This window comes from Muscardinus avellanarius (genome assembly GCF_963383645.1).
Source record: "Muscardinus avellanarius genome assembly, chromosome: 12".
NCBI classification, from domain to species: domain Eukaryota; kingdom Metazoa; phylum Chordata; class Mammalia; order Rodentia; family Gliridae; genus Muscardinus; species Muscardinus avellanarius.
The window spans coordinates 29,869,710-29,941,798 of record NC_137798.1 but is presented as its reverse complement, the minus strand read 5'-3'; positions in this window follow the sequence as shown (position 1 = coordinate 29,941,798).

The following is a 72,089-nucleotide window of genomic DNA, read 5'->3' as shown; positions in this document are numbered from 1 at the left end:
CATTTATTTTAATTAATACTATTTACTATACAATTATTTACCATAACATTTTGACAGTACTGAATAGTAAATAATTAATCACAAGCCAAAGCAATATAACTAAGAGTATACTCTTGAGAACTTATTTTATTAAGACTTTGAAAATGTTTTAAAAATTGAATGTTCTGATGGGGCTCAAATAAAAATCTAGTGGGTACAAAATTATTAGGCATGTGTATTAGTTTCTTTCCTTCTTTTTTCCTTTTCCTTTGGCTAGGCTGAGGATAAAACCCAGGGCCTCAAGCATGCTAGACAAGTACTCTCACACTGAGCTATACTCCCAGCCCATATTAGTTTTTTTTCAAATCTCTTTTATAGACATATAGATATGCATACAAAGTGTATTTTGGAAGCAAAAATTTAGAATGAAATTCTTTAGTTTTAAATATTGCAGAATGGAAGTATATGCTTGGGTATGATAGAATTCATAGCTCACTATTAAACAACTGTAGACAGCTCTCCATGGTATAGACACACAGCAGGTTATTCCCCAGGGACAACTAGCTTAGAATACAGAATAAAAGTGCCATAAATGATTTATGATCCCCAAACCTGTTGGTGCCCTTCAGTAAGTGCTGCTGTGTTGTTTGAATATGGGTTGTCCCCTGAAGGTTCATTTAGTAGAGGCTTGGTTCCCAATGTGACAGGGTTGAAAAGGTGAGGTTTAGCAGACAGCAGTGTTGTCATGAGGGCTTGGTCCCACACATGAATTAAGGCTGTCTCTTGGGAGTGTGTCCGCTTTCCTGGGACTAGATTGGTTCTCCTGAGCTGGGTTGTTTTCTTTTTTTTTCCTTCCTTCCTTCCTTCCTTCCTTCCTTCCTTCCTTCCTTCTCTTTCTTTCTTTCTTTCTTTCTTTCTTTCTTTCTTTCTTTCTTTCCTTCTTTCTTTCTCTTCTTTTGTGTGTGTGGTACTGGGGATGGAACCCAGGGGCATTCTACCTCCACGATCCGCCCCCAGTCCTGTTACCTCCTTTTCCATTTCTTGCCTTCAGCATGTTGTTTGGACTTTCCAATATCAAGATTGTTAGCGAAATATATCTCACTTCTTTATAAAATACCCAGCTTCAGCTATTTTGTTATAGGACTATGAAATAAACAAAGACAAATGCCAACTGGAATTCCTCAGATAAAGGGGTTGACATATGCTCTATGCAGGCCATACTGAACTGGCTCTCTGATGATCAGGATAGTTACCCACTGAATATGCCCTTTACATGGGAAATACTGGGATAAGGAGGCCCTTGTTCAGGGACACCCATCTAATCTTACTGCTGCAAAACTGAACTTAAGTAAGAGAAGCCCTATCAGATTTGTTATCTTAGCTTTCCCTGATGGGCTTTACAGATGTGAAGAAAATTAGAGTGATTCGAGGAAAGTGAGGAAAGAAAAGGGAAGAGTCGTCAATGGACATGAGATGGAGCGGTTGAAACAAAAGCCTAAATGCAACACTGTTGGAAGATGGACGGGACAGTGGGGAGTCCTGCCAGCCCCCAGATATGAAAGGGGCATAAACAACTCTGTTCTTTTTCCCCTATTCAGAAACGTGGAGGGCAAAGGCAATGAGACACCTAAATTGAAGAGAACCATGGTTTAAATAAAGTAGTGCCACCCTGTTACAGTTCAACAGCACACAAAGTGCACCAGGCTAAATGAGAGTGGTACTTGGTGACTGGGCTCACTGATGCTATTTTTTTTCTGTCATGATCTTGGAAAATAGCCAATTGCAGTTTGCTTTCATGCGTGAAGGATTCCAATTTACGCTCTAGAGAGCTCTTTGAATTTATCAGCTATCGTCATAATTTGGCTAGAAGAGATTTGGATTGATTCGAGTCCTTGGTATAATGGCATGCTATATTGATGAGATCGTCATAATATCTGAAACCGAGGAACAGTGGGAACTGACCTAGATGTAGGGTGGCATATATGATCCATAGGATCTGGCTGATAAATCCAGTATAGACCCTGGGCTAGCCCAAATGGTGGATTCATGGGAATAACTTGGACAGGAGCCACTCATGACATCACACAGGCAACTAAAGACAGCTACTAGTACCTAGATCTAAACAAGAAGCCTGGTGTTTGGTAGGGTCTATTTTTGGAGGATACATATTTCACATGGGGACTATTGCTAGCTCTTCACCATAAAACAACCCCCAAATAAGGCTTTTTGAACGGGGCTCTCCTTAATCAGGTCATGCTGCATTTGCAAAAAGGAATTTCTCTCTTAATTCTTTTGAGCTCTTATGATCCACACTCATGATTTTGAAAATGTCTGTAACATTTAGTTATAGAGACTGGAGGTTACTGCAAAAGCTTATGAGTGCCACCCAGAGGTGACCAATGGGATTTTGTACCAGGACATTCCTGGGTGGGATAGTTAGATACGTACCATTTGAGAGAGACTAGCAATGTAGGTAAGATTATACTACTGACATCCTAAGAATGAAATCTTTAAGCTTCTGACATTGACTGGGAAATTGGGTTAAAACCTCCTTAGGACTCAATGCCAATGGAAAAATGAGCAGGTCTGAGGTAGGAGTTTAGCTAATTATAAGCTAATTTCTATGCTAAATAGTTCTGCAGCAGTTTATTACAAGGTACAAATGGTAGTGGATCAAAGGAAGGGAAAGTAATCAAATTAGTACAATAACATGGAATGTCTGGATTGGCTTTATGGCCTTATCAGAATTGTCCACAGGCCTAGAATTCTCCTCTTCTCTCTCACGCCTTAGCTTCAAATATTGCCACATTGGACTTGTTTGTGAAATAAAAATGCTAGTACAATACAAAAGAACAGGGCACACTAACTCAATGAGAAAACTGCAAGAAATAGAAAAGGTTCACAGTGTAATTCATTTTTAGTCTACATGGTCCAAATTTTGGTTAACATTTATAAGAATCGCTAGGTGTTGGCTGCATGTAGGGCAAAAAAGTCTGCTTCTGATTTTCTGTTGATCTTGTCAGGTACTCAGTTGTTTGTTAGGAAGGGTTGGGGAGGTAAATTAGGGGAAAATGCTGATATTAACCTCTCCTCCACCACTTCAGTGCCATTCAGTCAGCAAAGTTAAAAAACTGTAGACTTTAAAAAATATTTTATCTTAAAATATTTAATCAATAATTTAGAGTGTAAATACTCAAGGTGTACAGCACAATGATTTGATACATGTATTTATTATGTAATGCTATCACAGTCAACCAAGTGAATGAACATACCCCAGAATTTGTTCCACTTAAACTGAAAGTGTCTGCCCTTTGACCAACACCTCCCTGGTTCTTTTATTTTGCAGCTCTAGCAATCAACATTCTACTATTTCTGTGAATTCGATTTTTTTTAGGTTCTGCATTATAGGTGAGATCATACAGTATTTGATTTCTGCATCCATTTTATTTCACTTAACATAATGCCCTCCAGTTTCGTTCATGTCATTGCAAATGGCCAGCTTCCATCTTTTCTCACTGCTGTTATCTATCATCTATCATTTTCTATACACAGACATACACACAATAACAATCTATTTTTATATACACCATAACATAAATAACAATCTATTTCTGTATTTCTTTCTCTATTTATTTGGTACTGGGGCTTGGACCCAGGGGCATTCTACCTCTGAGCTACATCTCCAGCCCTATATTTTATTCTTTATCTGGAAACAGGGTCTCAGTAAGCTGTGGAGGACCTCACTACATAGCTGAGGCTAGCCAAGAACTTATGATCCCCCTGTCTCAGCCTTCTGAGTACTGGGATTACAAGTGTGTGCCACCACGCCCGGCTTACATAACAATTTCTTTATCCATTTACCCAGCATGTGGACAGTTTTCATGTCTTGGCTAATGTAAATATTGCTGCAGTGAACACGGGAGTGCAGGTATCTCTTTGAGCTACTGACTTCATTTCCATCAGATACATATTCATATCCAGAAGTGGGATTGCTGGATCATATGATGATCCTATTTTTAATTTTTCGAGGAACCTCCATAATGTTTTCCATAATTGCTGCAGCAATTTACATTCCCATCAACAGTGTCTGAGGGTTTTTAAAAAATCTTCATCTTCACGAAGTCTTATTACTTATCTGGTAGTAGCCATCCTGACATGTGAGGTGGCCTCTCATGTTTTGGTTTGCCTTTCTCTGATGACTAGAGATGCTGAGAGCCTTTTTACGTATCTCTTAGCCATTTATAGGCCTTCTTTGGTGAAATATCTATCAGGTTCTTTGCACTTTTGATCCCAATATTTATCTTTACTAAATTTTAACGAGTTCTCTATATATTTGAATATTAAGCCCTTATCAGATATGTGGCTTAAGAAAAGTTTTCTCCTTCTCTCTAGGTTGCTCTTATAGTCTGGGTCTGGAATGTCTCTCAAAGGCCTTTGTGTTGAAGGTTTCTTCCCCAGAGACACTTTTGGGCCGTTGTGAAAGCCCTTAGCAGTAGGGAGGTCTTTGGGCCATTCAGGGCTTGGTTGCTCTTGGATCTTTCTCTCTCTCTCCTCTCTCCTCTCTCCTCTCTCCTCTCTCCTCTCTCTCTCTCTCTCTCTCATCTCCCAGCCATGAGGTGAACTATTTATTGTGTTCTGCTACATGCTTCTGCAATGATGTGCCATGATAGACCCAAGTCAATGGGCTAACCCACCATGGACTGAAACCTCTAAAATGGTGACCCAAATAAACCATTTTTTTTCTTTATAAGTTGACTATCTCAGATATTTGTTATAGTGACAGAAATCTTTTTTTTTTTTTTTTTTTGTGGGTCTGGGGGTGGAACCCAGAGGCATTTTGACCTCCGTGCTACACCCCTGCCCTATTATTTTATTCTTTATTTTGAAACAGGGTCTCACTAAATTGTGGAGGGCCTCACTAAGTAGTTGAGGCTGTCTGCGAACCGTGATCCTCCAGTCTCAGCCTCCCAAATGCTGGGATTACAAGTGTGCGCCACCACGCCCGGCTAGTGACAGAAATCTTACAAACAGTTGCATTTACATTTTTTCTTTGCTGGTGGAAGTTTTTAGTTTGATAGAGTTTTTTTTTTTTTTGGTGGTATTGGGGTTCCTGGAAACCCAATTTTTATATTTTTATATTTTTATATTTTTATACTTATATATTTATATTTTTTATATTTTATATTTTTATAATTTTATTTGGAAACAGGGTCTCTTAATCCAGCGAGGCTGGCTTTGAACCTGCATTTTCCTCCTGTCTCCGCCTCTCAAACCCAGGGATTATAGGAGTGTGCCACCACGCCCGGCCTTAGTTTGATAGAGTTCTATGTATTTATTTTGCTTTTGTTGTTTTGCTTTTGGTGTCACATAAAAGATTAACTATAAAGCCAGGCATGGTGGCGCACACTTGTAATCCCAGTACTTGGGAGGTTGAGACAGGAGGATTGCAGGTTTGTGGCTATTTAGTGAGCCCCTCCACATCTTAGTGAGACCCTGTTTCCAATTAAAGAATAAAAAATAAGGCTGGGGGTGTAGCTTGGAGGTAGAATGCCCCTGGGTCCAATCCCCAGTACCGCAATAAATATATAAATAAAAAATAAAAAGAAAAAAGAAAAGAAAGAAAAAAGTAATTGCAGTGACTAATGTCAAGTAGTCTTTATATGTTTTTTAAGCTTTATTTCAGGAGTTTTGAGTTTGGGTTTTATATTTAAGCCTTTAATCCATTCCAAGTTATTATTATTATTTTTTGCAGTACTAGGGATGGAACCCAGAGGCATTCTACTTCTGAGCTACACCCTCAGTCCTATTTTGTATTCTTTATTTGAAACAGGGCCTCACTAAGTTGCAGAGGGCCTCACTAAGTAGCTGAGGCTGGCCGCAAACCTGCAATCCTCCTGTCTCAGCCTCCCAAGTACCGAGATTACAAGCATGTGCCACTATTGCCCAGCCATTTTAAAATAATTCACTCTTTTGCTTGTGGATATCTAGTTTTCCCAACTGCATTTATTTAAAAAGCTATTCTTCTCCCTCTATGTATTCTTGGTGCCACTTTGTATATTCTTGGTGCCCTTGTATGTGTGTTGGTTTATTTCCGGGCTCTTGATTTTGTTTCATTTGCTTTTATGTGAGTATAACACTCTTTTCATTACTATGGGTTTTTAATATTCTTTGAACTCAGGAAATGTGACTAGTTATTCTTTCTCATGATTGCTTTGGTTATTTGGGGTATTTTGTGGTTCCATACAAGTTTTAGGTTGTTTTTTATATCTCTAAAATTCATTGGAATTTTGATGGAGATTGAATAAAAATTTACATTACTTTGGGTAGCATAGGTATTTATTAATGCTTCTGGTCCACAAATATGGAATATCTTTTCTTTTTTTTTTTGTTTGTGTGTGTCTACTTCATTTCTTTCACCAAAGGCATATAGTTTTTATTTCCTTTTATTTCCTTGGTTAAATATATTTCTAAGTATTTAGTTGTATCTGATGATATTAAATAAAAATTTTCTTTATTTCTTTTTCAGATAATTTATTGTTAGTGTATGTAAGTACAACTGATTTTATATGTTGATTTTGCGTCCTGCAACTCCACTGAATTTGTCGATTAGTTATAACAGTTTTTCAGTGAAGTCTTCAGGGTTTTCTATGTCTAAGATCATGTCATCTATGAAAGAGATAATTTTATTTCTCTGTTCCTGTTTCGATGCCTTTTATTTGTTTGCTTGTTTTCTCTTGCCTCCTTGCTCTGCCCAAGACTTTGGGCACTATGTTGAATGAAGTGGCTAGTGTGGGCATCCTCGTCTTCTTCCCTGATCTTAGGGGGAAAGCTTGACCCTTCACTGATGCTAGCTGAGGACTTGTCATATCTGGCCTTCATTAGGTTGAGAAACATTCCTTTTATGCCTAATTTATTGGGAGATTTTATCATGATAGGATGTAATGTTTTATGAAATACTTTTTCTGCATGTATCATACACATTTTATTCTTTATTCTTTTAATGTGGTATATCACACTTATTGACTTAAAGGTGTTGAAACATCTTTATATCCCAAGGATAAAACTCACTTGATCATGGAAAATTTTTATGTTAATGTGCTATTCATTTTTTTTGGTGGTACTGGGGATGGAACTCTTCTACCTCCAGGCTACACTCCCAGACCTATTTTATATTTTATTTGGAAACAGGATCTCTTAAGCCAGCGAGGCTGGCTTCGAACCTGCATGATCCTCCTGTCTCCGCCTCCCAAGTGCGTGGATTACAAGCATGTGCCACCACGCCCAGCTATGTGCTATTCATTTTTATTTGCTAGTGCTGTGTGTGTGTGTGTGTGTGTGTGTGTGTGTGTGTGAGTGTATGTGATACTAGAAATTGAACTCAGAGATATTCTGCCTCCAATCTACACCCCTACTCCCTTTTTAATTTTTGTTTGGAAACGGTCTTGCTGGATTGCAGCTGAGAGTCTCACTAAGTTGCTGAGGCTGGTCTCAAATCTCAGTCTTCCTGTCTCAGCTTCCCAAGTACTGGGATTACAAGTACCCATCACCACATCCAGCCTGCTGGTATGTTATTGTTTCTTAAGTGACTGTTTACTAGCAATTTGGCCTATAATTTCCTTTTCTTATAGTGTTTTTATCTGGCTTTGATACCTGATAATGCTGGCTTTATAAAATGAGCTTGGAAAAATGAGGTGTTTCCACCTCAATTTTTTGAAAGAGTTTGAGTAGAAATGGGATTAAATCTTTTTTTTGTGTGTGTGGTACTGAGGATGGAACCCAGGGGCACTGCACCTCTGAGCTACACCCCCAGCCCTATTTTACAGTCTTTTTTATTTTGAAACAGGGTGTCACTGAGTTGCAAAGGCCTCACTAAGTAGCTGAGGCTGTCTAGGAACAGCGGTGCTCCCCATTTTTGCCTCCTCAGTGCTGGGATTACAAGCGTGAGCTACCATGCTCAGCTGAGACAAATCTTTTAAAAATGCTTGTTAGAGTTCATCTGTGAAGCCATCTACTCCTGGCATTTTCTTTCTTGGGAGATTTTGGGCTACTGATTCACTCACCTTACTCATTATTGGCCTGTTTAGGTTTTTTTGTTTCTTTGGAATTCATTCTTAGCAGATTTTATGAACCGTGAAATTTATTTCTTCTAGGTTATCCAACAGGAGAAAAATTGTAAACTTCATATATACATGAGAAGTAATCAACACACTTCTGAACAACCAACAGGTTAAAAAAAAATATCTTGAGACAAAAATGAAAATGAGGGCCAGGGATGTAGCTCGGTGGTAGAGTGCTTGCTTATTTTCTCAAGGTCCTGGTTTGATCCCCAGCACCAGGACAGGGGGTGAGATATAGATACAGACACACACACACACACGCACACGCACACACACACACACACACACACGCACAATACAATGTACAGGATGCTGCGAAAGCTATTCTACAAGGAAGTTTACAGCTATAAATGCCTACATGAACAGAAAGGTAAGTTGTCATCTAAGCAACTTAACACCTCAAGGAACTAGAAAAAGAAGGGCAAATTAAGGCCAAAGTTAGCAGAAGGAAGGAAATCATAATGATTACAACAGACATAAATGAAGCAAAGAGTATAAAAACAATAGAAAAGACCAGTTTGCAGATTATGAGTTGGTTTTTTGAAAAGATAAACAAAATTGACAAAACCTTAGCTAGAGTCATCAAAAAAAAAAAAATAGGTCAGGCTGAACATTTCTTTCAATCTTAATCTCGTCTGGAACCCTGGGAGAGGGAAGCCAGACTGTGGGGTTTATATTACATGTGTGCTCATTTTTAAAAATCAACTTAATAGCAAAGACATCCTATTCACAAGCTCGGATGATCATGGCGCCCACTTACCTTGGGGCTCGCCCCCTGCAACGCGTCCAGGAGGCACCAGGCAGGTTGCCCCATGTCTCAGCACCAGCCCGAGCTACTCACTGGAATAGCTAAGCACACCCTTGGAGTGGAGAGCTCAGCAGGCCCTGCCCGGCGGACGCTGCTGCCCTGGGCACTGTCTCGGGGCTGCTGCCACGGCACCCTGCCATCTCCTCATTTAAATCCTTGTTCTGCCTGTAAACTGTAATTGTCTCAATTACTCTCCCTCCTTCACCTCAGACACTACTCTGTCCTCTCAGAAAAGCACTTCCGCTTTGAAGCCACAAAATAAAATTTAAAAGATCTATTCCCCAGAAGCCATAAAGGAACAGATTGATACATGTGACTGTGTAAAAATTGAAAACTTCTGTTTGGCAAAAGACAAGACAGACTGTGAAAATGTAATTGCAGAACATATGATAAAATGGCTAATTGCCTTAATTTGCAAAATAACCCTTGTACAAATGAATGAGAAAGTAAAACATCTCAGAAGAAAATAGGCAAGTTATAAGAACAGACATTTCGCAGGAAGAATATAAATGGTCTGGAAGATTATGGAAATATTCTCAGTCTCACTCATATTTAAAAACATGGAGATCAAAATATCAGCGAGAGCCAGGGCCTGGTGATGCCTGGAATCCTAGTACTTGGGAGGGTGAGACGGGAGGATCATTGCAGGTTCAAGGCCAGACTCAGCAACCTAGTGAGACCCTGTTTCAAAATAAAAAATAAAAAAGGGCTGGGAGTAGCTTGAACGTAGAATGCCCTGGGTTCCATACCCAGTACCAAATCAATCAAACAAATAAACAACAACAACAAAAAACAATAAAAGCAACAATAACAACAACAAAAATCTGTAAGATATAATCTTTTAATTTTAGATTGTTAAGAATAATTTTAAAAACTTTATAATACCCAGAGCTGGCAAAATTATGAAGAAATAGATGTTTTCAGGTGCTTTTGATGAGGTTTATGTTGTTGTAGCTTTGGGGAAGGTAATTTGACAATATCTATGACATATTTGGGGGTTTTTTGTTGGTTTTTTTTTGCGGTACTGGGGATAAAACCCAAGGACATTCTACCTCCAAGCTACACCCCCAGCCCTATTTTTTATTCTTTATTTTGAAACCAGGTCTCACTGAGTTGCAAAAGGCCTCGCTAAGTAGCAGAGGCTGTCCTTGAACCGAGATCCTCGGGTCTCAGGCTCCCAAATGCTGGGATTACAAGCGTGCCCCACCACCACGCCCGGCTGCTTCTGTGACATAATTAAATGACTTCATATTCTGACTGAAAGATTTCACTGCTTGGGATTTACATTGTAAACACGCTTGCTTAAATTTCCCATAAATGTATATGCAAGGATGTTTGCAAAGGGCTGAGCATGTGATTTAGTGGTAGAGTGTTTGCCTAGCTTGTGCAAGGCTCTGGGTTTAATCCCCAGTACTGAAACAAACAAACAAACAAACAAACAAACAAGAAAAGAATATTTGCATTGAAAGGCCGATACAGTTGGATCAGTTTGAGGCTAGCCTCAGCAACTTAGTAAGACCATCAGCAGCTTAGTGAGATCCTGTTTCAAAATAGAAAATAAAAAAGGGCTTATAGATAAGCAAATAAGGCAACCTAACTGAGGAGGATGGGAAGGGGAAAGAGGGAAATTCCCTAATGTACATGATGTACATTCACAAACATCTCAGTCACTAAGCCAAACGTGAGACGGACGGAGGGAGAGGGAGAGGGTGGGAACTGGGGATGTGTTAAATGAGTGATGTGTGCATGTGTGCCTCCACCATCTTGTACCCCATTAAGATGTATGACTACAATGCACCAATAAAAAAAATTTATAAAAAAGAGCTGGGGTAGAATGCTCCTGGGTTCAATCCCCAGTACCAAGGAAAGAAAGAAAGAAAGAAAGAAAGAAAGAAAGAAAGAAAGAGAGAAAGAAAGAGTATTTGCAGAGATGTTTAATAGCAAGCAGTTTAAAAAGAAAACTTATTTAATATAATCAACTTAAAAATCAAACATACTTATTGATAGAAAAGTTAACTGGAGTATGTAAAATAATAAATGTGCTAAAAGCTGAGGTAGGTTTGTAAGTGCTGGAAAGGAAAGATGCTGAAGCAGATGATGGAGCAAAGAGAACAATGAGCAAAACAACGTGCTATAAATAAATGTTGCAAGCTTATAAAACATCTGCTAGTAAATGCACTCAGCATCTTCTAGGGAGTGTGCAGCACACTCACACCTTAACAACAGTTACCATGGAGAGAGAAGCTGTGGAAGGATGGGTTTGTTTGTTTATTTAATTTTGTGATCCTGGGGATTGAACCCAGAGGCATTCTACTCTTGAGGTCCTGCTAGGTCGCTGGGATTCTCACTACTTGCTGAAGCTGTCCTGGAACCTGTGATCTTCCTGTCTCAGCCTCCCAAGCACTGATATTACAGGTGTGTGCCACTACGCCTACCTTATTTTTTTATTTCAAATATTCCTCTTCTCAGCTTGGCTGAGACAGGAGGATCACAGGTTCGAGGACAGCCTCAGCAAGTAGTGAGAGTCTCAGCAACTTAGCAAGACCCTGTTTCAAAATAAAAAATAAAAAATAGGGCTGGAGGGTGGAGCTCAGAGGTAGAATGCCCCAGGGTTCAATCCCCAGTACTCTCCACTCCTCCTAATTTTCCCCCTCTCTTTTTCAGGGAGTTTTGGACGTGGAAGATGGAGCTAAGCCATCTCAGTCTCCTTAGCCCCCCCCCCCACCCCGCTTCCTTCATTTGCCACCTTGTCCCTTCTAGAAACCTGCTCTGTTCCTGCCTGCGCTTTCAGTTGTTGTGTGTGCCGAGATGTCTGCAGCCTGATGGGGATGTGTGTTAATTCCGGCAGCGATGGGCCCTGCTGGTCTTCTCTTCCCTGCCCGGTGCCCCTCCATCTTCCTGTCTGCTTCCTAGGTGGCCTCCAGATCACCATCAGACATCCTCAGAGAGGTCAAGTGTGAGTCTGAGTGAGTTTTTCTCAAGAAATACATCCAGAAGCAGGGCTTGCTGGCGGTGAAGTACACTGACAGGTCACTGGGTAAGAGCCCCACCCGCCAGACCCGCGCCCAGCGCTTTATTTATTTATTTATTTATTTATTGCCAGCCTAACAAAGTAGTATCTCAATACTTTAAAAATTCACATAACCTAGGCCGGGCGTGGTGGTGCACACTTGTAATCCCAGAGCTTGGGAGGCTGAGACAGGAGGATCACACAGGTTCGAAGCCAGCCTCAGCTACTTAGTGAGGCTCTCAGCAACTTAGTGAGACCCTGTTTCCAAATAAAATATAAAATAGGTCTGGGAGTATAGCCCGGAGGTAGAAAACCTCTGGGTTCCATCCCCAGTACCACCAAAAAAAAAAAAAAAAAAAAAAAAAAAATTCACATAACCTGATAGCTATGAATAGGGGCCTCTCCTCATATACTTGCCACTCTGAGTTCCTCTTTTGCAAATTACTTATTCATTTCTTTTTTTTTTTATTCTTTATTTTGAAAGCGGGTCTCACTGAGTTGCGGAGGGCCTAAGTAGCTGAGGCTGTCTGGGAACCGCGATTCTCTGGTCTCAGCCTCCTGAATGCTGGGATTACAAGCGGGGCCCACCACGCCTGGCACTTATTCATTTCTTTTGTCCATTTTCATCTTGAGGATTCAGCTTTTATTTATTTATTTTGCAGTACCCAGGGACATTCTATATCCAAGCTACACCCAGCCTTATATTTTATTTTATTTATTTTTTTGGTGGTACTGGGTTTCCTGGAAACCCTTCTACCTCCGGGCTACACTCCCAGACCTATTTTTTTTATATTTTTATTTGGAAACAAGGTCTCTTAAGCCAGCATGGCTGGCTTTGAACCTGTGCGATCCTCCTGTCTCTGCCTCCCAAGCGCGGGGATTACAAGCGTGCGCCACCACGCCTGGCTCAGCCTTATATTTTATTCTTCATTTTGAGACAGGGTCTCACTGAGTGCAAAGGGCCTCACTAAGTAGTAGCTGAGGCTGTCCTTGAACCACAGTCCTCCTGTCTCAGCCTCCCAAATGCAGGATTACAAGTATGGGCTACCACACCGGGCTTTATTTTTATATTTATTTATTTTTTGGTACTGGGGATTGAATCTGGGGACATGCTACCTCCAAGTCACACCCCACCCCCTTTTTTATTTTTATTTTGAAACAGGTCCTCAATAAGTTGCTGAGGCTGTCCCGAACCTACCATCTTCCTGTCTCATCCTCCCAAGTACTGGGATTACAGGCGTGCCATACCTGCTAGGCTTTTGCTTTTTAATATTAATTTCAAGACTTTCTTGCATATGTTAGGTATTAGTTAAAAAAATCTAATTAAAACATAGCAATAATTTTAATCTATTTTAAAAATTATTTTGATCATGATGTCTTTCACTGGATACACGTTCTTAATTTGTTACAATTAGCTTTATTTGCTTTGGCCTTATGATTGGTTCTTTTGCTATTATGAAATCTTCCCTGTCTCAGATGTCAGAATGATTATGAGGCCACAGTATTTAGCACTAACTTACATTCCTGGGAGGTCCTTAACCTTCTGGAACGCCCCTGGCACAGTGTGTTAGTTAGGGGTCTGGTTAAGGTTTTTGCCCTTCAGGGAGACAGTTTTCTATGTTCTAAACAAGGTGTCATTAAATTGTGACACAACATTTACTGCATATCAGATTCTCATATTTGGGTCAGGCTTGCTTCTCAGTTCTTCATTCTGTTCCATTTTTGTTCTTGTGCCAATTTCATACAATATTTATTTATTTATTTATTTATTTATTTATTTATTTATTTATTTTTGCGGGTCTGGGGATGGAACCCAGGGGTATTTGACCTCCGAGCTACATCCCCTGCCCTGTTTTTTTTTTTTTTTTATTCTTTATTTTTGAAACAGGGTCTCACTAAGTTGCGGAGGGCCTAAGTAGCTGAGGCTGTCCAAGAAACACGATCCTCTGGTCTCAGCCTCCCAAATGCTGGGATTACAAGTGTGTGCCACCACGCCCAGCTAATGTGTATGTATGTATGTATGTATGTATGTATGTATGTATTGTGGTACTGGGGATGAAACTCAGGAGCATTCTACCTTTGAGCTACAGCCCCCAGCCTTATTTTTTATTCTTTATTTTGAAACAGGGTCTCACTAAGTTGCAAAGGGCCTAAGTAGCTGAGGCTGGCTTCAAACCTGCGATCCTCCTTTCTCAGCCTCCCAAATGCTGGGATTACGAGCATGTGCCACCACACCTGGCTACAATATTTAATTTTTTTAAATCAAGAGGTATAATACAGCCGGGCGTGGTGGCGCACACTTGTAATCCCCGCACTTGGGAAGCGGAGACAGGAGGCTCGCGCAGGTTCGAAGCCATGTTAAGCGCTGGCTTAAGAGACCCTGTTTCCAAATAAAATAATATAAAATAGTTCTGGGAGTGTAGCCCAGAGGAAGAAGGGTTTCCAGGAAACCCAGTACCACCAAAAAAAAAAAAAAAAAAAAAAAAAAAGAGGTATAATACAGTTGGGCGTGGTGACACACATCTGAAATCTCAGTACTTGGGAGGCTGAGACTGGAGGATCATAGGTTTAAGGCCACCTCAGCCACTTAGCAAGGCTCTCAGCAACTTAATGAGACCCTGCTTCAAAATAAATAAATAAAATAGGGCTGGAGGTATAGCTTGGAGGCACATTGTCCCTGTGTTCAATCTCCAGCACCCCCCAACATGTGAAATAATACAAAGAAAAGTGCACAAAAGATGAATCTACTACTTAATTATTTAAGATGATCACTTTATCACTACCACCACTCAAGTTAAATAGTACACAGCCAGCAGCCCAGAAGCCCTGTGTGTTGCTTCTCTAGCATGATGCCTTTCCACTATCGTGTGTGTGTGTGTGTGTGTGTGTGTGTGTGTGTGTTTGTTACTGGGGATTGAAATAGGGGCCTTCTACCTCCAAGCTACGCCCTCAGCTCTATTTTTTATTCTTTATTTTGAAACAGAGTCTCACTAAGTTGCAGAAGGCCTCACTAAATAGGTGAGGATGTCCATGAACCAAGTACTGGGATTACAAGCGTGCACCACCACACCTGCTTCCACTATTCTTAAAGTAACCATCTTCTGGGTGCAGTGGAGTATGCCTATGAGCTCAGTACTTGGGAGGTTGAGACAGGAGGTTCACAAGTTTAAGGCCAGCCTTAGCAATGTAGTAAGACCCTCGGCAATTTAGTGAGACCCTGCTTCAAAATAAAAAATGAAATAGGGCTGGGAGTATAGCTTAAAGGTAAAATACCCTTGGTTCGATTCCCAGTACAAAAACAAAAAATCTTCCCCAGATAACTACCATCTCAACATTTATGATAATTAATTCTCTCCTTAAAAGTACTTTATTAACATGTACCTATAAATTCTATATTTTAGTTCTGCCTGCTTTTGAAATGAATTGCATAGTATGCATTCTTTTCTGCCTGACTTATTTCACAAACCACGGTTATAAGAGTCATCCATGTTGTTGTATATGGTAGCAGGTTACTCTTCTTCATTTCTAGAATAGTTTTTAGAAGCTGGGCATGGTGGTACACACCTTTAATCCCAGTACTTGGGCGACTGAGACAGGAGGATTGCAGGTTTGAAGCCAGCCCCAGCAATTTAGCAAGACCCTATTTTCAAATAAAAGATAAAATAGGGCTGGGGGTGTAGCTCAGAGGTAGAATGCCTCTGGGTTCAATTCTCAGTAAACACACACACAGGAAGGAAGAAAAACAGACTTAGCAAGAGGCAACACAGTTGGCTAGGGTTAGAAAGTATAAATATTGGTAAAGAAGTATGGAAGCTGAAAGAAAGGAAGAAAGAAAGTCGCTTGGTTAGTATTTGAGAATAATGGGAAAAATTTAAATTATAATGACTAGGGAATTAGTTAACCATCACTGATTGCTGTTACTTTTGTGCTGAAGAAAGGACAGGAGGCTTAGCTCAGCCAATCACCAATTTAAGGTGTGGCAGGCAGCTGGCAGCGCTCCTTGGCAACGTTTTAAGAGAACTCCAGTTCTTGCAGTTGGAGGGCAGATAATGGCAAAGATAGAAACAGGAGTTGATTTTAAAGTGGTGGATCATCTGACAGGATGAATTTAGGATCTCAGCAAGCCTCTCCACTCCAAGTCAGGTCCTGACAGGGAAGCAGGGGATCCTGAGGTCGGGGTGGGGAAACCTGGGTGGATGCGTTGGAGAACCTTGAATCCCAAAGATTCCTCTGCACTCTGTGGCCTTGAGGTCATGCCCCGCCCTCCTATCCTGCCCCCTTTGCTAGAGGAGAGCAGCTTCCTCTGACTGCAGGTCACAGAGAACCTCACTGATGGGGTGTGTCCATACAGTGCCTAAGGAGATGCAGCCTGAGCCCTGAGCGGCCTGCAGCCTTAAGGCAAAACTTTAAGTGAAGTTTTAGAACTACGCAGTAAAATGATTCAGCAGAAAAGGGGCTAAGATGGCTCCTGGAGGAAGCTACGAAGGCGTGGTTTCCCCATTCATTATGGGTGGGGAGACTGAGCGGTTTTTCCCTTTTTACTTTTAAAGGAGCTTTCCGCACACATGTACTGGCCTGGGATTGGCTGTAAACTATGTGCTAGTGATCTTTATTCCGATAGGCTAGGCTATTTCCCATGGGAATTCCCCTCGTGGTTTGGTGCTATATATATGATTGCTTGGAGAGAAATAAACGAGATCTTGCTTGACTTGACTCCCGGCTCGTGGGTGTGTGTGTGTTCGAGTTGTCGGTACTCATCATCTCCCCAAGCCCCCGCCACTGTTGGGCTGGATCCCGACACCTCACAAAGATGTATGCTTGAAAGATGACACTTGTCTTTTTCAAAATTTGCCTCAACACCTGTCTCAGCAGGATCCAGTTAAGGAAATGGTAGCCAGTTGAATAAAACCATTATCTGCCACACAAGCTCTACCACTTGGTTTATAAATAATAATGGCAGGAACTGGGAAAACATACTGGGGGTAGATATTGAAGGTGCTAAACTTTTGGGATATAAAGCTGATTAAGGGATTATTTATTTCTAGAGTGACTCACTTGGAGACCGTCCTGATACGTTGCATAGATGACTCCTTGACGCGTGGAAACATTAATGGCTGACAGTAAATAAAGTGGAGTTGCTGCAAATGTCTTGGCAGAGTATTGGAGATGTGGTTAAAAGAATCACAGAGATGGGTATTCTACAATGAGCTTATTACATCAGACAGAACCTATCAATGATGACATTCTCCCAGAGAAACTAGAAGACATTTGCTATACAAAAGCAACGAGGGACATGCTAGTGACAGAGGCACTGGCATCACTGAGAAGCTGGTTGGGGAGCTGACCTTTAAGATAAGGATTATAGACTGAGTGCAATGGCCATTATACCATGCTGTATACTATACAGGATTTCTAGGCAGCTTTATCATAGGAGAGACTGCTTTGAAATTTGGTTAAGAGCAGCACAGTATTCCCTTGGATTAAACACTGTATGGTGAAAGGATGTCACAAGGGCACATGATCTTGGGCTTCGCCGGTCTACTATAAATCTCATCATCCAGAAGTTCCCAGCCTGATAGGTTATTGGAATGATGGACAACACCTTCAAGAGTGGGATGCTGTCCTTCAAGATAAGCAATACACTTTGAGCCAATGGCTATGCTATAGTGTTGAAACCTTGATAGATAGGCCTAGCACACAGAACTGGAACCAAAGGTCATTCTTTACTGTCACTCCCAGGGACTGACTTAGGGAATTTATATTTCCCAGTCTCATGTCTTTGCTCAACTTGATTCTTGAGTTAGTTGGATGCTTCTACCAAGGACACTCTAAGGATTCCACTGAAGCTACCCTTCCTATCCATTCAGTCCTACTTCCTGGGACCACATATCAAAAAACCTATCTGTATCCAGATCTTTATCTCAGGATCTGTTTCTAAGGAACCCAAACAAAGACAAGTGATACCAGGAGTGGCCCTAGGAGCCAGAGCTTCGGGATGGGATCCTATAACACCAGCTGTATCAAGGAGCTCATTGACGGGGAAGTGAGATGGTGAATGAAGTCACTTCCCCAAAGCTGATCTTGAGGTAAAGATTTGTGTGAAAATGATTTAAAAGGAAGCACTCCCATGGGGTAGGGGGCAAGGGTTAATAGAAAGAGAGTCTAGGATGGGAAGAAGGCCAACCAAGAGTGACATTCAAAGCAACATCCCACAGAAGATAACTTTAGCTCAACCCCTTAGGGAGCTTGACACTAGCATCTGGAAAATCACCTTTAGGTGAATAGTTGGGGGGCATAATTATGATACCTGCCCACAGGGGAGTCTCATCATATTCTCCTCCTCTTGCTCTGTCCTCCTCCTCCTTCTCTTCCTCCTCCTCCTTAGGACCCAAGGGTTCTTTTCCTGCAGCACAGCTTTGAAGTGCATCCAAATGCAAATATATTCAAGGATGTCTCTTTGCAGGATGCCAAGAGAATCTGAGCCCCATGAATCTTCCCTCTTCTGCCTATGAGTTCGGCCTACACTAAGGCTTGCTGTGATGCTTTTTTTGGGAACAAATGGAGATTTAGGTAGACTGAGAAACAGTTTTATCCTACAAATAAAGTGCAAACTAGGAACTTAGGAAAAATGTGTGGACTGAATGAAGATTTTGATAATGATCATGTGTTTCTAGGTGTAGTAGAATCGATATCTTCCTGGTGAGAAGAGTGATGCTAGTAAATGTTATTTATTTGATGATCAAAGGCGTTTAGAGGGGATTTTTAGCAGGGAGAAGACTGAAGTGGAACAGGCGTGGATTACGGAGTGTGTTATCACTTGAAAAGCTGTCATGGGGAAGAGAGAATTGACTTGATGGATAGTGTTCCTTCTATAGCTGTAAGACCAATGGGAGAAAGCTACAGGGAGACTTTTTTCAGCTTAATTTAAGAAGAAAATCCAAATATCCAGAGCTATGCATAGGTAAAATACATTGCCAGAAGAAGTAGTGACTTTCCCACAACTAGAGTTATTTAGACAGGATGAAGACCATCTTTTCAGAGTATTGTGGAGGGAATTAAAATATCAAATGGGAATTGAAGTAAATGATAATTTCAACCTGAAATACGACGGTTCTTGTCTTTGGTGAAAATAAAGGTAAACTTGCAGAAAAACCAAGAGAATGCTCAGGGGTCAGGCCAGCTGATTAAATGCTTAGGGATGAGTTGAGACTGATCTGTGCTACCAAGCTTAGTAATGTTAGAAAAACATAAACTCTATATTTCCAGCCAGCTTTATTTATTAAATGAAAACAAATTTTGCAAGCTGTGTGTGGTGGTGCACGCTTGTAATCCCAGCATTTGGGAGGCTGAGACCAGAGGATCGAAGGTTCGCAGCCTCAGCTACGTAGTGAGGCCCTCTGCAACTTAGTGAGACCCTGTTTCAAACTAAAGAATAAAAAATCGGGATGGGAGTGTAGCTTGGAGGTAGAATGTCCCTGGGTTCCATCCCCCGCACCACAAAAAACAAACACAAGTTACTAGTTCACATTAACGGTAGGAATAATGGGTTGCACTGTGGCATAATCATACAAGCATAGAATGGATTTTGATCATATCCACCTCCATTATGCTCCCTCACCTCTCAAACCCCCTTTGCTTCTCCTCTGATTCCCCTTCCTCTTCTATGAAGTCTTCTCTTTTTAATTGGTATATAGTAATTATAAAGAATAATGGGTTTATTGTGGTGTATTTATACATGCTCATAACATAATTTAGTCAATCTCGACCTCCAGTACCTCCCATAGCCCTCCCCTGCTCTTTCCTCCTGATTCCCTTTCTTTACTTTACGGATCTCTCTTCTATTTTCGTGAGATTCTCCCCACTTTTTTCCATCTAATTTCTGTATATGAGGAAAAAACAGGTAATATTTGTTTGAGTCTGGCTTATTTCACTTAGCCAGATGATTTTGTTTTACCCATTTTTCTAGTCAGTCTATTTATGACAATATATTTGCTGAAAACAAAGTTTGTGTTTTAGTTGAATTTAGGTGCTGTTATGGTTTGAAAATAAAATGTCCAGCTGGGCGTGGTGGCGCACGCTTGTAATCCCCGCGCTTGGGAGGCAGAGACAGGAGGATAGCACAGGTTCAAAGCCAGCCTCAGCTACTTAGTGAGGCTCTCAGCAACCTAGCGAGACCCTGTTTCCAAATAAAATATAAAATAGGTCTAGAAGTATAGCTTGGAGGTAGAAAGCATCTGGGTTCCACCCCCAATACCACCAAAAAAAAAAAAAAAAAAGAAAAGAAAAAAGAAAAAAGAAAATGTCCTTTGGACCTCATGCTCTGGAGGAAAGCCATGTTCAGAGATGGGCCCCAGGGGGTGTGGCCTCTGAAGGAAGGGCGGGGCTGGAGATGGTCCCCCCCGGGGGCGTGGCCTTGGGGACTATATACATATAATTGACTCCCTCCCCTAGCTCTCTCTGCTTCCTGCCATTATGCCCTGAGGACCAATAATCCTGGCTCCTCATTGACATAAATGGACTATATGTATAGACTGAAATTTCCAGACCCCTTAGGCAAGTAAGTCTTTTTTCCTCTAAGTTTTGTGGGTGTCAGGTGTTGAATCACAGCAATGAAAATGCTGACGGAAACAGGTACAATAGTTCACTTCATGAATTATCTGGATACAAACCAGTTCTTAGAATCAAACTGGTCAAAGTAGAAAGTAAAATATTTACAGTACCGAGATGTTCCTTTAAGAGCTTGTCAGGTTACAGTGTTTGTGTATAAACATTCCCAGGAGCTTTGTGATGTGTACAGAAGTGTGAAGTTTTCTAGATTAGATATACCCCTAACAGTGTTTCATATCTCTGAGTCCAAATGAAGATCAACAGAGATTTATAGAAGTCAGAAAAGATACACTACTGTAGTCTATAGCAAACGTGGCTCCTGTGTGGAGAGTCAGTCCCTGAGCTGGTTTCCTGTATGTGGCCTCAGGAATATCTCCGGTAGAAGATTCTAAGATGAATGGCTAGATCATATGGAAGGTATGACCTTAACCTTCTAAGACTGTTAAGCAACGTTACACTGTCTTGATTATTTTATCTTTATAAGTCTTTAAGTTATGTAATATTTAGTCTCCGTTTTCTCCTTTTACAAAGTTGTGTTTTGCAATTCTAGTCATCTGCATTTTTATGTGAATTTAGAATTTTGTCATTTTCCAGACAAAGCCAGCTTGAATTTTGATTTGGATCACATCAAATTTTTAAATCAACTTAGAATTGGCATTCTGACAATATTGGGTTTTACAACTCATGAACAAAGTATGTTACTCAATCTTTAATTTTCTTCAACAAAGTTTTGATCATGTTCAATGTTTAAGTTTTTTGCATCTTTCATGGAGATATTTAAATTGATACCTGGATTTGTGGGTTTGTCAAATAGAAAAATATTCCTTGTATTTTTATCAGTTTTTACTTCATATATTTTGAAGCACTACTATTACAAGCATAAACATTCAGTATTCTTGTCCTTTAAATGACTTGATCCCTTATTATCATGGGATGGACTATATTCTTTACTATGGAGTCTTCTTTGTCTGATATTAATATAGTTTCAGCTCTTTTTGATTAGATAACTGTGCATTTTCTCCATCATTTTTCATTTAGTGTATTTGTCTTTTTATATTTAAAATTCATTTCTTGCAGAGGGCACATAGTTGAGTATTGCTTTTCAAAAATATAACTGAATGGTTTTCAGTTATTAATCTAGGTTTTAAAATCATTTATATTTAAATTTGGACCACGGGTTAGTAATAATAACATGATTATTTTAATAACATTAAAATGAGTATTTCAAATATTTAAAATTCAAATAGAATTTGAATATGGACTTGTGGGTTAGATGATAATATTAGATGGATATTAACATTTTCTTCAAATTCATTTTAAAATAATTTGTAGAGAGTTCCATTTTCGAGCTCTCCAGCATGCATATGAGCATGCTACTTTTTCTTCTCCTCTCTTTCTATTTCCTACTGATTTTGTAATGAAGACTTGTTAAAGCTGCAAAAAAAAAAAAAATTGCAAGCCAAGTGTGGTGGTGCATGCCTGTAATACAAGTACTTGGGAGGTTGAGACAGAAGGATCCCAGGTTCAAGGCCATTTTCAGCAATTTAGTGGCATCTTGTTTCAAAATAAAAGAATAAGCCGGGCGTGGTGGCGCACGCTTGTAATCCCCGTGCTTGGGAGGCGGAGACAAGGAGGAACGCGCAGGTTCGAAGCCAGCCGCTCTGGCTTAAGAGACCCTGTTTCCAAATAAAAAAGTATAAAAATAGGTCTGGGAGTGTAGCCTGGAGATAGAAGGGCTTCCAGGAACCCCAGTACCACCAAAAAATAAAATAAAATAAAATAAGCCGGGCATGGCGGCGCACACTTGTAATCCCCGCGCTTGGGAGGCGGAGACAGGAGGATCGTGCAGGTTCGAAGCCAGCCGCGCTGGCTTAAGAGACCCTATTTCCAAATAAAAAAGTTTAAAATAGGTCTGGGAGTGTAGTCAGGAGGTAGAAGGGCTTCCAGGAACCCCAGTACCACCAAAATAAATAAATAAATAATAAAATAAAATAGGACTGCTCAGAGGTAGAACACCCAGAATTCAGTACCCAGCACCCCCCCCACACTACACACACACACACACACACACACACACACACACACACAAACTTAAAAATCTTAATTAATACATAATATTTGTACATATTTATGGTGTATAGTTTGATAATTTGATACATGTATGCTATGTGTAATGATTAATCAAGATAATTAGCACTTCTATATCCTCAAATATTTATCATTTTGATTTGTTGGGAGACTTCAGACTTTTCTAGTTAGAAATGTATAATAAGTTGTTGTAGACTATGATTATCCTATCATGTTATAGAATGCTGGAGTGAATTTCTCCTAGCTGCATTCTGGCACCTGTTATCTAACTTCTCTGTCCTGCCCTCTCCTGCTCTTGCCAGTCTCTGGCAACCAGCTGCTATCCTGCTTTCCTTCTCTATGGGCTCATGATTCTCAGCTTCCACATGTGAACGAGAACATGCACTGTGTCTCTCTGTGCCTGTCTTATTACACCTAACAGGTGCCTTCCCATGCCATTATGTTGCTACCAATGACAAGATTTCATTTTTTATAGCCAAGTAGCATTCTATTACATATTAAATATATATCATATATAATATCCAATTTATAATAATGTATAATGTTCCAAATAAGCTTAATATTCTAAGCCATCATTAGTATTTATGATATTATATAATAGATAATGATATAGCATATTATATATTATATCATGATATATCAATATGTTATTATATATGACATCAAAATATGTCATGATATATAATTATTATAGAGTATATTAGACTACAGGAGTGTGTCTTTTCTTACTTCTCTATGGCATGAATTAATGGATAAAGAAAATAGACATTGTATTTATCCATATATATGCCACATATGCACCACATATATCTCTCTATATGTATATATATATATGTATATGTATGTATATATATATCACATTTTCTTTTTCTATTAATTCATGATGAACACTTTGGTGATTCCATATTCTGACTGTTTGTCATTCACCTCAATTAAAGAATATCTAAAGTGGATCAAGTTTTTCCTGTTGTCTCTTTCTTGCAGTTTTCTGACACAAAATGACATATGCTGTGTTTTAATCTTCCTATTTCTAGACTTCAGAGGATGTACTTCCGTTTGCATTTTTATTGCAACTTCAACCATGTCCATTTCAAAAGAACTTCCTTGCACGTTGAAGTTTCTAGGCTTGTGGGTGAGTTTATGGATCATATCCAGTTTGGCTGCTAGACTGCAGGCCTGTGTAACCCTGGGGAGAGTCCCCTGGAGAGCCAAGTGCATCCCTGGTGTATAAATTCTGATTCCGACCACCCAGGGGGCACGCCACTAACACGAGGGCATTTTCTTAGCCTAGAGATAAGGCTTTTCTATGAAAAGGTGGAGAAGGCGGTGAGAGGAGAGTGATGCAGAACTGGAAGTGGGTGGCTGCGTGGACAGAAAGCCTAGAGAGCAGAGGGTCACAGCGTCAGCCATGGCGAGGGAAGTGATGGGGGGTCATACCAGAAAAGAACATTGGGGTCTGCAGGGTAGCCTTCATCTTTGGTTTAAGCCCCATTAGCATGGCTCCCAGGGACACAGAAAAGATGAATGGGAAAAGAACATGATCGGCTAACTAAGAATTCCAATAATTCTTCCCTCAGCTTCTCACTTATTGATAGTATGCCATCACTGGACAATTTGCTTATGTGCTAGGGAAACAGTGGCCCATCCAGGAAGTTAATCACAGTGACCATCATTCAGTGGAGTTAGGAGAGGCGGGGGCAACAGGAGAGGGGGGAGGAGGGGAGAGACAGCAGGCTGAGAGAAGGCCTTAGAAAAGTGCTTCACATGAAGCTGGGCTTCTCTCTTACAGGTTCACTAGTTGCCATACTTTCAATATCATTAATTTTTTTCCATCTCATACATAATTCAAAGGTATTTTCTTTTTATGAAAAATGTGAAAGGTTCAGAAGACTCAGAGCTTCCATTTGCACTCCTCCCACCTCCTACCAATCAGTACTTATCTCCTCCTTTGAATACAGACCATTCAGTTTTGGGTGTACCTTCTCTTACATTTTTATATGCATTCACACCTTTATACTCCAATGTGCATTTATGAATATGTCTTTGATTTGTATCATTTTTCTATTTGATTTTTGTAATGTTTCGTTAAAACTTAGAGACATAGCTATATCAATAGACATAAAAATATGTCACTAATATCAATTCTAATACCTCTTTTCTACACTGACTTCCCAGTAGGATGCTGAAGTAAAGATTTTGGGCTCATGGGAACAATGGAGTTATTTGCAAAGAAGTTATTGTAATAATTTTTACCATGGTGAGGGCATGGGTATCACTCTCAGACCTCTTGCGGGGGTCCCAGGGCTTATAAAATAAGCATATAAGCCCAAGGTATATTTTTATTTTGACAAATGGTATAAATATACATATACATATACATATACATAGTGCGCGCGTGTGTGTGTAAGTTACTTAGAATTGATTCTAGGTATGTTCTAGAGGTCTCTGAATTACACCTCCAGTTTGTTTGTTTGTTTGTTTTTTGGTGGTACTGGGGATGGAACCCTTCTACCTCTGGGCTACACTCCCAGACCTATTTTATATTTTTAATATTTTTATTTGGAAACAGGGTCTCTTAAGCCAGCGAGGGGCTTCGAACCTGCGCAATCCTCCTGTCTCTACCTCTCAAGCGTGGGGATTACAAGCATGCACCACCACGCCGGGCACCCCCAGTCCTTTTTATTTATTTATTCTTTTGAAACTGGTCTCATAGGTTGCCGAGAGTCTTGCTGAGAAGCTGAGGCTGTTTTTTTTTTTTTTTTTTTTTTTTTTTTTGTGTGTGTGTGTGTGTGTGTGGTACCTGGGGTGGAACCCAGGAGATTTTCTACCTCCGGGCTATACTCCCAGACCTGTTTTATACTTTATTTGGAAGCAGGGTCTCCCTAAGTTGCTGAGAGCCTCACTAAGTAGCTGAGGCTGGCTTCGAACCTGTGCGATCCTCCTGTCTCAGCCTCCCAAGTGCTGAGATTACAAGTGTACACCACCACGCCTGGCCTGAGGCTGGTCTTGAACCTGTGACCCTCTTGTCTCACCCTCCCAAGTACAGGGATTACAGGCACGTGCCACCACCCGCCTGGTTACTTATGTTTATATATCTATCATGTCCAGTTTTTTTTTTTTAGGGTTTGGGGATGGAACCCAGGGGCATTGGACCTCCAAGCTACACCCCCTGCCCTATTTTTATTCTTTTACTTTGAAACCGGGTCTCACTGAGTTGCAGAGGGCCTCACTAAGTAGCTGAGGCTGTCCGCGAACCGCGATCCTCCGGTCTCAGTCTCCCGAATGCTGGGATTACAAGCCTGCGCCACCACGCCTGGCTTCATGTCCAGTTTTTTGAGCTCTTGCTGTAAACAATGTGACCCACACTAATGTGTCCCCACATTTCTAGAATAGCATGGACTCACTTTCTCTGGAACATTTCCTTTTGCTAGGGATATTCTCCCCCACAAATTCCCAGGTGTGGAAAGATGGTACAATATCATTGGTATATTACTTAATACCCCAAATTCTTTCTTTAAGACAGACAGGGGAACTAGATGGCAAAACCTTAAGCCCAGGGGAAGCATTTGCAAGTCTCCATGACAAACTATTTCCACAGATCCCAAAATAGAAGTGGTGACAGATTACCCACAGTTACAAGACCTGCACTGTATCAACATCTGTGTGGGAGGAAGAAGATGGCTACCCGAGAGAGTGCGAAGCCTCAGAGAAGAGAGGAATCCTAACGCAGCTGATGAGAATTCAGGAGCAAGTGCAACAGGCCACTTTGAGAACAGCAGCTGAAGCCGGGAGGGTCCTGTTCACCCCAATACTGGGAGTTGGCAAGGGGTCTCCAGTAGGGTCTGGAGGGACTGGAGTGGTTCAGCCTCAATGGACTCTTCAAATGGACTCGCCAGGGTCCTTCTACGGCAAGTCCGCAAACTGATAAGAAATTGCTGAGAGTGGAAGTAAAATTGAACCAGACAGGAACAACAGGGGTTAAGGAGGAGAGGCCCGGGTAAGGGTGGGGCAACAAGAATGGGGTCGGGCAATTTCGGAAAATGATATATTTATTTTTAGTATGTATGTATGTATGTATGTATGTATGTATGTATTTGGCTCTGGGGATTGAATCCAGGGACATTCTACTGCTGAGTTATACCCCTAGCCTTTTTGTTCTTTATTTTGAAACAGGTTCTTGCTAAGTTGCTGTGGCTGGCCTTGAACCTATGATCCTCCTGTCTCACCCACCCAAGTACTGGGATCACAGGTGTGTGCCACCTGTATTTTAAAATATTTTTAAATAATGCACAAAACCATGGAGTAGGGAGCACTTTGAATTTACAAAGTCTATCATGAACCATACATTTTCTTCTAAAAGTTCACAAAAACAAAATTTGCATCCCAAAGAATACAGAAAAAGATCAAAGTCAAATCCCACCTAAAGTTATTATTCAAAAATAGGCAGCAGAATAACACCCTTCCTTGTCAAAATAAAATGTAGTAATACTTAATATACAAAAGGAAAGAAAACACGAGCCGAGCATTTTATGTGTAACCATATTGGCATTCAAGTACAAAGGAGCACAGACCAACATAGCACAAGGGCTCTCAGGACGGCACCGTCAACGCCTTCCTGGGAAGTCATGTAGGGAATGAGTGTTGGACAACCAAAATAACTGGAAGGACATCGACAAAGCCTGATGGTGAGCACTAAATGTGGTTCCTTTTGGAGATAAAACTGAAGTTGACAGGAAGGCAATGTGCCATGCAACGTCTTTCTGCTCTGATGATGATCAGATGATGATGTATATAAAAAATAGTTACCTGTAATATAAAATTAAATAGTAATCCCAGTACTTGGGAGGCTGAGACAGGAGGACTGCAAGTTCAGGGCCAACCTCAGCAACTTAACAGGACCCTGTTTAAAAATGAGAAGTAAAAAGGACTGGAGGAAGCCGGACGTGGTGGCGCACGCTTGTAATCCCTGCACTTGGGAGGCTGAGACAGGAGGATCGCATGGGTTCGAAGCCAGCCTCAGCTACTTAGTGAGGCTCTCAGAAACTTAGGGAGACCCTGTTTCCAAATAAAATATAAAATAGGCTTGGGAGTATAACCTGGAGGTAGAAAGCCCCCGGGTTCCACCCCCAGTAAAACACACACACACACACACACACACACACACACACACACACGGACTGGACGGGGTGTAGCTCAGAGCAGAATGCCCCTGGGTTTAATCCCCAGTTCCAAAAAACCCCCCCAAAACTAAATGGGGGTTATAGAGGAAGGAGTATGATGCAGTGGCTATATGATTTGATGATGTAGATATGGTACAGCTATAAAAATGAGGGGGAGGTTGGAGATGGCATTTGCAAAAAATTTAAAGCTTTAAAAAAAATACTTGCAATAGAATAGTGTTGAATTTCTTGGGCCATTGTGTGGTTCTAAATTTGATTTGGAATCATTACACACACACACACACACACACACACACACACACACACTTTTTAATTTTTTTAAATTATCTCTGTGTATAGAGAAAGCCTAGAAACACCAGCCGGAGAGGTTGCATCTCGCACCTCTAGCATGTGGTCTTAGCATGCCATTTCCCCAAGGCTTCTTAGGAATGTGTGTGATTCTAGGTCTGGGATAGGAAGTGAACAAGATGCATGAATCATTGTAACTTTTCATTGCAAAGCAAGAAGGCATCACCTTCCTGCTCAGCTCTTCTTGTCCTCTTAACACCGGACCACATGTGTTCTCAGAGCCTTGTCCATAAGTTGCTGTAGGTCTTGGCTTCCTCAGCTGAGAATTAGTGATTGAAACATCAGGCTCACGGAAATGTTGAGAAAATGCATGTGAAAGTAGTTAGTGATGTGTTCAAAAAAGTCCCATTTTTCTTTCCTTTCTTCCAGCTCTTTCCCTGCCTTTCTTTAGCTCCCCCCTTTCGTCCAAGACTCCCAAACATGTTTTGTTTTTTAGCAAAGCAAACAATGTTGTAGCTGGTTTTAACAATCATTTCACACGACAAGCCCTCTTTTCTGATGTCCATTATTATTTCTATGTGTGAAGGATTTGAACCAAAGTGTACCCATGTGGGACACAGGCTTATCCTTCAGGGGCTGCTGCACGTGTCTGCGGGGCCATTCGGGGCTCCTGCCTGGAGAGGCGAGCCCATGCCTTGAGCTCAGGCCACTCATAGGTCGGGGAGTAGCCGGCCACCACGCTGCTCTCGCTGCTGATGTAGCTGGCGTCTGGGGAGCACAGGAAGGTCCCGCACAATCCTTGGGCTTCCCCACTCTGCGTGGAGGGAGGAAACGGGGCTGAAACTGGTGGGCCCTGTCCCAGGAGCCCTGGGCTCCCCACAACACTGAAATCAAGACCCCCATGGGGGCAAAGAGCTGAAGACATGTGGGCTCTGCAGGGAACTTCCAGGCAGGAGAATTGACCGATCCCAGGAAGGGGAATGGGTCCAGCCCCAGGAGGGATGATTTGTATCTTTTATCCTTCATGAAGATTTTGAGTTGATATTCCTTAAGATCCACAGGGATACTGCCTTACCACCGCTTACCTTCGAATTTCATAGATTTTCTTCAATGTTCCTCAATGGCTGGATCTTCAGTGAACTAAAGGAAAGGTCAAAAAGTTAGTGCTGCTTGGACAGACAGAGACACATGGGCTCTGCATCACACAGGCTGTGTGTTAGGTTTGCACGGTAAGTAAAAAAGTGGCAAGAGAGACCAGGGAGCTCGGTACCAGTTTTATTGTGGTCCTCTCAGGGATGGGGGGCTGGACAGTCTCGAAGACATGCAGGCCCATCAGAGGCTAGAGGGAAAATGCCTCTCTCTTTTTTTTTTTTTTGTGGGTCTGGGGATGGAACCCAGAGGCATCATTTGACCTCTGAGCTACACCCCCTGCCCTATTTTTTATTCTTTATTTTGAAACTGGGTCTCACTGAGTTGCGGAGGGCCTCACTAAGTAGCTGAGGCTGTCCGCAAACTGCAATCCTCCAGTCTCAGCCTCCTGAATGCTGGGATTACAAGCGTGCACCACCACGCCTGGCAAAATACCTCTCTTTTTAAGGTAAACGTCTTGGGGGTGGGACTACACATGGGAATGCCGCTTCTCTTGTGATATCGCCTGCCTGCCCCTGCCTAGCAGAGTCTCCTCCTCCTTCTCCAGGGTTCCGCCTCCTGTGGGAAGGGGGAGGGACCCGACTTGTCATCCCGGCCTTTTGGTGATAATGGGTGGAGATTTGAATCTTAAACTACTTCCTGCTGTCAAGGGGGCATCGTAAGGGGGCCCCTAGGCTGGGAGAAGTCGGGTCCTCCAGAAGTGGGCAGGTGGGAGTATGGCTGTGGTGTGAATCGGAGGTTACTCTGGACAGCTTGGTGATGTGTGCTCGAGGAGACTTTAGCAGACAAGGAGTTATGGTAGTATGGCATCTGAAGAGGGAGAGCATCATAGTATGTAAACAAGTGGACTTGCTAAAATAGAAACATCAAAGAGACTTATGCCTACAAAAATGAAGCTTAGTAGGCCCCAACACTGTGCAAGAGAATTTGTCATGGGACTGTTGCAACGGAGCCCTTTTTAGCCAGGTAAGATGATGCCACTTGGGGTCCCCCAGCAGTTTGGCTGCGGTACTTCAACTGTGGTTGAAGATGTTTTGGTTGAAGCGACTTGAGGAGGATTTGATCCCCTGGCTTAAGGGCCTCGACTGCAGGGTGTGGAGCTGCTTCTTTAGCCCCAGGTTGGGGAAGATACTGGTCAGCATGTTCCCTAAGAAGGTGCCTGAGAAAAGACAAGTAAGGGAAACAGGAAGACAAAGGAGGGGGATCCGAAGGGAGAGCGTGATTAAGCAGGAAAGGGCGACCATATAGCAATTCAAAGGGGCTCATAAGGGTGGGGCTTTGAGGGGCGGCCCTCACACGGGCCAGAGCTAGTGGCAGGAGTTCAGGCCATGATACTCGCAGCTGTAGAGAGAGTTTTGTTAGGTGGTTTTTAAGGATCCCATTCATTTTTTCTACCTTTCCTGATGACTGCGGTTGATATGGGATGTGGAGCTTCCATGAAATGCCAAGAGCTTGTGCCACCTGTTGAGTAACCTTAGAAATAAAAGATGGTCCATTATCAGACTATAAGGAATTAGGGAGTTCAAACTGAGGGATGATGTCTGAGCATAGAACATCGGCCACCATGCTGACTGTCTCATCCTTTGAGGGAAAAGCCTCTACCCAACCTGTTAGGGTATCGACCATGGTAAGAAGATATTTAAGTTTTTTGTGAGGCGGCATATGGGTGAAGTCGATTTTCCAGTCCTGTCCTGGCAAGTGTCCTCTCATTTGGTGGGTAAGAAAGGAGGGGTGAAGGCCTCCTTGGGGAGACACAGCAGCGCAAGTAGAACAGGAGGCACTGCTTTTACTAATCAGCTGCTGCAGGAGAAGAGAATAAAACAAGGGGATTAGGAAATGTTTCAGCGCCATAGGTCCCACATGAAGGGAATTGTGTATTAGGCTAATGACCTTTTCAGCCTGAGCCTCAGGCAGAGCAATCTTATCCTGTATCATGAGCCAACCATCCCCTGTGCTATACGCCCCAAGTTTGATCAGGTGTTTTCATTCAGCCAGGCTGTAATTAGGCACCATTGAGGGGAGGGTTAAAAAATAGTACAGAGGCCGGTAGGCTTGGTTGAGCTTGTTGTGTTAGTTGTCTTGCTGTACAATCAGCTTTATTGTTCCCTTTGGCCACTAAGAAGGATTCTGCCTGGTGGCCCTGACAGTGGATGATGGCCAGCTCAGATGGTAAAGAAAGGGAGTCTAGGAGCTTCTTAATCAAGGTGGCATTAACAATGGTGAACCCTTGGTGGAGAGAAATCCCCTCTCTCTCCAAATTGAGGCATGTCAATATGCTATTAAAAAGGAATATTTAGAACCGGTATATATGTTTACTCATTTGTTTTTTGCCAGGTGTAGAGCTTGAGTTGGGGCAATCAGTTCAGCCTTTTGAGAGGTAGTGCCATCCGGTAACCTGGTAGCCTCAATGACTTGAGTTAGGGTGACCACTGCATAAGCTGCCCTTTTCTTACCTCTGGTGTCAGAAACAGAGCTGCCATCAACAAATAAGTAACATCTGGATTAAGAAGGGGGGTGTCCTGGAGGTTCGCCCGAGGTTTAGCAAAAGCTTCAACCCTATCAACACAAGAGTGAACGTCGTTAGGTGAACATGAATCAGGGCCTGAACCCTGGTTCACTGGTAACAGTGGCTGGGTTAAGGGCTGGGGAATGAGACAGTTTAATATCTGGATTTTCCATGAACAACAAATAAAGTTCCTGAATGTGAGAAGGTGACAGAAGAGGGAGTGCTTGAAGAGAGAGAAAATCCTGGAGTCTATGTGGAGAAAAAAGCCTGCAGGGGCATCCAGAGACAAATTTTGAGAGCCCCTTTTGTGAGCATGGCTGCTGCCGCCAGAGTCCTGAGGAAGGGTGGCCACCCATGAGTGGTAGGGTCAAGCTGTTTAGATAAATAGGCCACTGGTGCCTGGGTTGGTCCCAGGAGTTGAGTAAGCACTCCTGTGACTATCCCTTGCCTCTCATCAGTATATAACAAGAAGGCCTTAGTGGGATTGGGGAGTGCCAATGGGGGGGATTTAAGGAGGGCTTCCTGGAGAGCCAGGAAGGCTTGGCGAATGACTGAGAGTGAAATGAAGGGGTCAACTGGGGTTTCCTTAATTGCCTCATGTAGTGGCTTAGCTCGAATGGCAGAGTTGGGGATCTAGTGCTGGAAAAATCCTACAAAACCCAAAAAAGATTGGATCTGGTCAGCTGAGGTGGGCGGCTGCAAGTCTTATAAGGTCTTGACCTGGTCAACAGTTAGTCCTCGGGTGTTTGGGGTGAGATGTAGGCCTAGATAACTGCACCTCAGGCACTGATAACTGGGCTTTATGTGGGGCCACCCTGTAACCCCTGCTTCCAAGGAAATTAAGAAGGGCAGTGTGCCATTTGGACACTTCTAGGGAGGGACTACAAAGTAAAAGGTCATCCACATATTGTATCAGAGAACTAGGCTTCAAGGGGCACTGGAGGAGGTCCTGTGCTAGAACCTGTCCAAAGAGGTGTGGGCTATTTCGAAAACCCTGGGGGAGGACGGTCCAGGTTAGTTGTTGAACAACCTGGGTATTGGGGTCCTCCCAAGTGAAGGCAAAAATGGGGTATGACTCAGGATGCAGAGAAATTGTATAAAACACATCCATCAAGTCGAGAACTGAAAAGTGGGTGGTATTGGGGGGAATCTGAGATAAGAGGGTATAGGGATTAGGGACAACTGGGTGGATTGGGACCACCACATCATTAATTAAATGGAGATCCTGGACTAAATGATAAGTCCCATTAGGCTTTTTAACTGGGGGTATTATAAGGGGAATTAGTAGGGATAAGCAGTCCTTGGTCCAGGAGATGAGAAATAATGGGTTTAAGCCCACGTCAGTGAAGGAGGGATATGGGAAACTGGGAGTGGGTAGGGAAAATAGTGGGGTCATGTAGGACAATCCAGACCAGGGTGTGGTGGGTTGCCACAACTGGGGTGCTGGTATCCCATACTATAGGGTCAACCAAATCTATTGGTAGGGGAGGTTTGGCTTCTCAGTCATGAACTGTAGCTGCAGCCATTAAAAGCATTATTAGAGCTGGGCATGGTGGTGCATGCTTGTAATCCCCACGCTTGGGAGGCGGAGATAGGAGGATCATGCAGGTTCAAAGCCAGCCATGCTGGCTTAAGAGACCCTGTTTCCAAATTTAAAAAAGTATAAAAATAGATCTGGGAGCATAGCCAGGAGGTAGAAGAGTTTCCAGAAACCCCAGTACCACACACACACACACACACACACACACACACACACACACAAAGGATATATTAGAGGAAACAGAAGACGTGGGGAAATTAAACGAAAGCCCCAATTTTGGTTAAAAAGTCTCTACCTAAAGGGGGGAGGTAGAACATGAAGGGATAATCAGGAATGATGGTTAACCATAAAGGTCTCCAAATGGCATAAAAGGGGGCCTGTAGTGCGTGGGCAAGAGGACATGCTGTCAATCCCCTGAACCAAGATTTGGGAAGGGAAACTAGCTCCTGAGAAGGAAGGAAGGACAGAGTATGTAGCTACTATATCAATCAAGAAGGAGATTGGCTTATCCACTACCTGGAGAGTTACTCTGGACTCAGCTTGAGTAATATGGGTGGCCAAGGCCGGAGAATGTCAATCTTTAGCCAGGACGAGTAGGGCCAATGGTGGGGCCTGGTCTGGAAGGGTGGTTTCCCTGTGTTGAGTCACCTGAGATTCACCTCTTTTCCAAGGTCACTCACTTTTCCAGCGTCCCTTCTGGCCACATGCCAGGCACGGCCTGGTTGGTGGACGTGGCTGGGGGCAACCACATGCCCAGTGACCAGTGAGTCCACACTTGAAACAGGTTCCTGGTGGTGGCTGCCATTGCTGCTGTCCTCCCCTCGGTGGTGCTCATTGCCCTGAGGGTTGACTGTCATCAGCTGGCTACAGTGCTACTACCAGGGCTTGGGCCTGTGAATCTCCCATCTGGCGAAATCAGAGTGTATTCCACTTCCGCCTGTTCTTCTCTGGAATTAAAAACTTTAAATGCCATGTTTACCAAATCTCTGAGAGGCGTTTGAGGACCGTCCTTAGCCTTTCTTAATTTTCTCCAAATATCAGGGGCTGATTGCCCAATAAAATGGGTTTCCAATACTACTGAGCCTGCCTCAGAAGATGGGTCTAAGCGGATATAGAGGGTAAAATCCTCTTGTAACAATTTAAGAAAAACCGCTGGGTTTTCATTTAGACCCTGTGTGATTTCCTTAAGCGTATCATAATTAGCTGCTTTGTGGGAGGTATCTTGTATGCCATCACGAAGGCATAGTATCATATGATTCCTCTTTTTATTCCCTCACCCCTGTCATTATAATCCCAGTGGGGATCCTCAGAAGGAACTGCAGCTGTTCTGGTAGGGAGCTGTGGATTGGTTAGGTGAGCTTGATCAGCCCGTTCCCTTGGCAGCCTTAAGAATATGATCGCATTTGTGTGGAGTTAAAGAAGAAGTTAAAATGACAAGAAGATCCCACCAAGTTAAATCATATGCTTGTACAATATGTTGGAATTCCTTAATAAAACTAGAGGTATTGGCGGAAAAAGAACCCAGTCTCTTTTCAAGTTGAGCAAGGTCAGGAAGGGAAAAAGGAACATGGACACGGCCCACGCCTTCTGTACCAGCCACCTCATGAAGTGGGGCCAAAAGAGAAGGGGGGGTCTCTGGAATGGGTATGGTGACCTACAGGGACAGGCAAGGGGGAGATAAGGGTTGGTCCCTTAAGGGAGGAAGGCAGGGGAGAAAGGAGTGGGTTAGAGTGGGAGGCTGCCCCGGAATAAGATGACGACTATGGTGGTAAGGAGAGGTCTTGTGGGTCAGGGTCATCAGGAAATGGGGCCTGTAACTCAGCTGGGTCAGACTCTGGCATGTTGTCACAAAATGGCAATCATGAGTCAGCAGAGTAGCAGGCCTGTGACCCAGAAAGACCACCAGGTGGCACCTGTGAGTTGCCACGTGGTGACCAAGATGGCGGCTGTGGCTGGTGGGAATCCGCAGCTAGCATGATTTGAGCAGTAGAGCCTGAAGGGGTGGAAAGGGAAAGCCAGGAACACATTCACAGAAAAACCTGTACGTACAGAAGCTCTGACAATTTACCTGCCCGTTTGCAAAAGTTACTGAGATCAGTCAACATTTTGAGATCTAATGTACCCATCTCAGGCCACTGAGAACCATTACCCAACTCATAAGTGGGCCAGACCTTTGTGCAGAAAAAAATGAGCCGCTCGGGGCATAGTTCCCTGGATAAACCTAGAGTCCTGAGATTAACCAGAACACGGCCTAGTGCAGACTGGGAGTCTATCTTTGATGGCTGGCTTCCCCCCATTACTGGTCAGTGGGCGGGGACAAAAAAAGGAATTTGGCATCCCAAGATCCTGCCTAATGTCCGGAAACAATGTGGTTGTGTTAGTGAAGAACGTGTAGGTTCTCTTTACACAACCATAGGGCAGCCTGGCTACCCCCCAGAGAACTTGGGCACCAAATATTTGGGTTTCTTTAACAGCTGTGAGCCCAAGTCCGGAAGAGGCTAAAAGCTGGAACCCACTTGCCCAAGGAAGGGGAAGCTTACCACAGGGTAGTGTTATCAGCCAATACTGACTGGAACCGAAGCGCTGAGAGGCTGCAGAGCTGGAGGGCATACCGTGGAGCTGTTGGGTGGAATCAGGGCTGGATGAGATTTAAGATGGCCGCCGGGATGGCGGCTGGCTGGATGGAAGTTAAGATGAAGGATCCAAAGTGTCTGCTGCTGGCTCCAGGCGAGCATCTGACTGGGTACAATGGCTGGGGGCTGGTCCCAGGATGAGCCGCTGGTTGAACAGTGTGGTTACTGGGTCTGCGGTACCAAAAAAAAAAAAAAAAAAAAAAAAAAAAAAGGAATAAAACAGCTGCCAGGCACCTGCCAGAAGCTGAGGCCGGGCCACAAGGCGTGTGCCCCTGCGGGTCTGACTGGGTGGGCGGGAGGGCCAGAGATTGGGAAGGGCAGGCCGCCAGGCGGAGGAAGCGCAGGTAGAGGGAATGCAAATAGGAACCCCGTCAGCTGAAGGCTGGGCCTAGACAGAGCGGCGCGGAGTCACAGCCGTGGGTCACGGGGCGGAAAAGGGTGGTTCCTGGTCCCTGGTCCCTGGTCCCTGGTCCAGGCCGGCACGGGGCAGTGGTGGCGGTGGCTTCAGGGCGGTGGCGGTTCCCGGGAGGCAGGGGTGGCAGTGGTTTTGGGGCAGCGGCGGTTCTGGGAGTGACAGCTGTTCCAGTGAAAAAGTGGTGGGTGGGGCAGGGCCGGTCCCAGTGGATCCTCGATCCTACCGTCAAGGCCTCACAGAGCATGCTGTGGCAGTGGCGGCGGCAGGGAATTTAAAAAAAAAAAGAAGAAAAAAAAATTGTCCCGGGTTAGGTTTGCGCGGCAAGTAAAAAAGCAGCAAGAGAGGCCAGGGAGCGTGGTACCAGTTTTATTGCAGTCTTCTTGGGATGGGGGGCTGGACAGTCCTGAAGACCTGCGGGCCCATCCAAGGCTAGAGGGAAAATGCCTCTCTTTTTAAGGTATACGTCTTAGGGGTGGGACTACATGTGGGAGCACCGCTTCTCTCCCGATATCGCCTGCTTCGCAATATCGCCTGCCTGCCTAGCTGAGTCCCCTCCTCCCGCTCCAGGGTTCCACTTCCGGCAGGGAAGGGGGAGGGAACCGACTTGTCACTGTATTTGTGAAAGGGCAGCTGGGGATAGGTGAGCTGGCCCTGGACTGAGGACTGCTTTTTCTGCTGTAGACCCCAAAGACTACAGATCAGAGCATTGGCACAAGAGCCCACAGGTCCAAGTTGGGGAGTCCAGGTCTCTGTGGGGCACAGCCTGCAAGTGAAAGGCACCCGCTGTGGGTGGGACAGGAGCTCCAGCTGGGCCTCACCACTTGGCTGGATCTGTGTTAATGAATCCTGCTACGAGGCAGTTCACCTGGGTGCTCTTTGATGCTAGCTCCACTTCCAGGGTCTTGGTGAGGCCCAGCAGGGCTATCTTACTGACATTGTAGACCCCCAGCCACTGTGGACAGAAAGAGAAATACATTAGTAGTTAGCAAATGAAGACACAGGAGAATCACTTGGAATCTCTCCCTCCTGCTGGTCAAGTCTGGGAGACATTACCTGAAGGAGATGGTGAGATGCTCCCACTAAACACATTCGTGCAAAAGGAGAGACCTGTGGCTCGCGTGATCACCTGTGTGTGTGAGCAGTCAAGGGCTGGTTATTTCCATGTATCGATTTTCCATCTGTAATGGGGAGAGTTTTCTTTTACCTACCCGGGAGCCACAGATGTCAGAGCAAGTGTAAGGTAGGCTGCAACTGAAGAGACCAGGACCCTGAACCTTGGCTGGGAAGATGGAGGGGGGGATGTGAGCTGAAGGCAGTTACCTTGTGTGACTAGGAATGGAGGCTGTAGGGAACCGGAGGACTGTGAGTGAGAGGGAAGAGTGTGGGCCAGCAGAGGGCTTTATCTCCATTTTCCTTCAGGTCTTCAATTAGGTTCTTTAAATTTTATTGCCGGAGAAGCCGTTTGTGTTTGCGCTTTGCTTTTGTAGAAAAATTTCTGATTATAGATTACATTTATTAAAGGGTAGTAGGGTCGTCAACGCATTCTATCTCTTCTTGAGTTAGTTTTGTTAAAAATAGAGTTTAAAAAATTGTCTGTTTTATTAAAATTGATCTATCTTTGCCATTGCATTCTCTTAGAACTGTTTATTGCCTCAGGATCTCCAGCAATGCTGTTTGTCTTTATTCTTTATTCTAGTTATTTGTGTCTTTTTCTTTTTTCTTTTATTGGTCCCACCAGAAATTTGTCAAAAGTATTATTTTTAAAGGAAATACTTTAAAAAAAGTCTTTATATTGTATTTTGTTTTATTTTCCACTGATTTCTTCTCTGCATTATTTTCTTTTTTTTCCCCTGCACATTTAAGTCTTAGTTATTATTTAACATGGACAATATAATACTCTAGTAATTGCTGTTGTTAACAATCCAGAAAGATATACTTTTACTTCATTGTCAGTATTGGGATTTAAAATGTCTGTATCGGGATTTAAACTGCATACTTTAAATGTAGTAGTTGAGCTGAGTACCTCAGTAAAACGTGCTGTGGTTATTTTGTCTTCAAACAATTTTGTGAGTCCCAGCTTTTCTCAGAATTGTAACTATCATAGAAGTGTTACATTTTAGCATGATAAATTCAGTCAACAGAAATAATGAATTTAGTAAAATCTGTCCATGTCATCTACTCAGATTAAAGAACTTTAATTTGACTGAAAATTCTATCTTGACAATCTTTATCTTTTCACTGAAGTTACTGATATACTAGGATCAATGTCTAATATTCAATTTTGTGATTTTTAAAAAACTTCCCTTGTTCTTTTTGTTTGTTTGTTTGTTTGTTTTGCGGGTCTGGGGATGAAACCCAGGGGCATTCAACCTCCGAATTACACCCCCTGCCCTATTTTTTAGTCTTTATTTTGAAACAGGGTCTCACTAAGTTGCAGTGGTCCTCAGTAAGTATCTGAGGCTGTTCGTGTGAACCGCGAATCCTCCAGTTTCAGCCTCCCGAATGCTGGGATTACAAGTGTGTGCCACCATGCCCGGCGTTCTTTTACTTTTTGGGGGATTTAAAATATTGTCTACTGCCTCCTCTATATTGACAATATACTTCATACTCAGGTGTTATTCTTGTAGTTGTTATCCTAGAGAGTAAAACAGGCTTCTTTAGCTAAACAGTTTGAAATTAATATTCTTACCTTGTGTCTAAAAGCACGAAAATCTTATAATAGCTTACCTCCATTTATATCTTCCTAATTTGATATTATTGTTTGCCTATTTTACTTCTTTGGAGATTTTTTCTTTTGCTTTTTCTTTTTTGGGACTGGGGATCAAATGCATGCAAAGCCAATGCTTTACCAATGAGCTATATCCCTACTGGTATATTATTATTATTATTATTATTATTATTATTATTATTTGGTATTGGGGATGGAATCCAGAGGCATTCTACTTCCAAGCTAAACCCCCAGCCCTATTTTTAAAACTTTATCTTGAAGGCCGGGCGTGGTGGTGCACGCTTGTAATCCCCGCGCTTGGGAGGCAGAGACAGGAGGATCGCGCAGGTTCGAAGCCAGCCGCGCGCGCTGGCTTAGGAGACCCTGTTTCCAAATAAAAATGTAAAAATAGGTCTGGGAGTGTAGCCCGGAGGTAGAAGGGCTTCCAGGAATCCCAGTACCACCAAAAAAAAAAAAAAAAAAAAAAACAACTTTATCTTGAAACAGGGTCTCACTAAGTTGTAGAGGCCTCACTAAGTAGCTGAGGCTGTCGGTTAAGCTGTGATCCTCCTGTTTCAGCCTCCCAACTACTGGGATTACAAGCATGTGCCACACACTGGCATTTAATTTAAATATTTTTTTTTACTAGTGCATTGTAATCATACATCTTAATGGAGTACAAGATGGTAGAGGCATACATGCGCACATCACCCAGTTAGCCCTTACCCAATTCTCACCCCATTCCCTCCCCCCTTTATCTTCCTCATGTTTGGCTTAGTGATTGACTTGATATGCTTGTGAACATACATCATGTACTCTCCTCCCCATGTCCCTCAGTTAGGTCGCCTTATTCTCATTTATAGTTTATCCTTCTTCATCTAGAGTTCCTCCTATGACCCATTTTCTCCCTAGCTTCTGCATATTAGGGAGAGTATAATTTCTTACTTTTTGTGACTGACTAATCTCACTTAGCATAATGTTCTCCACTTTCATCCATTTCCCTGTAAATGATGTAATTTTGTTCTTCTTTATGGCTGATTAAAATTCCATTGTGTACATTAAACATCATACTAAATGGGAAAAAACTGAGAATTCCCCCTAAAAACAGGAACAAGACAAGGATGTCCATTATCACCACTTCTTTCCAATATAGTACTTGAGACTCTAGCCAGAGCAGTAAGGTCTGAAAAGGAAATAAAAGGAAGACAAATAGGAAAAGATGAACTAAAACTTTCGCTATTTCCAGATGACATAATACTCAACCAACAACTCAACCAAAAGGCTTATAGAACTGATAAAAAAAAAAAAATTCAGCAAAGTGTTTGGATACAGAATCAATCCTAAAAAATCAGAAACTTTTCTGTATACAAACCATAAACCCACTGAAAAAGAAATCCAGAAAATACTTCTACTCAGGATATGCCACAAAAAATACTTAGAAATAAACTTAACCAAGGAGGTAAAATACCTCTACAAAGAAAATTATAAAAAATTTAAAAAAGAAATCGAAGAAGACCTTAGAAGATGGAAAGATCTTCCATATTCTTGGATAGGCAGAATAAATACCATCAAAATGGCCATGCTTTGAAAACTGATATATAGATTCAACGCACTACCCATTAAATTACCAAGGTCATTCCTCACAGACATAGAAAAATCAGTCCTTAAATTCATTTGGAACAACAAAAAGCCCAGAACAGCCAAAGTAGTTCTCAGCAACACAAACCGTGAAGGAGGAATCACAATACCTGACTTCAAACTATTTTAATTTTTTTAACCCAGCCAAACATTTTTATTGTTTTTTGACAACAGATGGTTAAGTTTGCTCATACATTATTTTCTATGCTTTTCTTTTTGCGTTTATCCCATATTTTCCATATGGGATCATTTAGTTCCTCTTGCCTGAAGTGTATCATTTAGAAGGTCCTTAGTGGATGTCTTCTGGTAGCACACTCTATTTTTGTTTGTCTGAAAACATTCTAACTTTGCCCTAATTTTTGAGAGCTGCATTTGGTATGTATAGAATTCTAGTATGATAGCTCTTTTTTTTTATAGCATATGGGAAGCTCCATTTAAATTGGGTCATGAAGAAAGATAATTAGAATTTTAGCAAGTAGATAAGAATGAGTGGAAAACAATTTAAATAGCGCTCCCTTCACAAACTTCTGCTTCATCCAAATCTTTTACTTGCTCATAAGCTATAAGTATTAATAATGGTAGTAATAATATTAACAATGTTTATTATAATTATTAAATGAACATAATTATAAACTATATAATCTATATGATAACCCATAATGTTTATTTTTATTAAGTATACATAAATAGACATAGTATTTATTCTGTGCACTTCACTTGGAAATTGACGTGTTTTATCATGTCAATGTTCTCAACAGGCCTGCTAAACATTCTTATTCTTTTTTTTTTTTGGCATGAGGGATTGAACCCAGGGTGTTCTGTCTCTAAGCAATACCTTCAGCCCTATTGTATTTTTTATTTTGAAACAGGGTCTTGCTAAGTTATCATGCACTGGCCTGCAATCCTCCTGTCTCAGTGTCCCAAGTACTTGGACCCTAGACGTGTGCCACTGTACCTGGCCAAACATCCTTATTCTTAATAGATAAGGAAGCGAAGGCCCAGAGAATTTCAACGCCAAGAATATGTAACCAGTGTCAGAGCAGGGATTGACACTCCAGTGTCTCTGGCTCCAAGGCCCCTGGTTTTCCTCACACTAGTGGCTTTGTGAACCAGATTCAGCAGAGATGGCTGAGCAGCAGGCCCTCAATTCACATTTTAACCTGGGCATTTAGCTTTGCTTCTGTCTGTTTTATATATTGGGCTTTTTTTTTCAAGTCAGGCAGAATTTAATAAAGGATACAAAGTTATATACTATTTTCTTAAAACGATATACTAATTTCTTAAAACTATATACTAATTTCTTAAAACTATATACTAATTTCTTAAAACTATATACTAATTTCTTAAAACAGAAGCCTTGATTTCCTTCGATAGGAAAGCACAAACTTCCCCAGCTAGCAGGCCTCAACAGGCTCACTTTGTTATATGGTTTGAATCTCCCATAGGCCTATGTGTATTCTATTTTTTTTTGTTTGTTTTATATATATTGGGCTTTTGCTAGGTGTGGTAGCTCACACCTGTGATCCCAGTACTTGCAAGGCAGAAACAGGAAGATCACAAGTTTGAGACCAGGTGCAGCAACTTAGCAAGACCTTGTTTCAAAATAAAAAATAATATAGGGCGGGTGTGTAGCTTAGAGGTAGAACCCCCTCTGTGTTTAATCCCCAGTCTTTTTCTCTCTCACACACACATATACTACATACATGTATGTGTAGAGGGTAGTCTCTGATAAAAGTATTCTGTTGTTTAAAAAGGTCTAAACAACAGACTGGTTGAACCATGTAAATTACTGATATTTAGCCATTTTATTTTTTTCATTTTTATTTTTTAATTTTTTGGTGGTACTGGGGGTGGAGCCCAGGTACTTTCTACCTCTGGGCTAGCTCAGACCTATGCTAAGAGCCTCACTCAGTAGCTGAGGCTGGCTTTGAACCTGTGCGATGCTCCTGTCTCAGCCTCCTAAGCGCGGGGATTACAAGTGTGTGTCACTATGCACGGCATATTTAGGCATTGTAAAATCTACCAAAGTGGCATTAAAAATATGGTGCAATCCTATAGCAACCCATGCCTATGTTAGAACTGGATGGATCTTAGAGCCACTATTTGTATTCGTGTAGTCAATATTATATTTTATAGATGACCACCCAGGTCTTAGAGAAGCAGCCCACCTATAATGGGTGCTCAGTACGTGCTCTCTGAATCCAGCGGCTGCCCCAGAATGCCAGTGGGGAGGAACTGAAGGGAAGTAGTCTAGTTGGGGTGGGGGTGGGGGTCTTAACGCTGCACCTGCAACGTGCCTTATTCAGATTGAGAAAACCTCCGTGGACAACTTTAAGGAGGGAGTGAGGGCAATGCTGGTGGAGACACTTGGTGGCTCTGACCTTCAGAGGACCAGATGGCGGGGGCAAGGGGTCTGTTTTGGAACAGGAACCATGAGACCAGGGTAAGTTGGAGGACTGGGATGCTGTGCTGCTGGGGTGGCCAGACAATGGGAGGTTTCTGAGGTCTGCAATGCAACCAATGAAAAGAAGCTGCCAGCTGGGCGTGGTGGTGCACGCTTGTAATGAAAGAAAGAGAGAGAGAGAGAGAGAGAGAGAGAGAGAGAGAGAGAGAGAGAGAGAGAGAGAGAGAGAGAGAGAAAAGCAAGCAAGCTAGCTCCCAGCAGCACAGCCAGATTGTTCTTGCCTCCAGACAAACGCTGGGCTTCTGAACAACATCTGGAAACATCCCACTGACAGGGATCAGTGGGAATTCAGAGCAGCAAGAGAGACAGCTCTAGACCTGTCCCACAGGCAAAGATGGAGCCAGTCAGGCAGGCATCTCCTCTACCCTGTGGGGAGAAGGAGAGAAGCAGTCTTCCTAGTGTGGGAATTGACCAGCTGGGTCTTTGGGAAGGTGAGGGAGGACATAGCTGGTCCAAGAGTTCAGAAGTCTGAGGGGAGAACTGGGTAGGACTGAGATGCATGATGCTCTGTCTTCAGGGAGCCCCTGGGGTGCCTCCCGGTCATCCCATTGTGACCTGAGCTCCTGCTGCCCAAGAGAGAACACTTTCGTCTCTCTGATTCCTGTGCAGGTGTGTGTGTCTCCCTCAGCCTCCTTCCAGATTAGCTCTTGTGTAGCCACGTATGGCGATGCAAGCCTATAATTCCAGTATGTGGGAGGCGGAGACAGGAGGATCGCAAGTTCAAAGCCAACCTCAGCAACTTAGCAAGAAAAAACCTGTTTCAAAATGAAAAAATGAAGCCGGGCATGGTGGTGCATGCTTGTAAACCCAGGATTTGGGGAGGCTGAAACAGGAGGATGGCTGTTCGTGGTTTGCAGTTCATGGTTCACAGACAGCCTCAGCTACTTAGTGAGGCCCTTTGCAACTCAGTGAGACCCTGTTTTAAAAAAAATAGGGTTGTGGTTGTAACTCAGAGGTAGAATGTCCCTGGGTTCCAATCCCAGTAACACACACACACACACACACACACACACACACACACACACAGAAAAAAAAAAAGAAAAAAAAAAGAAAAAAGAAAAGAAAAGAAAAAAGAAAGGAAAAGAAAAGAAAAAAAGTGAAAAGGGCTGAAGGTATAGCTCAGAGGTAGAATGCCCCTGGGTTCAGTCCCCAGTAAAAGAAAAAAGAAGAAAAGAAATGAAAGAGAAATAGATCCTTGCCAGGCTCCCTGGCCGCTCTCCACATGTTCCCCAGGAACACTAATAGATAGAATGCTTTGGTGTCTTGGGCGACCCAGAAGTCTGAAAGATAAACTTGCGATTCCTAGCCTGTTTTCCAGTGGGCAGGTCTAGCTCAACTCTGGCCCCTCTCACTCTTGCTTCCCTGCTCCCTGCTGGACACCAAGCAACTCCCTCCCGAACGCCCCCACCCCACCCTCTGATCTCCAAGTGGGGCAGCAGCTGGCTCAGCAGCCAGGTGGGGGTCCTTCACGTTCACACGCAGGACCTGAAATCAGCAACAGTGTGGGTGGTGGTTGGTGATACGGTCAGTCCTGTTGTTACTGCATCAGGAAATGCAACTGTTGGGATGTGGGTGTGGCCCGGAGACTGGAGGATCACAGTTCACAGCCTCAGCTACTGCTTAGGGAGTGCCTTTGCAACTCAGTGAGACTGTTTCAAAAATGAAAAGACTAAAAAATAGGGCTGGAGGTGTAGCTTGGAGGTACAATGCCCCTGTGGATTTTTGCTACAGTGGGCAGTGATTCCTGTTTGATGACCCTCGGGGCCATGCCTGGGTCAAATCCAGGAGAGGGACCACTCCAAGGGAGGAGAATCATTCCTTCTCTTAGGGACCAGGCACTGAACTCACTGGAAGAAAGTGTGGAGTTTCTCTTTATGTGCCCTTTGATGTTCTCCTACTCCCAGGAACTCGGGGCTACCAGTTTCCTGAAACATCTTACATCCTGACCATTTCCTGAAAAGTCACCTCACCTCCCTGTTTCCCTAAACACTCTAGCTCTGACTTAAATCCTGGACTTCCTTCTCTATTAAGTCTCTACTCCTCCTGGATTCCTCCTCAAGATCTCCCAAGAGGCCATGATGGTACTCCACAGGCAGCTGGTGGCTGTGAGCAGAGTCTCCCAACCAGCACGTTCCCTTCCCCAACCTCTCCCTCCCTTCCTGAGTGTGGCTTTTCTGTGTCCCAAGTCTTTTCAGGGGAAACCGTGGATCTGTGGAGTGACCCCAGTTGACCTGACTCACATGGTGGAGGCATTGGTTCTCTCCCTTAATGTGGGTCATTAAACCTCCTTCCATGCTTTCACCGTGGCCACCAGCTGCTCCCGGTCCTCGGCCTTCCCCACATGGCACACGGTGCCCGTCACGCTCAGTTCCTCCCCTTGCAGTACGGCCACAGCCCGGTCCACCTTCTGCTGCTTCTGGCTGCTGACGACCACGTGCGCTCCATCCTGGCCCAGACACGGCAATGGCGAGGCCGATCCTGCAGGCAGAGATGGAGAGGCTGTGATAATTCATCCATGGACTAAGTCCTTTTTTCTTACTTTGTTTCTCATCCTGAGGTCCCAATTCAATTCTTTACTAACTCAGAACAACTAATGCCCTACTTCTGGATGGTCAGGGAACCCAAAGAGGAAAGAGGGAACACATATGTCCTGGGTGATCTGGGCCTCCTGTGTACCACGTTGGGCCCTGGCCTCACCTCCTACTGGAACTACTGCTGTGACAGTCCATTCCTACTCCCTCGAGGCTCTGGATTTCTTCATGGCTGCAACCTTAGGATACCTTGCTGTTGGCCCGTGAATCCACAGGCGCTCATAGACGTGCAGCTTGGAAGGATGGGGCTGTTGACCTGTGTAGCATGACTTTTGGGTAATGGAGGTCATGGCTGAAGTCCCTCTGCCTTCCCCCATGGGTCCTCTGATACGCATTTGCCTTTTCTACTGGACCCGTGGACCCCTTGCCTGGCTGCCCTGAGTGAGCATCCCGCCAACACAGCCTGCACTGGCTTGGCTCTTTTCCTGGTCCTTCTCCTGTCCCTTGCGGTTTCTCCTTAGCATCACCTTCCCCTCTCCTTCCCCTACTACACATAAGCCCAGCACACTTTGCTTTATGGTGATGAGGCTAAGGCAATGAGGTCAACAAAATCCAGAGACACCCCCTTCCCCAGCCCTAAAGGGGTTGGTCTTACCATGTGTGGATCCCGTGATTACAGCGACCCTGCTGGCCAGTTTGAGCCTGCTTTGGCTCCACTGCCGGTGCTTCTTGTGCACAGTGGGGCTGCAGGGGCAGGAGGCTCTGCCAACCCTGGGTCGGGGCCTAAGCATCAATGCTGCTGTTTGCTCTTCCCCTTGGGAAGCTCGGTCCAGGGCAGGAGGCTTCTAAGAAGGCAGCCCTGAGTCCAGCAAGCAGCTCCTGTAAGCAGAGAAGCCAAGTGATGTCGCCTTTGTTGGACTAGAGCTGTTGGTCTAGGAATCATGCTGGAGGTTCAGCCTTGGGCTGGTGTCCCTCTCCTTACAATGGTTTTATATACACATAATTTCCTACATTTAATTTGTTCTATTTTTGTGTGCATGGTATTGGGGATTGAATCTAGGGTCATTCTACCTCTGAGCTACACCTTCAGCGCTATTTTTTATTAGTTTCACTTTGAAATAAGTTCTCACTAAGTTGTGGAGGGCCTCACTAAGTAGCTGAGTCTGGCCGTGAATCTGTGATCCTCCTGTTTCAACCTCCAAGTACTGGGATCCCAAGTGTGCACTACCACGCCCAGCAAATATATTCTCTTTAACTGGAATAGTTTCTGTTGTCTGGAATCAAATTCTAACATAGACACATAGAGGTCTAATGAATGTTTATTCATTGAGGCTCACAGGACAGCTACTTCACAGATTTGTGGTAAGAGGATCAAATAAGCTGAAATTTGGATGTGAAGGGGCTTTGTAAACCATGAGTTGCTCCCTGGCTCCTTATGGGTGACGAGCTTTATCCTGTGGTTCCCCGGGGTCTCTTGCCTCAAGCCTTGGGTGGCACCTCACGCTCGGCTTGCAGTGCCTTGCTCTGGCTGATTTTCATCGTTTCGCCTCTTCTAGACTCTTCATTTCAGCACATGTAGAGTCCTTTCTAACCCCCCCTAAAGCTGATTTATTATTCCTTCATGTGACCTAGTGACCACTTGCTTACCTTTTCTTCTAACATTTATCTCATGAACTTGAAGCAGGTGACCAGCACCTAGTGATTGCTTACTGGTATTTGTTGAATGAATGGATGAATGAATGAAGATTTGGTGGTACGGATGCCGCGGTCTCTTAGGGACCTCACTGATTCCTTGGTCAGCTAGGTCAGACCCTTCCCCCAGGCTGTCAGTTGTATCAATTCAGCTTTGGTCTCAAACATTGACTGTAAAGTAACCATTCTTCACTCAAGTGCTTAGCATTGTTGGGGGCATCAGCCTTTGTGCACAAGGAAAATTTGTGTTTCCCTGATATTTAAGTTACTGACCTGCTCAAATCTCCACAAATCTTTGGCTAAGAACTTATCTTATTTACATAAAGCCAATTCCCTTGTTTAAGTGTTTCAACTTCAGTAAATCTTATGCAAATATCAAAGCAGATAAATGCTTTTGAAGCAAACTTTAAAAACAAATTTATAATCTTTTTTTTCTAAGAAGTTAAACTAAAATTTCACTTATTGCTTAAGGTTCTTATGTCCTTTGTAGCTAAAGATCTGAAATGAAGTGTAGGGTTTTCTTTCCCCCTACTTAACTCTTTGTCAGTGTCGTGCCAGGCAGTCTCTTCTTAAATCTCTGGAGCTTCATCTGGTCTAAGGACGTACGTGATCATTCTGTCTCCTTTCCCAAAGCCAGTTCTCTGTCTTTTGGGCAAGGAAAAATTACCTTGGGGGAAGCAAAAGCAGTCGGTCTCTTGTTCTTTTTGCTTTTTGCTCCAATCATGTCTCCCTCTATTTTGGAAAAAGATACAGAACCTAGAAATGCACTAGTATTTTTATTTTATTCAATTAACGTTTATCGGGAATCTACTCTGGGCTGAGAATTCAGAATACAAAGATGACTCTATCATAATTTTGGTTTTACTCAGTCTGAGCCAGGCCTGAAGAAATGATTGTAATACACGTGGTAGGAGTGAAACATGATTACACAGGTTTTGGAGAGTGCAAGGGAGGGGAGAGCGCCTCACTTTACCTTGGGTGGAGGTGGTCAGATAAAATATCCCAGGGAAGTCATATCTAAGTTGACTCAGGAAAAGGAGCCTCTAATGTTGTGAGTTTAAAAAAATGATTCATGCTAATAAAAAAGGATGCATGCTTATTATAAGTTTTTTGGATATTTGGAAAAATTTACAAGAAAGGGAAAATTTACCAAAGACTTAAAAATGGTCCTGACTTTGAAATGAATGAGGTGTTGTCAGTGGAAAACCAGGCTTTGTCTAACATACTCTAGTATGTGATCTGATTCTGTAGAGTCTCTGAATCTTTCAGTGTCCTGGAGCTATTTGCCATTCTGAGTTTTAGATAACTAATTGTCATATAATTGATGCCTATCCTTAGATGTAAACACATTTTATCCGAGGAGAGTCAATTGATTTTCCTCCTTTACTGTGGCATAAATCAACTTTGCATCTATTAAGCAAATTTATTTTAATCTTCTTAGGGCTTATATATGCATGGCTCTTTAAATTAGCTTTTGAATTGGTTGTAATATCTTAGCAGTACCCCTCATTAATTAATGCATTAATACATTTTTGGCACTTGTTCATTTTATATTTGTGTGAGAGTCATGATTTTACCTTGAAGCAATTATCCTTCAACAGAAGAAAGAATAAATTTGATGTGTCACAAATTAAAGGATTAGTTTCACAAGGCTGCCTCTACCCCAGATACCAGTCACAAGTCCTGGGCCACCCACACTTCTGGCTATCAATTGGGAGTTCCCACGACCTCCACTTCAGGTTTGGTTATTTGCATAGAACAATTTGTAGAATGCAGGAAAGCACTTTAACTATGAATATGAAACTCAGGAACAGCCAAATGGAAATGTGTAGAGGGAGGCAGTGGGCATGAGGCAGCTGCCGGGCTTCAGCTTTCCTCCAGCTGGGCCGCTGCCCAACCCTGAGATGGCCCCAGAAGTCCCCTAATGCCTGCTGTTTTTTTTTTTTTATGTAAGCTTGATAAATTAAACTATTAGCCATTGGTGACTGCACTCAATTTCCAGCCTCTTTCCTCTCATGATTGGTTAACACCAGGTTACTCCAGGGTACTTTTTTTGTAAAATTAAAATAGAGGAAACTCTATTGTCAGCCCCCTGAAACTGATTTCTGTTCTTTCCCAAGAAGCTGGGGGATGGGAAGTTCTAAACATTTAATCTTGACTTGGTCTTTTTGTTGAAAAGTCCCCATTCTGTAAGTATCCATTTATTGCATTATCTTAAAAAGACACTTTATAACATTTAGGAGATTACAAGAGTTTTAGAAGCACTGTGCCAGGAACAGGGGACAAAACCCAAATGTATGTTTGTGTTATACTACAGATATCCATCGACTTCTCTTTGAGCAGTGGCATATGGGTTGGCTGGCTGGTCAGCGGCCTGGAAGGAGTACCATACTGGGAAATTAGAGATAAAAAGGTTTTAGAAAAAGACATATGGATGAACTTCTGAAGGAGACAAAAATTATATGGACCATTACATTATACATTAATACCCATCAAAAAGTATCTGCTGCAGAGAAAACACTAAACTGCCAAGTAGACCGGATGACTTGGCCATCAGGTGTCAGCTAGCCCTTCTTAAACCTCTTCAGTATTTGTACAATGTGATTATGAATGGTGGCATGTGTCTGTGGTCACAGTGCTTGAGATGCTGAGCCATGAGGATCCTAGGTTCAAGGCCAGTCTCAGCAACTTACTGAGGCTCTCAGCAACTTAGCAAGACCCTGTTTTAAAGAAGGGGGGAGCCGCGCTTGGGAGGCTGAGACAGGAGGATCGTATGGGTTCAAAGCCAGCCTCAGCTACTTAGTGAGGCTCTCAGCAACTTAGTGAGACCCTGTTTCCAAATAAAATATAAAAAAGGTCTGGGAGTATAGCCCGGAGGTAGAAAGCCTCTGGGTTCCACCCCCAGTACCACCAAAAAAAAAGGGGGGGGGATGGATGGGGTGTAGTTCTGAGATTGGATGCCCTGGGTTCAGTTCCTAGTCCCTTCCCCCAATAAAAAAGGGTAGTTATGTAGTAGGGACAGAGGTGATGCAAAGGTCCAATGGGATTGGTTCCTATTCACCACGGCTTGCTTATGTATTGCTTTTCATTGCTAAAAGTCCATTGTTGAACTGTGACTGATGCTTTACTGTCCATATGGTACTAAAGACTGAACTACCAGTTGTATCTGCTATAACAAAGCGTTACCAACCGGGTGGTTCCAGCTCATGACCTAATTACCTCCTTAAGGCTATATAGCCTTATATCATCCTATTGGGGTTGGGATTTCAATATGTGAATTTATGGGGAGACACAGCCATTCATCCACTGCAGTTACCATTCCTAGAGGAGAACCCATGAAGAGGTAGGTCACCTGATACTGCATGGGAGCAGACAGGAGTATGTCTGGAATTCTCAAAATCCACTGGGCTATGTTTTGGTGCTCCTATGCCTTGTATTAACCATGAACAGGAAATTTCAGTATTCATGATTGGGCAAAGAGACTCAAGTAGGGACTGGTCCCATTTTGGACAAAGTAGAGGGTCATCTCATCAAGCAAGCCTTGTTATCTTAGATTTGAAGTGCTTATTAGGACATATAAATCAAGATGTAGAGTAGCCAATGGGATATACAAGTCTACGTGTGGGGAGAGGTACATTTAGAGGGAGGAATTTAAGACTTATCATCATATGGACTAGATGAGGCTGCCTGGCAGAAAAATTGATTCTGAGTCACACCAAGTTTGTGTGTGTGTGTGTGTGTGTGTGTGTGTGTGTGTGTGTGTGCTGGGGATTGAATACAGGACAATGTGTCTACCACTGAGCTATATACCCAGGCCTCATACCAATGTTTAGAAGACATGACCTTTCACTCTACTACTACTACTACCACTACTACTATTATTATTATTATTATTATTATTAATTATTTTAATAGCTGAGAGGTAGGAAGAAAAACAGACATTTGGCATCCCCAAAGCCAAATGGAGATATTTGCCAAGGATGAAACTTATTAGCTGTGTCAAATTCACAGGTGATTCCCTCCTCCCAACCCCCAGCTACTAACACAACTTGTGGATGAGTGTTAAGAACAGCTGAAAATAATCACATACATTAAAATACCTGAGAAAGCTAGCTTCAACACTAAATGTTTTGTGTCAGTGCTACATCACCTTGCTCTTAATCAACTTGCTCCCAGGGAGGTGTAGAGCTGAGGTATAGAAAGTCAGGATCCTTAAATAAATATTGTCAACATATCCTTACCATACCACATAAGAATTCGGAATGTGTTTTAACCTCAACGCAGGTTAAAAAACTTAATTTCCAATACCAGGATCCACTCTTAACCAAATTAAGTATAAGATAGAGAAGGCCCAAGATGTTACCTAAAGGAGGCATCCCAGTAACTGGTACTTGGAATAGTCTTTCTGTTGCCACTGGCTCTGACTCAGTACAACATAGTAAAAATAAGAAAAGGAGAAGATGTGACTTTCTTCCATTTCGAGCTTGGCTAACATAAAAAGAAGATAGGGAAGGAAAATTTTTGCATAATTTTGACCCAGGTGTTTTCTGAGGCAGCTCATCTTTAGGAAAGAGCACATGAAAAGTGAAGATCTGAAAGTTGATTTTTTAAATAAGAAAACCACTTTATCAAAGTGTATTTTACACATTATAAAATTTAACTGTAAAATTTAATGACTTTCTTAGTAACTCTGCCAAGTAGTGCAACAGTCACATTGTTAGTCTTAGAATATTTTCATTGCTCCATCAAGATCCTCATGTCTTTGTTTCTACCTGCAGCCCCAGGTAACTTGATCTATTTTCTATCTATAAATTTTATAAATTTGCCTTTTATGAATCTTTTATATAAATGAGAAAATTGATTTCTTAAAAATATGTATATCTACTTACCTCTTGGGAAATCTTTGCATATGTATTTATTGTTCTATAGAATTCTCTTGCTCTAGGGATGGAACACCTGCCTCAGACACATGGGTTCATATCGTCTTACCTTGATGGGAAGACGCAATCACTTCATCTGAAGCCTAGAGTGAATCCTAGGGAAATGAGCGGCTCTCAAGAGGAGCAGGTCCTCAGGTGCTCTGGTAGCTTCAGCTCCTCTCTGCCATCCACCCCACCCCCTCCCTCCAGGCACACCCGTGATCCCTGTCCTCTCTCCAGCCTTTACATTGTTGAGTCATCAAAGTCTTCAACCAGATCTGAGGTTCCTATTGTAGGACAACAAATCACATCCTGGGGTTTTGATTTCATTTTACTTAAATAACTAATGAAACTAAGCCTTTTAAAAATATACCTGTTGGACATTGGTGTGTCTTCTTTTGAAAAATGTCTCTTCAGGTCTTTTGCCCATTTTTTATTTTATTTTATTTTTTATATATTTTATTTTATTTTATTGGTGCACTGTATTCATACATCATAGTGGGATTAAAAAAAACTTTTGTAGACATACATGCAGACATCGCCCAGTTAGCCCCTACCCAATCCCTCCTTCCCATGCTTGGCTTAGTGGTTGACACCTAGTATTATAGCAATTTATCCAAAATTAACAATGATAATCTCACAGAACAGTTTCATTTGTCTGATACCAAGCTTTTGATGACTTAAAGAAAACATTTCAATATTTCTTTTTGCTTTCTTTCTTACCAGAGAATATTTTTTCTTTTTTTTTAGGTGAAACTATCATATATTTATATATTTATTTTTCAGAAAAAATCTATACTAATATGGAATATGGACTCTAGATACCCAAAACGATCTCGAAAAAGAACAAAGCTAGAAGATATATATTTTCTGATTTCAAACCATATAAAGCTACAATAATTGAAACAGTGTAGTACTGTTCTAAAGGCAGATATATAAACCATTGAAGTTAAATAAAAGCCTAGAGATAAATTCTTCCATATATTGTCAAGTTATTTTTGACAAGGTTTCCACGAACATTTGGTGGTGGAAATACTAATCTTTTAACTAAATATTGTTGAAAAATAATAATTACATGAAAAAGAATAAAACTGTACCCTTACCTAATCCCATATACAAATATTAACTCAAAATAGATAAAAGACCTATATATAAATCTTAAGACTATAAACTTTTAGAAGAAAATCTGGGTCATAAAACCTCACAACATTGAAATTGGCAGTGATTTCTTGGATATGATTTCAATGGCACAGGCAACAGAAGAGTATACAAACTCCCTAAAAAATAAAAAAATATTGTATATCCAATGACAATGTAAACAGAATTAAAAGTTACTGATAGAATGGGATAAAATATTTCCAAATGCTACATCTGAAGGTATATTAATATTCCAACTAGAAATCCTAAAAATTAGCAACAATAAAAGCAAACAATACAATTTAGAGATAGGTAAAAGACTAACATAAATAATGAATCTCCACAGATAACCAATCTTAGTTGTCTGTTGGATGGAAAATCTTGTTTCTCTGGTTCTGGTGTGTGTTACCTATTTATTCTTTGTAGTTAATCTAGCGCTGGTTTTGAAGACATCAATTCCTTCAGTTTCTGTTTGTCATGGAAGCTTCTTATTTCCCCATCTAATTTGATAGAAAGTTTTGCTGGGTAGGAAATTTTTGGCTGGAAGTTGTTTTCTTTCAGAGTTTGGAATATGTTACTCCAAGCCCTTCTGGCTCTCATGACTTGGTTTGGGAAGTCTGGAGTGATTCTAATTGGGTTGCCCCTGAATGTCACTTGGTCCTTTGTTTTTGTTGCCTTTAAGATTCTCTGCTTGGCTTCCACATTGGTCATTTTGACAATTATGTGGCGTGGGGATCCTCTTCTCTGATCCTGTCTAAAGGGAGTTCTATAAGTTTCCTGGACCTGTGTATCAACCTCTTGCTCTATGTTTGAAAAATTTTCTGCTATTACTTCCTTGAAGAGATTGTTGATCCCTTTGGTTTCACCTTCTTTTGCCTCCTCTATTCCAATTATTCTTAGGTTAGCTCTCTTAAAATGGGCCCATATTTCTTCAATGTCAGATTCCTGCTGTCGGATTTTTTTTTCTTTTCTTTTCTTTTTTTTTTTTTTTTTGGTGGTACTGGAGTTCCTGGAAGCCCTTTTATCTCCGGACTACACTCCCAGACCTATTTTTACATTTTTATTTGGAAACAGTGTCTCCTAAGCCAGCGCACGCGCGGCTGGCTTCGAACCTGCGCGATCCTCCTGTCTCTGCCTCCCAGGCGCGGGGATTACAAGCGTGCGCCACCACGCCCGGCTAATTTTTCTTTTTTCTAATTTAGAAACTATGCGTTCATTTTTGGAATGATCATCTTCTAAGAGCGAGATTCTATTCTCCATGTGGTCTAATCGGTTGTTTGTACTTTGAATTGAGGCCTTTACTTCATTAATTGCATCCTTTATCTCTTTTTGGCTCTCTCTGAATTCTTTTTGAAACAGCTCTATTATTTCTACAGTTATTTTCCTGATTTGATCTTCTAGAAATCTCTGAATTTCTGTTTTATCGGGTTCTGATGTTGTGGGTTGTGGGCATTCATTGCTCCATTGTTATTCCTCTTTCCCATGATTTAGGAAGTTTGTGCCTTCTCTGGGTTTTTCCCTTGGGTCACTACGACTTCACTTAAGGTGCTCTGGATCTCGAGTCTGTGGTATCTCAGTCCCCACTACTCCTTTACTGGGTTGTATGGCAGAGTCTCAGACCCAGGGAGTCAATCGAGGCTGCTTTAGACCATGGGGGGTGCCAGGTTGGGTGTTCTCCTATGGTGTGATAGCTCTGCCACCGCCACTCCCTCACTGGGTCAAGTCCCTGGGAATGAAGTACTGGGATTTCTTCTCTAGGGGCCACAATTTGACTCACTGTTGTTGAGTGCACTGATGGAGGTATAGTGGACTTGGTGAATTCGCTGCTGCTGCCGCCAGTGGCAATATGGCGCTGCTGCCACACCCTCAGCCGTGAGGCTGGAGTATTTCTTCTCTGGTTTTGAGCTCTGCTCTGAGGCCCTGCAGGGTGTGCTGAGCCCAGCCACTGGGAGCTTTAGATGCTCCCTGCACCGAAAAATCTGCCGAATCCCCCCAGGCTCTTCTGCAGCGGCTCACCTCGGCTCGCTGTCCACCACTCCTCTCTAGAGCCTGGTGGGCTGTTGAGTGCGTTGGTCTGGTGTCGTCCGGTGAACTCACCGCTGCCGCCAGCATTAAGGCTCTGCTGCCACGTCCTTGGGCGTGAGGCTGGCGTATCTCCTCTGTGGCTCTGACCTTTGTTCTGAGTCCCCCTCCTCTCTGGGGCCTGGTGCTGCAAGGGAAGATGGCGCCCGCGCCGTTCCGCACTGCGGCTCCGGCCGCAGCACTGCGGTCTTGTTTCTTTCTGGTGTCATGTTTTTCCAGTCCTCTTTTTCTCTGTCCCTTGTAATTACATTTTTTGTTTCTCTGCTGATGGTGTTTTCTGGCTATGAAAGGCGCTGATTTTTTGGTAATAGAGATTGGTTGCGGGGCTCGTAAGCCCCACTTTTCTGTCGCCATCTTCCCGGAAGTCCTCTTTTGCCCATTTTAAACCTCCCTTATCAGATTACAGTTTGTAAACATTTTTTCTCATTCTATAGATTAGATTGTTGTTTCCTGTTGTTTCCTTTGCTGTGCAGAAGCTTTTTAATTTGATGAAACCCACTTGTCTATTTTTACTTTTGTTGTCTGTGCTTTTGAGGTTTTATTAAAAAAATCTTTCCCAAATAAAGGTCATGAAGCGTTTCTTCTATGTTTTCTTCTAATGGTTTCATAGTTTCAGGTTTCCCGTTAAAGTTTTTAATCCATCTTGAATTGATCTGGGAACATGGTGAGAGATTTCAGTGTAATTTAATTCTTCTGCATGAGATAACTCACTTTAGTTAGCAAGGCTAAGATATATATATATGTAACATGTGTTGGTGAGGATATATAGAAAAGGCAATCTTGCATACTGTTGGTGAGAATATAAATTAGTATAGCCATTATGGAAAATAACATGGAGCTCATTTTGTAAACTAAAAGACAAAGCTACCATATTATCTAGCAATCTCACTACTGGGTATACATCTAAAAGAAATGAATCAGTATGTTGAAAGGACATCTGCAAGCTGGTTATAGTGGCTCACGTCTGTAATACCAATACTTGAAAAGCTGAGATAGGAGGATCGCAGGTTTGAGGTCAGCTTCAGCAGTGTAGCAGACTCCCAGCAAGCTAGTGAGATCCTGTTTCAAACAAAACAATAAAACAAAAAAAAGGGCTGGAGAGTGTAGCTTGAAGAAAGAATGCCCTTGGGTTAATTCCCCAGTACCACAGACAGAAAGCAAGCAAGCAAGCAAGCAAGAAAAGGACATCACACTCCCATGTTTATTGAGGCACTATTCATAATAGCCAAGATACAGAATCTACCTAGATGTCCATCAACAAATGAATGGACAAAGAATATGTGGTATTTATACACAATGGAATACTACTCAACCATAAAAGAGAAGAAATCCTGCTATTTGTGACAGAGGACATGGACGAAGCCTGAGGAACGAAAGGTTCCGAAAGAGTTAAAGGAGATTCTAGGAAAGGTCAAATCCTCCAAAAACTCTGGGTGTGACTCCTGTCCTCTCCGGAATTTGCCCTCTAAGGCTCACCAGTGAGAGCAGGGGGCTGATCTTAATCGCAAGACCTATAATGTCTCACAAGGTCTTTTTGTTTTGCTTATGGTTGTATCTTAAATGATTTACCCCCCATTGTATTTCGGTATTTACTCTTTCCCATGAGGATTTGATAATTAACCTAACTGGAGAAGGGTATAAAAAACTTAGTTTTAGAGAATAAATTTTGTCAGTTGCATGAGAGGAGGCAATTATCCGAGTCGTTAATTCAGGTCTCTCCCTCCCAAGTCCCAGAGAGGAATCTCTGACACATTTGTGACAACATGGATGAACCATGCTACATGGACATTATGATAAATGAAGTAAGCCAGGCATAGAAAGACAAATGTTGCAAGAGCTCACTCACATGTGAAATCTGAAAAGTTGATATTATAGAAGTTAAGAGTAGGATTAGGGTATCAGAAGCTGGGGAGGATAGGGAAGTAGGGGGAGGGAGAGATTTGTCACTGGGTATAGTATGAGTTAGGAGGAATAAGTTCTGGTGTTTTATTGCACAGCTGGGTGATTATTATTAACAATAAAGTATCATGTATTTCCAAATAGCTGGAAGAGAGGATTTTCAATGTTCCCTCAAATAAGATGGATATATTAATTACCCTGATTTGATCATTATATAATGCATATGTGAGTTGAAATATCACAATGTACCCCATAAATATGTATAATTATGTGTCAAGCAAAAATGAAAACAAAATCCCCTCAAACCAAATTACATGTTGACCATCACATAGGGCCTCTTTTCCATCTTTATTAACTTACACAGTGCACACAGAACTTTCTGGATTTCTATAGCACTATGCTAAGCATATCTGTGGATCAGAATACAATATACCAGTTATCAATCCCAGAGAAGTAGAACACCGTGCACCTGTTACCAATCCCTGGAGAGGACTCTAAACTCTTTTGCCTCTTTCATGTGGGTCTGAGTTATTTGGGAAAACACAATATTGTAAAGTACTGGATGGAGCAAGACTTCATTTAGACAGAGAGGAGGCAGAGAGATCAGCTTCAATAGTGTGGATCAGTCCCCTCCAAACAGGAGGTTCACTTGGCAGTCAACACAGGCAACTGGACACTTGCACACCTCTTACGCTGCAGTGGGAGGAGCCTGTCACCTCCCCATATAGGGAGAGGGAAAGTCTGGAGAGAAAATATATGGAGAGCAATGGGGCTGGCCTGGGGCCATGTGATACAAATGCTGAAGGAGGCTCCATGTCTCTTGGCAAAGGACTTTCTTTTTCAGCCCTAGACCCATTCTCATGTGGCCAAGTTGGAGGGAAAGACTGGTGCATGAGATGGCTTTTCCCAACACACTACTCATCAGTTTCCAGGACTCCTGTTCCATTTCTTGTATTTTCTATGATAACACATGAGACTGCGATCCATTCAGTTGTCCAAGTCAGAAACCTCGGTCAGCCAAGATCCTTCTCACTCTTCCACATCCAGTTGTCACCATTCCTGCCAGCGTTAATATGCTGTGATTTAGTTGATCCCCCCATCTCACTGTTGCTATGTTTTGTTGGCGTGGATGTGTGTCTTGCATAGATGATAGCTGTAGCTTCTTTTTCCCCTCTTACTTCTGAACCAAGCTGCAGTGGTCTTTCCAAGGTGAAAAGCCAATCAAAGCCATCTCATTGCTAAGCTTCAACAATGGCTGCCCATTGGCTTTTATGATGAAGCATCAATTCCTTGGCTTCAAGCATTGGGCTTTTGTTTTTATGTCCCTGGCCATCTCCCTAGCTTCACTTTTCGTTTTATTCACCATCTCCTTTCACTATAAAATAAGAATTGTCTTGCATTTCATGTTTGCATCTCCTTTTCACTTGGCTTGTTCCTTCTATCCCTGCAAGACTCATTAAAGGCATCACCTCCTCTGGAAGGAATCACTTCTGCAAAAAGCATGATGCACCTGTTTGATGTTCTGTGTCTGTCTCTCCAACCAAACTCCAAGTCTTACCTCTGCTTTCCTCCCATTCCCAACTGGGCTGACAGTACTTTAAACAAAGCAATATTTTATATTTCACCAGAGTCAAGTTTACACATAACAGTCATTTATTATTTAGAGTTTCTTAGGTCTCTCTTAAAAATCGTATCTCTGCCTTAGTGTATGTCTTCTGTGAATACCTTAAATCTCTTATGGGTTCATAAGGATTGTGGGTCAGCTGGAAAAAAGGGCACAGAGCACAGGTGTTTGTTCTGTTAAAACAAGACTCTTCTTAAAGAGGGCGATAGAACAGTTATTTTTATTATTACTATTTTTGAAGTGATTATTATGGACCAAACTAAGCTTAATAGGTGTTGTCATTATGATAAAAACCCACTGAGGTGGTAGTACAATCCCCATTTTACACATAATTTTACACAAGATGAAACTGAGTCATAGAGAAGTTAGATAGCCTGCCCAACCAATATAATCATTAATCATCAGTTCCAAGATTTGTCTTCAAGTCCCATGTTCTTAATTTCTTTTTTCCCTCCTTGTATATATTCTTTTTTTCATGTTATACCTCACCAAAACAGACATTCAACAGTAGTTAGAATGGCCATCTCCCAACATTAAAAAAAATGCACCCTGAAATGGGTGAAAAAATAAAGCGTAGTTACTGAAGGTTCAGCTGAATAAGCCATGTGGAGCCCTAAATGGTGAGGTCTTCCAACTTCAGGGTGATGTATCTTCAAATCTTTGGCCTCTTTGTGTATCCATCATTTTAGTGGAAAGACATAATTTAATTTGGGTGAAATGAGAATTATTTCCTGACAGGATTAGTAAAAGCATTCACTAAATGTTATATTCTTCTTAATTTCTAAGCCATCTTTTGTATAGACTCAGGTATGACATGAATAAAGTGTTGTGAACTTAACATCAAGTAATTCTACATCCCTATCCAAGTTAGGGGGTATCTGAATGCAGGCTGAAGATGGACACCAAGTTAACCTCAGAGCCTGGTCCTGCTTCAGGTACTCTTCCTTCACCTCTACCTGCTTACCCTGTGAAGGTTTTCACTACCATTTTGCTTGCTCTTCCTCAAATATTACATTTCTGAGATTTGTTAGCAAGATACAGCTTTCCATCGCTGGCTTTGGAGTACAGACTTAAATGTATAAAAGCAATTGATTTTTCTATAACAGTTTCTTTTCAGAGTGTGCCTACTTTTATCTGGCATTCACAGTGGTTAGTTCAACAGATGCTTCCTAGAGGAAGAGTAATTCGCATCCTTGACAAAGTACTTGGTACTAGAACCTAGTTGTACAAATATTTGTCTTTGTGATTATTATATTCAGAATAAATAGTGCTATGACTCAGTTCTTGAAGGTAAAACTTATTTTTTCTTGCCCTAGAATCAGTTTGTTCTATATTTAGGCAGAAAACTTACATGCACATGCACATATACATAATCTACACACACACATACACACACATATATACATACATGCAAATATATGGAAATGTTTTGATAACTTTAAATTTCTTTACAGATGCTGAGCATATTGCTTTGTAAATTTTGTAATTTTGTACATAGCATCTTTCCAGTTGTGATATTTAGCAGTTTTGATTTTTATTTCAATGGCTTTTAATGAGACATTTCCCCCCTTCCCTTATTTCCATGCCCCTCAATTTACCTTATGAGTCAAACAAATAGTTTTCTCTACTACAGCAATACTTCCAAAACTTCTGTTGCCAAATGTGTGTATTCCCCCCCACACACAGCAACAAATTCTCCTCTCTGGGCACTATCTTGGTGTCCTATATATACTTCATTTCTGATACGATACTAGCTAGCTGGAATCAGTGCAGACCCTGCGGGGTAAGGGCTCGGTCCCACAGGATTGCTTCCAACTTTACATGTCAATTGCCAATAGTGGGTGCCTAGGTCACCCCCACTTCTGTCTGCTTGACTAACATTCAAGGGTTCTCTTGACTCCTTCCTCGTGATTGATAATTTGCCATGGTAGCTCAAAGAACTGAGGGAAACACTTTTCCAGGTTATTAGTATGGGTATGATCAAGAACACAAACAGCCAGATAGAAAAGTATATACAGTGAGCTCCAGGAGGGTCCTGAGGGCAGGAACTCTGACCCCATGGAACTGGATGTGTTTGGATGAGTTCACTGGCCCAGAAGATCTCTGAACCCATATTTTAGGGATTTTTTAAGAAGGCTTCGTCATATAGACATGATCAATTGTTAACTCAGCAATCAACTCAATTATTGTATCTTCTTCTTGAAGAGGGTGGGTGGGGCTGAAGGTTCTTAACTTTTAATCATGTCTTGGTCTTTCTGGTGAGCATCCCATCAAGAAGCTCAGCAAAAGTTACTACATTAGAAAAAGAAATATTATGCCTCTAGCATCTTTATCACTTAGGGAATTATGTAAGTTTGGGAGCTCTGATCGAGAACTAGGAAGATCAAAATATATAGTTCTTATTATATCACAGCGTCACCACCTCATGTCCACCTCAATGCCTCTGACATATAACCAGCTAGGAACTCATATAGCAATATAACTTGATATGCTTGTGTAAATGTATTAACATGCTACATAAAATATTGCTCCTTTTTTTTATATTTTTAAGGTACCATCCCCAGTACCACCAAAAAATGTTGCTACTTTTTTTTTTTTTTTTGGTGGTACTGGGGTTCCTGGAAGCCCATCTATCTCCGGACTACACTCCCAGACCTATTTTATTTTTGGAAACAGGGTCTCCTAAGCCAGCACGGCTGGCTTCGAACCTGCGCGATCCTCCTGTCTCTGCCTCCCAAGCACGGGGATTACAAGCATGCGCCACCACGCCCGGCTACTTGTTTTTTTTTTTATATCAAACCTTGGAGAACTTTCTGTAAGAACACATAGCACATTTACCTTGGTAGCATTTCTGCACTTCTTGGCTGAAGGAGCTCATGGGACATAGGGAGACTGGACGCCACATTTCAGCTCCTCAGTCCAGCAGATGCCACGTGGGCTTTGGCGTTTATGTTGTACAAAACGATTTCACCCACATGGATCCTGCTGTTGGAATGGCCGGGGCTGTGTGACCAGTGGAACTTGGCTCTTCAGAGTCATCAGGGATTAGAAAGTGAGCAGACAAGAAGGCACAGAAAGCCATGACACACAGACACAGTGGCAGTCAGTTCTAGGGAAACTGCTTCCCAGTCTGTCTACCCTGAGGGAAGACTTGAGGTCATTCCTAGGTTTCAAGGAATCCCTGCTTAAGCCCATTACCTCTGAAGCCATGGGGTGTGACCATGGCAGGAGGAGGTGGATGTGACCATCCAGCACTAACTGTGGGTATTTTTTGGATAGAGAATAGTGCTCCTCTGTGTGTCTGTGGCTGGTTTGTTAGCCTGCTCTTTTTGTATGGTTTTCCCTGCTCACAAAGGACATCTCTGTGGCAAGTCAGCAGTACAGGTGAGGAGGCTTCAGTTTTCCTTAAAAAGAAAATTTAAGGGTTTTGATCTAAGATGGCGGTGGCTGCATTCTCAGTGGCGACTGTGGCTGCTGAAATTCCTCGGAGAAGCCCTGGACACCAGATTTTGGTGTAATATCTGATTGGGACAACTTAAGGAGACATTTCCAGCCGTGACTTCCTATCTAGAATACAGGAGAGAGCGTGGATAACGGCAGAATTAGAAGCAAGATGACAAGGAGGTGCCCGCCACACAAGAAAAATGATTTTTGGAAGAACATCCCAGAAGGGATTAGAGAAAAGACTGCTTCAGCTGCACATGCTGGGGACTCTTAGCAACATACATTTAAGAAAAACGATCCGGGCGTGGTGGAGGGAGCTCAGCAGCGCCAGGTGGGAAGGTGAGCAGCGCCGGGCAGAAAGCCCAGCCACGTGTCCCAGGAGCTCAGTGCGCCTGGTTGCCGCACTCCTCTATGCTGCGCTGGGGTTCTTGTTGTGCTCAGAATAGCAGATCCTGCTCTACGTGGTGAGGCTGTGGGCCTCTGTTCTTGGAGGAGAGATAAAATTCATTGCTGCCAAGTGCTTGATCCCATAACCTCTTCAAAACACATGCAGCGAGGCTGGTGCTGGTGTCAGCAAGGCCGGGATCAGTGCCTGCCATGCAGTGAGGCTGTAGCTGGAGCCAGTGAGGCTGATATTGGTGCCTGCCATGCAGTGAGGCTGTAGCTGGAGCCAGCGAGGCTGGGATAGGAGCTTGCCATTAGGCATGGCCAGTATGGGGCCTCTGAGGCCCAGGATTGGAGCCTGCCATGAGGCAAGGCCGGTGCTGGAGCCAGAGAGGCTGGGATCAGAGTCTGCTGGGTAGCCAGCAGGTGCCGGGGCCTTCAAGAATGAGATTGGAACTTGCAATGCGGCATACACAGAGAAATATCACAGAAAATAAAAAATCAGATGCTTTCCCTAATATGCAAAAACTAGGAAGAAATGGGTAATAGGAGGAAATCTAGTGGAAGAAAGGGCCCTATGGGGGAGCAATTAAGATGACCAATCAGAAGAGATGGGATGGGGGAAGATGGAATCTCTTTAAAACACATGATGTACATAAACAAATATATCAAAGTTAATCACTAAATCAAGCATGGGATTGAGGGATGGGGAGGGAGTGGGATGGGGATTGGATAAAGGCTAATTGGATGATGTGTACTTGTATATCCTCACAAGTCTTGTATTCATTCCATTGTGATGTTTGACTACAGTCCACCAATAAAAGTATATTAAAAAAATTTAATTGATTAAAAAAAATCATATCCAAGTAGGCCTAAAAGTCTTACCACACATTTATACTATAAGAAATGCTAATGAGGTATGGCCGATGGTATACGCTATATGCAAGAGCAATTATTTCTCCTACTGAAAGCTGACAGGCTTGTTCCAGCCAATCTATCTTGAATAGAATCAGGTAGCTAAAGATTAGGTAACCTTTCTTGAAATTAATCTTTTTCTTTCCTTTTCATAAATTTTAAAAACTCTTAAGTCAAGCATAACACATTTTCCTTAAATGCCTGGATAAGCCAAAAAGGGATTGGATTTTGAAAGGTCAGCTTGGTAGGTTTATTTAAATAACGGTTATACATTTATTTTAATTAATGTTATTTACTATATGAAAAAATTTTGACAGTATGGAAAGTAAAGTAATTAATCATAAGTCAAAGCAAGATGAATTAGCCCACCATTGTAGTGCATGCCTATAATCCCAGCTAATTGGGAGGTTGAGGCAGGAAGATCACAATTTTGAGACCAGCCTGGCAGCTTGGACCCTGTCTCAAAATAAAATAGAGCTGGGCATGGTGGTGCATGCTTATAATCCCAGTATTTGGGAGGCTGAAAACAGAGGATCTAGGTTCGTGGACAGCCTCAGCTACTTAGTGAGGCCCTCCATAACTTAATGAGACCCTGTTTCAAAAATAAAGAATAAAAAATAGGGCACAGGGTGTAGCTTGGAGGTCGAATGCCTCTGGGTTCCATCCCTAGACCCCTCCCCCCCAAAAACTGGTGATGAGGCTCGGTGATAAAGTACCCCTGGGTTCAATTCTCAATAGCACCAAAAAAAGCAAAACAAAAGCAAACAATCCCCCCCAAAACAAAGAAATATAAGTAAAAAAAATAGTCTTTAATTAAGAATTCAAGCTGGGCTTGGTGGCGCATGCTTGTAATCCCTGCGCTTCGAAGGTGGAGACAGAAGGATGGCACAGGTTCGAAGGCAGCTGCACTGGCTTAAGAGACCCTGTTTCCAAAAATAAAAAGCATAAAATAGGTCTGGGAGTAGAGCCCGGAGGTAGAAGGGCTTCCAGGAAAACCCCAGTACCACCAAAAAAAAAAAAAAAAAAAAAAATTAAAACCAGGCGTGATGGCATACACTTTTAATCCCAGTATTTGGGAGGCTGAGACAGGAGGATTGCAGTTCATGGACAGCCTCAGCTTCTTAGTGAGGCCCCTTGCAACTCAGTGAAACCCTGTTTTAAAATAAAGAATAAAAAATAGGGCTGGGGATGTAGCTTAGAGGTAGAATGCCCCTGGGTTTCATCCCCAGTACTGCAAAAAAAAATTAAAAATTAAAAAATTCATTGAGAGATAGGATCAGTCTTGTCAAAAGACAAAACTACAATTTAAAGATGTTAATTGGCTATATTTATGATTCAAGAATCAGACAACATTTCATCCCATAAAACACAATCAGTGTTCCAATAAGGTGAGCAGAAGAGGTTTGTTTTATTGACAGAGAAGGGCTGAAGAAATCAGGAACAAATAACTTGATCATTTCAAGTTACTTCCTTTTAAGGTGAGGACTGGTGACAGTAGAAAAATCATTAGTGGCAGGTTACTTTAGGTTGCTTTTTTATAGAATTAAACAGAGGGAACTTTATTGTCTTCTCCCTGAACTTGTCCTACTTGGGAATTCGGGTGTTATTCCTCCTGATTTCTTTGAAGATTGGATAACAATTTAATTTTGACTCAGTGGTGTCAAACTTTAGCGTGTGACTCCATTTTGATTTTTAATTTGGGGGCTCAGTGCAGAAGCTTGGTCCAAAATGATGGCCTCCAGGTTAAAGTAAAGGTAAACTAAACTAGCAGATACAAATATATTGTTCATATATTAGCTTCTTGATATATTTTATAGGCTATATGTGCATACAAAGTGCTATTTTTTGTGTGTGGGTCTGGGGATGGAACCCAGGGGCATTCAACCTCTGAGCTACACCCCCAGCCCTATTTTTTGTCTTTATTTTGAAACAGAGTCTCACTGAGTTGCAGAGGCCTCACTAAGTAGCTGAGGCTGTCTGTGAACCGTGATCCTCCCGTCTCAGCCTCCCGAATGCTGGGCTTACAAGCGTGCACCACCACGCCTGCTTCAAAGTGTTATTTTTAAAGCAAATATTTAGATTGAAATTCAGGTCTTTCATTCAAAACTAGTGTTTGATTTTTATTGCACAAGTACTGAGTTCTGGGTTAATCTTGTGATAAGCACACATACCTTTCATTTTCACTTGAAATGAGACAGTATCTGCCCCTTTCTTGATGGTTGTTAAATAAAAGAGTTACACATGTAAGAAATAAAAAAACATGTCAGCCCCAAATTCACTGCTTTCCTATGAGTGGCAAGATTCTCTTTCACAGAGATCCAGAACTTTTCTAGGTCAATGAATGAAACTCATGTGATTTACTTCAACTCAATAAAAAGGCTTTTAGGTTGCGTAGAATATCCATATTCAGAGGCAGGAGCTTTCAACCAGCCATGTTCTGCAGTTTTCTTGGTGAGTTTCGAAAAGACTTGAAACCTGCTGGATAGTGAGGAAAACAAAGAGGCTTTGTCCCTAGCTTCTGAGAGGTGATCTTTGAGCCCTTGGAATGTTCTGCCTGAGAGGGGTGCCCTGTGCTTTGGGCCAGGCAGGTGGTAGCATTGTGGTCTGAGCCACACCAGTAATGTGACTTAGGGTGGGGGCTTGTCTCAAGTGGCATTGGCTCAGCCACGTAGGTAGTTAAGCATGCTTACATGAGGGGTCTCCATAAAGACTACACACCAAAGAGCGCGTGGGCTTCCCTGGTTGGCAATGCTCTGTGTTCCCGTCACACATCTATGGTGGGAGAGTATTGGCGAGAAGACCGGGGAAGCACCAGGTTTGGCTTCTCCCCGGCTCTGTGCTGCGTCTCTTCCCGTGGCTAGTTTTAATCTGCGTCCTCTGTCTGTAATCAATTGTGAGTAGAATAACTTTCACTGAGTTCCGTGAGTCCTTCTAATGAACGATTGAGCGTGAGGGTGGTTTGAGGATCTGCGCACTTGCTGCTGGTGTTGGAAGTGAGGGGGTCTTTTGAGCCGCTCCCCTGCTTCACAGTTGGGTCACTGTCACAGATGGCATCAGGAACAGGAGTCACTCGATCAACCCTGACACCTGAAAAATGTGTTTTAGGGTATCAGGAGAAAGGATGAGAGGCCAGGGATTGGTGAGCCTTCAATTCCTGGGTGGCTCCCTTGCTGCCTGTGCCATGTGACATGATTGTTACCAGCACCTCCAGTCAGAGGTTCTGCTGGGGTTCTGGTGGACTGCATCAGAAATAAGAAAAAATTATATAAAAAAGAAAAATAAATTTAGTTGTAATTTGGCTCAAACTGGGAAGGCAGCTCATATGCCTCTTCCTGTCCTACAGAAACCTTATATAATTTGTGGAAACAAAAGGCAGGAAATAAATTGGGCTTGGTAGTGCACACCTGTAATCGCAGTACTTGGGAGGCTGAGACAGGAGGAGCGCAGGTTCAAGGACAGCCTCAGCAAAGTAGCAAGATTCTCAGTAATCTAGTGAGACCCTATTTCAAAACAAAAAATAAAAAAGGCTAGGGTATAGCTTGGATGTAGAATGCCCCTGAATTCAATCCGCAATAACACCATACATGCGCGCGCGCATACACACACACTCACACACACACACACACACACACACACACACACACACACGTGCGTGTGCTGTTCTAGCCAGAGATGCGTTATAATTCCAATTTCACTGGCATCCACAGAGGTGGAGGTGAGGTGGGAAGCTGAGGGGTGGGAGAGTGCCGGTATACCTCCTGTTTCCATTTGCAGCATGAGGAAGCTAGGGCAAGGAAATATATGTTACCAAGAAGAAAAGGAAAGTGCATACGTACACACACACACACACACACACACACACACACACACAATTTGGGTTTTTTAATTCAAAGGGATGTCTTGCAACATCTCTGCTCTGGCTTCTGGGGTTCTGCCTCCTGTCCCCACTGTGAGGTCCTGTGGGGGAAGGGAGGGACCCGACCTATCAAGAAGTTGTAAACATTTTATCTTTTTTCGCAGTACAATCTGTCCCTTTGGTAGTGGCCCTGAAGCAGAGATGTTGCAAGACTCCAGGTGTCGCAAGACTCCAGACATCACAAGACTCCAGAAGTCGCGAGAGGACCGGCTAGCCCCACCCCAGGAGCCGGTTACATAAATACCATCAGTTTCTCTCTGACCACGTGACTCTGCCAACCGACTGTGACTCTGCTGACCGCGCGGCTCTGCTGCTCGGTCATCGGTGCCTTCCCTTCCCCCACAAGTGGCAGACCTTGCCCAAAGCTGCCGGTTGATGAAAGAGTCTTTAGTAACTTGGCTGGTGTTTGCCTCCTTTGCGACCCCCAACTCAATTTCAACGTTACACCTCTGATCCCCAAGAAGATGTGAGAGTTGTCTCATTTTGTGGATCATGGTCGTTAGCTCTGTGTATAACGCTTACTGAGGTGGTTGTGAGTGACCAATGTGGGACAGCATCCTGGTTTTGAACCCTGTGGAATGGAGGCACGAGTGTGGAGGGATGCGGGATTCACCGCTCACTTCTGAACAGCTGTAGATAGCTGCCGTGGACTAGACACACGGCAGGCGATGCTCCGGGAACTCAGCTCAGAGCTGGTCTCTGTTAATGGCATGGTGTGTGTTTTTCCCACATTAACTCAGGGCCTGTTATTTATGAAAATCTTGGTATGAATCAATCTCACTCGTCCCCCTCAAACAACTTTATCAGCTGCAGAAACCAGGAGCATCATGGGGCCGGAGTTCTCCCACCACAAGTCTCCAAGGATAAACATCAAGGATTAAACCGTTGAGGAACCATCAAGGCAGCCAAAGCCCAGCCCTTAACTAGTCCCCGCTAGGATATGTGTTTCCTTCCACTCCCACCCACGTGTTCTCTTAACAACTCATCCTTATCAAAAGGCAGAGAAGTTTCTAAGGATGGGGCATTGATATGGAGATAATATTTTGCACCAGGAATATTGGCTGAGTACCCCACCCCACCCCAGGTTAAAGTGCTCACCCAAGAAAAGAAACACTCACCTCTTGAAATGTATCTAAAGCCAGTTAACATTCCTAACTCCAGCCCACCCCTACCACCCTTTCACACGAATAAAACTAGCTCTCTCCTTGACACTTGACAGCTTGACACTGTCTTGGTCAGTGCTGTGTCTCCCTTCCGCTGTCCATCAGAGCGTGCCTTTACCTGATTCTTCTGGTGGAGAGTGTGGGAAGCTTAGGGTTAGGTAGGGGAAACATGGCAGCCAGGGGAAGGGGGAGCATGCGTACTTAAGCCGTTGTGGTCACACTGTGACACAGTTGGCTGTTCTCTCAGTTCTGGTTCTGCAAGGTGGCTCGGCAGACGTCCCCTGTCCCTTGCAGTGCAGGGTGTTTACCTATCACACTGGGGATGCTGGCAGGCTGCTGAGTTCCCTCCAGATGCTTGCTCCTGCTTGGGGGTCCCCTGGCTGCCCCCCCCAGTTCCTGGAAGGTGTGGAGCAACGACTGAAGACTTCTAGGTGCCACTCAGAGGTTGGTGCTGTAAACAGTGCCTCAGTCCTGAAGGGGGATGAGATAGGTTAGGCAAATTTCGGGCCAATAAACCGCATTAATTATGAGGCCTGCAGTAGCTCTTTAGGTCAGACTGTCCACCCCTTACTCCCCTTTGCAGGGTACACGCATGAGGGCTGCCTGTCCTCTTTCCAGCCTCTGCTCTTTAGAGCTGCCAAGGCCCTGTGTCTGTGCACAGATGACTTCCCCCACAGGCTCCCGCTGCCAGGACTTACCCACGTCATCCTGGATCGTTCCTCCCATTCCCAGGGCTCAATGTGAGCATCACTTCCTCCTGACATCACTTCTGCGAGGAGGCTTCCCTTGCTAAACCCAGACACTCCCTGCCCGAGCCTTCTGTCCTACTCTATTTCCAGCATCTAGCTCAGTGTACCGTCTGAAGGTAGATGATGCTTTAAGTGTTTGTTGAATTAACAAAAGGATATGACTCTTTTTGTATTGAAGATTGAACACAAGAATATATTACCTCTGAGCTACATCTCTAGCCTTTTTCTTTTCTTGCTAAGTTTCTGAGGCTGGCCTTCAGCCTGTTATTCTCCTGTGTTAGTCTCCCAAATACTGGGATGATAGGTGGATACCACTCTTTTGGTCCTCATTCACTGTTTTGTGTTGTTAATTGCCCTAATTTATTTTTTCAAATTAGACTATAAATATAGCAAGGGTCGGATGTTAAATGTGTGTGAGCCAGTCTTATAGGATGTCATGAGCAATTGTATATGGAGCCCAGAGAGAAAACATATATATGAGAAGATGCCTTGGGGAAAACAGACTCAGGCCCACTCACACATTTTCTCATTTCATTTCATACTGATTCAGTGATGTTTATGGCATCAGCCCCACTTTATAAATGAGGACACCGAGGCTTAGAGATGTATAATATTTCACTCTAAATTATATGGCTGCTACCTGTCAGAACTGTGATTCTAATCCTGAATCTTGATTGTCTTTAAAGGCCGTGTTCTTAACGCCTATGCTATATATCACCCCTAGAAGCTCAGTTCTGAGTAGATGAAATATGGTAAATTGAAACCTCAGTCATCTTGAAGCCTGAGCCCAACCAGCCCAGAAATGGGAAGATAACGATATGCAGACAGAGGCTGTGTGTAACCGAACCCTAGCCAGTTTTATCCCAAGGAGGCTACTTTTGAGACTTCAAATGAATTAGAAGAGTGCCCTGTCTGGGCAAAGTCCCGGAGGAGCTCGGAGGCCTCCAGGAGCCGTCCAGCCCCTATTCTCGAGAGGAGACCACATTAAAATTCTTTTCGGCGCACCGGTCTCTCTCGCCTTCTTACTGTGCCAAAAAACTAACAGTGAACAGCTGAGTAGACCTGTAGCTGAGCTGTGCTCAGCTCCCTCTGTTCTGGGCTCCTTCCCTCTTCCTTTTACAACGGTCCTGATGAGGCTCCCTTTCAAGCCTTTGCAGGGTTTTCTGTCTCCTCTAGAGGAATCCGTAGGCCACCACTGGTCCTGCTTGGTATCTCCATCCACGCCCAGACAGAGAGCCGCGCTCTTAATATAGGCTCTGCAAACTAACTAAATGTTATAACTAAATGTCCGATGCTCTGACATGAGCAAAGTCACTGGCACCTGCAAACCCCTGGGGTTACCATCACGTTTCTCTCACAAGCACTTGTAGGCTTATTTGAAATTATACGAATGTGGGCCCTGAGACAAATAAAAATACGAGCAATTTGCTCCTCCTTTTCTCTTCTCACTGTAATCAGTTCCTTACAGCTGTCACCATTCCATCCCTGCAGAGCCACCAAGATGACCATTCTCTGCGAGGAAGAAGTTGTACCTCCATCTTATGGGAAGGCCCGTGGGTGGGAAGAAGAGACGGGGCCCAGCAGCCGTGACCCACTTGCTTTCCCATCCGTTGTCTCTCCAGCCTTCCCTCACTGGCGACCTGCACCCCCATCCCGCCCATCAAAAGTGAGCTGGGCAGAAATTGCTTTCTTGGGGCAGAGTGTAGCGCGGCTGCAAGGCCCAGTGGCAGTGTTGACTGAGCACTGGCTTCTGTGGGGTTCTAGGTTCCTCACGGTGAAGTATGATCCTACTCATCCGTCAGCTAGCCTTTCAAGGAAATTCATCCTGTCCCAGTTTTGACGGGAGCGGACCTCTGTGTTTTCTTCTTCTTGTACCCAAATCAGTGGTGCAGGAGCTTGGCTGAAGACCCATCTGGTTGTGAATCTTGCCACCCAGTGTTCAGCCCCAGCCTCAGGACAGGACTCCAGCGCTCGCTCCAGGCTTTGGCGGCCTTGGTAGAGCTGGCAGGTGTGGATTGGGAGGCCCTGGGAATCTGGAGTGATGCTCCAGGATCTTCTCATCCTTTTAAGAGTAACAGAATAAATAAAGTATCTCTGAGGGAGAAGCCATAAAGGCGTGGGGACCAGCTTTTCTCTGGAGATAGGAATTACTGGATCAAATCACCTTCGCTGACAACCACCAGTCTGAGGAGGCCCAGGTCCTCGCTGCCCTCTTATTCCTGAGTGACCAGGCCATTTGGAAAATGCCTGGGTTACTGCACTTACTATGATGGAGGGCAGCAGGACACTCTACTCCTGTCAGTTGACCCACTACTGGACTGGTAACATCATGCTAGCCACTCCACCCTTTCCTCAGTAATCTGACTGAAGAATAGAATTCTCAGAAATTTGTTTGGGAAATATGGTTTCAGTAAACAGAACTGGATCTTTAAGGAGATACTTTGTTCAAATTGCTAAGCAATTTGTCTTTAATTTCAACTAATAGATTTTCCAAGGGGATCAAGT